We start from the raw sequence: 72089 nt of genomic DNA on the forward strand, positions 1-72089 counted from the left end.
TGACTCTTGTCCCGACAATTTCCACGCCGTCAATAAAATTGACTGTGTTTTTTTTACGAAGGCTCCTGGTTACGAGGCGCTGTGAGAATGTAGACGAAGAAAAAGAGCCAAGGGGGGTGGTCCTGTCTGGGCTAAAATGGGCCCGCCCTTGGCCTGCGCTTCAAGAGGAGGAGGGGGGACAGGAAGAGTCACCAGATGGAGCGCCGCAAAGACTGTTGGTCTTCCCAGTCCCGCGCCCAAAGGATATCCCCAGCATCAGCCCCAAAATCGGCGTCAGTGTCTGGTAAGTAGCAGAGATTCTCCCAAAGTGACAGGCAGGAATTAATTGCACCAAATGTCCTTGACTGGGAGCGGCTCCCAGGAAGCGGGGGGCGCGAGTCATTTTATAGTGCTTGGAGGAAGGGGCGGGAAGAGTCACCAGGTGCGGTAGATGGAGCACCGCAAAGACTGCTGGTCCACGCAGTCCCACACCCAAAGCGGCACAGATTCTCCCAAAGTGACAGGCAGGAATTAATTGCACCAAATGTCCTCGGCTGCGAGCGGCACCCTCTTGTTATCCTCTTGTTGATGGGGAGCCAGTGCAGGTCTTTCAGGTGGGGTGTGATGTGGCTGCAATGGGGGATGTTGAGGCTCAGGCCTGCAGAGGCGTTCCGGATGCATTGGAGTTCTTTCAGAACTTTGGCCGGGGCTCCTGCGTAGAGTGCGTTGCCATGGTCCAGTCTGCTGCTGACAATGGCCTAGGTGACCGTCCTTCTAGTTTTGGTGGTAGGTTTCTGCGCTGTAGCATAATCTTCATTTAATTTTAAAGCCCTCCATTGGGCCTCTGAAATGAAAATGTTACATTTATTTTTCCTTTTCAGCTATTCCTCTGAAGAAGACTCAAAGCAATTCCATGTCCTTGTGACACACTGACAAATATAGCTGCTTACATTGCATGTGTTTACAACGAATGCAATTACAAATGTGGTTGTTACAATGACCGAGTTGTTACATCGCAGTACCATTACAAATATATAAATATGTATATAAATAAAATGTATATAAATGTAAAACTTCCCCCTATGATGCCACAGCTTGAGTCTTTGAGCTCATTGAAAAAAATAATTTTCTGAATGTTTTTCAGGAGCCTGATTACCTCCACCGGAGTGAAACAAAGCAGAAGCATGGGTTTCACACAGCTCTTCACCTTTCTTCTTACTGTGATCACAGGTTAGTGACTTTACATGTCAGATATGACACAAATGTGCATAACTATACTATGAAGGTTCTCCAGAAGGATTAAATACCAGGTAATTAATGTTAGGTGGACAAGCGAGATGAACAGTCCAACAGTCCAACCCCATGCATCATGGAGCATGGCCAAGCCCACTCATTCTACTTATCTGTACTCTTTTGTAGCCACCATGAATTACATTCCCACATTTGTTCATGGTAAAATGATTTATTTGAAAATGAAAAGAATTTTGTGGAATATAGGGATCTGAGAAATTGTAAGTGGTAAATACACTGGTTACATTTACAAAAAAAGATGGTGCTTATTTATGAGAGGGTTGCGTCATGTTTGCACTGTGCAATGTGGTACATGTGTTACGCAACTTTTTGGAACCACACAAAGCCACTTTGCATGGCTGTGAGTGGCTTAAAAAATCTGGGGTAATGCACCACAGCGTAAATTGCTCTGTTACGTTATTATGCCGTAAAAGGAATTCTTTGGGATTTGCATTGGTGTTTTCATGCAATTCCCATTGTTTTTGACACATCCTCATATTTACAAGAACTTTTAAACCTGGGATGCATCATAATCCTACACCTTCCTAGGGGAGGCATAACAACGAAACATATCTCCATTTCTCCAAATTTCTACTTATTTCTATGTGTGCTAAATTCTGCAGCACAGATAGACAAAGGAATCTGTCTCCCACAATTGTTTTTGCACTAGAAGGTGTCCCTTCCTGCATAAAAACAATTCTGCATTCAACACTGTCAACCTTGCACCATGGTTACTCTGAGACTGAGCCATTTTCAGCACAAGTCAACTTCATCTAAAAATAAAGGCAAACATGCACAATGACTAGAATTGGCTAAAAACACAACAGGAAAGGAGAGTGAGTGCTTTCTAGGGCTCTTGCACGCCACTGGTGGGACATAGACATCCCCCACAGGGCACGCCCTAACTTTGAAGACCACTGTACTTTACGTTGATCTATAGGCATTTTGCTTTAATGTGCCTTTTTGCATGCTCTAAAATAGCCCATTTAAAGCAATTGGTTGTTTTCAACAATGTGGGGGGTGGTATATAGAAATTCAAATTAAAAAGATAAATGTTTCAAAGATTCCCAGTTTCCTACTATCCATTTTAGCAGACTGAGCTGATACAAACTCTGTTCACAATCTTAACATTTGAATAACACATACAACCCACTTCCTGGATCCTTTCCTCCTCCTGCTCCTTTCAGCCCCACCAGTTTTGGGAATTCTTCTCCCCCATTGTCCACTTTTTATGTTCACTTAGTCTTGCACTGGACCTCTATACTTACCCAGCCAGAATGGGGATGTGCCTGCTAGAATGCCTATAAACGGACAATATTATGAATGTTCTGTCATGTGTACCGTGCATGGCACATTTTCGTTTTCACTATGAAAACCTAACTTTTGCATGACACAGGACGGATTAGCTTTGCATTTTGCCGTAGCGCTTGAGGTGGCTTGTGATGTGTTCTCTTCGCGATCCGTTTTGCTGCTGAGGGGTTTAGCGGGAGGCTGAATTTTCTAACAGTGCCCTGAGCAGGAGAGGCGCTCCATTGTTGTCATCAGAACTTACCTACTGCTATCCTTGGGGGAGTGCAAGTCCCAGGCCTCTCTCTGCTGTCGCACACCTGGTCCGGAGACCCGACAGGCCCATAGCCTCAGGCACCTTGAAACACCTTGCCGCACCCGCTATCGCGGGTGTCGCAGCGCTTGAGGTGGCTTGTGGTGTGTTCTCTTCACGATCCGTTTTGCTGCTGAGGGGTTTAGCAGGAGGCTGACTTTTCTAACAGTGCCCTGAGCGGGATAGGCGCTCCTTTGTTGTCATCAGAACTTACCTACCGCTATCTTTGGGGGACTGCAAGTCCCAGGAATCTCTCTGCTGCCGCACACCTGGTCCGGAGACCCGACACGCCCACAGCCTCAGGCACCTTGAAAACACCTAGCCTCACCCGCGCGCAGCGCTTGAGGTGGCTTGTCCTGTGTTCTCTTTGCGATCCGTTTTGCTGCTGAGGGGTTTAGCGGGAGGCTGAATTTTCTAACAGTGCCCTGAGCTGGAGAGGCGCTCCTTTGTTGTCATTAGAACTTACCTACCGCTATCCTTGGGGGACTGCAAGTCCCAGGACTCTGTCTGCTGCCACACACATGGTCTGGAGACCCAACACGCCCACAGACTCAGGCGTGATTTAAACGAACTACTATCCCCGCGGCGCGGGAGCGTCCTGGGAGAAGCCCGGGACAAGGGCGCGACTGTCTGTGGCTGTCCGGGGCCGAAGGAGGCCGGGCTGGGCCACCCCTCTAAGCTCTCCCCCAAAAGAACTGCTGGGTGAACTTCACCGCAGTACGTCGTTTTAATGCTATTCCATATTATTCAGTCGAAGTGATTAATAACACTTGCTGTTGATTCTTAGATATTTTTTATTGGGCCACCTTGTTATAGTTTCATTGTCTTCCTGCTCTTGGTTTAGTTGTATATTTTAGGTATTTTATCTTACTCCCCAAATGGTTGTAAGTGTTTTCTAGCAGCAGTATGGGTAAGGTAGATAAGACGACTGTTCCTCGCCCTATGACTCGGCAACTAGCGGCATCAACGCAACCCCTACCTAGCCTTACGGCTATTGATAAAATTCTCCAAAAAACGATAGGGGCTGTGGCTAACGCAATAGAAAATACTGAAAGGCGCCTTTCATTTACCCCTGCTATGCCCTCTTCCACTCTCTTGGAAGATTGTTCTGTAGCCACAGCTTTCCCTGCCGACTTTATGTCTTCCCTCATGCCCTCCTTCTCAGACCTACCCTGTGCTCAGATTGCGACTGACTTAGATTTTGTAGCAGAGAGCGCTCAATCTCGATCTTCCCCTTCTCCCTCTGGGGTACCACCTAAGGAGCACATGCATGGTGCCAGACCCAAGAAGCCTAAGAAAAGTGGTAAACCCACTAAGATATCAGTATTTACTTCTGCTTGTGGTGATTGCGATCCTGGCCCCCGTGTCTCTAATTCTGGTCCCCACGTTTTTAATTCTGGTCCCCCCCCCCTCTGGGCTACCCATCTTTTGTCCGATCTCCAGGCCCACATGGAACTGGTGATCAATACTCATTTCAAATCTTTATCTTCTAAGATTGATAGACTGGTTTCACTGACAATCTTAAAGGCCCGGGGACAGCACAGTCGCCCACTGCATTGGGGAATACTATCTCAGCAGTGGCTAAGGGACCCAATCAGGTAGCCGCGAAGGTTCAACCATCGGGCAACAGTCCCTGCCCTAATCCCTCCACCTCTGCACTGATCTCCCCTGATATCCCGATCCCTACAATAGCTACAAAGGACTCAGGAAGTTTTTTGACCTTCTTCCACTAGAGGCTAGGAAGACGGTTACAGTTGCTTTAGTGACGTCGAGGATAGACTATTGTAACAGTCTATATGCAGGTACTACTAAAACCACCACACATAAACTTCAAATGGTACAAAATGCTGCAGCTAGGTTAGTCCTCAAATGGCCGAAGAAATCCTCCGCATCATCTGCATTAAATACTCTACATTGGCTCCCAATAAATAAGAGAGTCCTATTTAAAATATTGATTATTACCTTTAGAGCTACCCACGCTCTGGGACCAAAATACCTACAGCAGAGATTTGCCAGATACCACCCTTCTCGCAATCTCCGATCATCCAGCTCAAACTTCCTGTCAGTACCTAGGTTCAGGCTCAACAGGAGAGGTGGCAAATCCCTCCCAGTACTCGGAGCAAAAGCTTGGAACACTCTTCCTCCCTCCCTTCGTGCCCTAGACAAGGAAAAAGACTTCAGAAAGGGATTGAAAACCTGGATTTACAAGCTACAGGACACCTGTGTTAGAGCACTAGTGTAACAGCTGGGTGAGCTTCCATCTATGCCCTACCTGTTTCCTACATCTCTGGATCAGTATTTTGCGCCTTGATGCTCCTTGGAGTGACTGCTGCGCGGTACAAATGCTATCTTACATTACATTACATTACATTTCAAACGCCCAGGCCCCATTGGTTGCCTTACTAAGTCTCCATCTGTCCAGGGATCTAAAGCACAGGATCTGCCACGGCTTACAAAGGTAGCCGGGCCCCTAGAGTGCCCGTCTAGGAATAATAATATGCTGGGCTCTTCTAAATCTCCTTCCTACCCCAGCTTCCTCCGGAAGCCTCGCCTTATGTGGTGGTGCTCACTGGTGAAATGAAATGAAAAATGGAACTTATAAAGCGCACGTAAACCTACGGTTTCTTGGCGCTGCCCTCTCCAGCGATATAAGGGAATCTTTTCCGGAATTGAATAACAAAGTTATTTTCTGGTTAAGTAGGCATGGACCTTTAATGGGTGCCGGGCAGGGGGAAATTTTGTTTGCACGTAGAGTCAGTTGGCTGGGGACGGGACCTAAGTACATTAGCGTTGATTGTGTGATTGTGAATTTTCGGGATCCATGAGTTGTGGGACATGTATTACACAACGGAGGGTTTTCTCATGTGAACTCCATTAAAACTGCCCATTTGGGGTATTTCTACTCACAACCTTCAGTTATAAGTGGGCCTGATCCATTTCACTCCTTTCTTGTCGGCCGTGATTATGAATTTAACATTTCAGTGTGTAACAGATTCTCTGCACTAAGTAATATAGACTGACCACAACCACCTTGGTCCTTTGCAGGATCTGATTCGTTTGAATTGGTGTGTAAGGGTGTGGGGAATTCTAGTAGAGTGAAGGGTTCTTCTGGTCAGAGGGAGAGATTTTTTTCTGATAGAAGATCACAGCTGTATCTGAGATGTAGAACGTTTATCTGTGTATGCCAAGGTAAGAGGTTTGCTACTAATGCTAAAGATCTTTACTGTATAATCCACATAATATATTATGTATTGCTATCATTATTATGTCACTTGGGTACCTAACTCTCGTCAAGAACAACTGCAACCGCAGGTCCAACTCTGTGAGCAGGAGTGGATAACATATTCTTTTACCATGTGTAGAAGATATAGCTTTCAAATACATGATGTGGCCTATTTGAGTTGTGCTTTACAGCCACTTGCATTATCATTGAATGGAATGCTTTATGTGAAAAAGTGATGCAGGATCAGAACTAAATTTAGGGGCATTTTCACGAAGAATTGATGCAAAATAGCAGCAGAAAGCAAGGTTACTGTGCTGTGTTGCATTAAGTCGTGCCATTAGAATTGCAGCTGTTGGACCTGCCTTATCTTAGGTGATTTCACTAAACTGTTTTGCTTTATTTCCTCCTGGTTTCTGCTGATTCTGTCTTTCTGGCCTTAGGACTGTGATACAGTGTGAAAGTGCACATGCCCTTTTACACCCACTAGGAAGGGGTCCTTACCTAATTGGTTTATGTTATGTATCCGTGAGTACCATTTAAATAGGTATACCACATACCCAAGGCAAGTACTGCACTGACTACTAATGGGCCCCAGTACTGATTGTGCCACTCAAAAGAAGAGCCTTTTCAAACACGTTGCAGGCCTTCCATTTCAGGTCTGTGGGAGCACAATTGCGTTTAGGCTCAGGGAAGCATTCCTAACTCACTAGCCACCCCTGATTGGGCCTTCCACTACCACTGAAGAACCTCAAGAAGGAGCTCTGAGGGGTGAACCAAGTGGTAGGCTAAACACTGAGCAGATACACATGAGTGTCCCATGCCTTCTAATTAGGGAAACCCATGTGGATGTTCCCTCACCTCGGAAGTCTGATGATCCCAAGGGGCACCATCAAATTTTGCTCATTCTCTTTTAGAGGCCTTAGGGCCCTGACTCTATGGTTGCAGTGTGAAAGGATGTGTGCCGTTCCTACACATGTTAGGAAGTGGTGCTGACATGGTATTTTTAAATATGTGTCATGCTTGCCATTGCAGGCCTGTGTGTGCACACTTGCACCTATGGTGTGTTTAAACATGTATCAAGCCTGCAATTGCATGCATTTGTGTGCACAGTATCGCTTATGATTTGGTTTCCAAACCACTTGCCAAACCTGAAGGGACCTTTCACTATCCCTAGAGCACCCCTGGGGTAAGTCTTAAAAGGTGATGTGAGTGGTAAATTAAAGGAAGGGCAGGTAGACATGTGTGTCCTCTGCCCAGATAGTGAATAATACCCATGTGTGTTGTCACTACTTATGCGGCCTGCTCTTCCAATACATTAACATAGAGAAATATGTGAATTCATCTCAGTCTGCAATAAAGGGTTTGCAACAGAGTAGCCTCATATTGCTTCCTATCATTGAATTCATGATGACAGACCCTCTTCTGTTGTAAATGTGGATTTGTCAGTGATAGCTTAGAAATGCCACTTCTAGGAAGTGGGCATTTCTCTGCTCTAAAACTATGTGATTTTTGCTTGGCTCCAGTCCAAATTGAAGGCTGGCGGGGAACATCTGTTCATTCCACTGCAACAGCACAATCATTGGCCATGCAACTGGAACAACTGACTTCTGCCATTTAAAGGCCTGGCTGGATAGATTGGAGGGAGAGTTTGACACCTGGCCATTAGGAGCCGTAATATGGCCATACTAACAATTAAGATGTACATTCCACAGCCTCATGACAGGCAGGTTTTAGGATTGAATTTAAGGGGGACAGCTGTGATTCAAATGAAAGGGCTTGATGGCTTGCCAACTGTTTTGAAGATGTAGGACTCAGATAATTCAAAGAAGGTGTTTATCAGGTATTCAAGAACAGACCCCTGGGACACAACAGCTCCTCTCTTCAACTGCCCAGCTCCACTGCATACATCCAGTAACAGAACTGACTGGTTGCTAGGGAGCATGAATGTTCCAGGGCAATACATAAATAAACAGTGGTAAAAGAAACACAGGGAAGATAAATGCAACACAGGGAAGAATATAACACATCTTCCTTCTTTAAAATAAACAGAATAAAATAACTAAGAATTTCAAGAACAAATGTATTCATCATATTTTTTCGGCATCACATGTGGACGTGCAGAACTAAACCTGGCAGGAGGAATCAACTTGTTGCTTGTGCCTGAAATGGTTTTACCGATGTTGCATGTATCTGGAATGGTTTTACCAGCACAAATTCCCAGCTGAGATTTAAAAAACACAATGAGCTCAGTGTTCGAACAAGGTGAAACTTTCTAGTTATCTGCAAGTTTTACACTGTTACCTCTAACAAGGACAACTTATTTTGGAGAAGACCATTTTCAACTACCTTTTCTGGATCTGTCTCCCACAAACACACGCACAAACATCCCTTGGGAGAACACACGTCTTGCTTTAACAATGTTCTTGTGGCGATGACAATAAGCCTTTTGGGACCTTTCCACCCTATCTTGTACTCCATCCAGGTTCACATCATGTTTACCAGCTCTGTTCATCTACGCTGGTACTGCAACAGAACACAGTATTCTTCCTTTGAGTAGAGAAAATAGTGTTTCTTTTGTAACCGAATGAGGAGTAGTACGACCAAAACATGTCCTTGACATGCTGCCTCCAGGATTCGCCATTCATACATGCCAATTGGATACACTCAACCAACACTCTGTTGAAGGGTTCTACAAGGCCATTACCCCTTGGATGATAGACAGGTGTTGTGGTGTGTTTGATTCCCCACTTCACAAGGAAAGTCTTGAACTCTTCAGAGATTAATTGGGGCCCATTAACGGTGACTATCTCAGTTGGACACCCCTCCCTTCTGAAAATATCTTCACAGAAAGATATCGCACTACCAACTTAATGTCTTTGATGAATGCAACTTCCAGCCATTTAGAGAAATAATCTACCATGACTATGACAAATTTCTCTGAAACATTCAAAATGTCAAAAGGTCAACAAATGTCTATGGCCAGTCTATCTCAGGGACCCTTAGGCAAAGGTGAACCAACAATTGTAGTTCGTCTGGCCTGCAGCCACATTACCTGGTCATCCTGATTCCAGCTCTGCTTGAAGACTGCCCATCGCAGCGCACCAAGAGATTCATTTATGTTGGTGCGACGCTCTGCTCCTAGGAAGTTGATAGCAGTTGGGCCCTGTAATATCTACGGATTATTGCCAGCCGATAGTGAATTTCATTAATTCGTCAGCTTCGGACTACAAAAATGGCAGCCGACAGTCACTGTGTCTGGCACTCGCCCCGGGCAGTGTTCGGAGCGCGGATCGGTGGGCAATCTATTCACCACCTATTGGTCAACCTGCCGCTGATTACTGAAGCACGCACACTGCAGCTGGGATCCAGAAGACACTGCGCATCGCCCCGAATTGGCTCCAAAGTTCGGCTGGAGGAGGGAGCAACTGTGGGGTAGATCACGTACATCGCCCATCCATCTCAGACACCAGATCGTGGAAATAATGGGTCACTTGTATTACCGATGTGATCCCCTCCTGTGGTCGTAAGGGATGGGTGCCATTTTCCATTTAGCCCTAGGTAAGCTCTTCTGACTAGATCCTTTAGTTTAACTACAAAGGGGGAAAAGTTAAGCTGGGGAAGCGGATTACTATCTTTCACGGAGGTCCTTCCCAATTCCCCTACAAACCCACAACCCGCTCCGGTACTAAAACATAACATTTACTTAAAAATAACATTATTAATATATAAAAATAATACACATATAAATAAAACAAGAAAATAATTAACAAAAAAAATATTCCACATACATAATAAAATACATAACAATAATACAAATACCGATATTAGTAACTTTGACATTACTTACATCGCTATAAAAAAAAATCAATATTACTTACCTTAGGGTCGATATTCTGTCCAACGATATTCTTGACCTCAATATTATGTACCTTCGATATTTCCAACACAATATTTTTTTAGGTCGATATTTCAAACTCAACATTTTGACTGTGCACCTTTGTTTTTTGCTCTCCTTGATAGGGGAAGATCTATCCATTATACTTGGGGCAAGGTCTTGAGTATTGGCTGTTGGAGCATCCCTTTCCCTGCTGTTGGCCCTGTGTATGCCTTGAGATGCATTGGACCCATTGCTGGGCTCCCCAGACTTGGTACCTGAATGGGTTTGGCATTGCCTGGTAACTTCGGGCCTGGAGGAGCTGCCTCTTTCTTGATCAAAGCCAGATGGTGAATGTTTGAGGTCGCCCGGGCGTCTGTTGTACTTGGAGTCAACATGTCCCTACTTCCTCTGACTATCTCTACTATCTCCACGAGGACCTCTAGGAGAGAAGTAAGTATGGGCGGAAAATTTGTTCCGCATGCCAATTTGCGGATTTTCTGCGATTTCACGATCCGCGAATCGTGCAAAATCGCGGCAAAATCCACGAATTCGCGAGCGGGACGAATTTTGCTCAGGAAGCACTTACAGGGTCCCAGCAGGTGCCCAAGTTGGAGCTTATTTCTTTGTAACCATTTACAAAGAAATTAACTTCAACTTGGGCACCTGCTGTAACCCTGTAAGTGCTTCCTGAGCAGCGCCTCCTTGCCTACTTCCATCTATTCTCTGACCCTGCTCTGACCCTCAAAGCAGGGTCAGAGAATAGTTACAAGTAGACAACGAGGCTCCTGCAGGAAGCACTTACAGATATAGATAAAGCAGGTGCCTGAGTTGAAGGTCAAATTCAGTAACTCCTTAATCAGCCCCAAAAAAATGTGTGTTTTGTCGAGGCTGGGCAGGTGTGTGTTCTCACCATATCTACCGTCGAAAAGTAGCTATGATGCTTGATGGAGGCCTTTGCATCCTTGACTTCAACGAGCTCTATCCCCGTGCAGTTCCTGTGACCACAAGCTTCTTTCTCCCAGGATCTGCTGCTCTGATCGGTACCTGTCCTTTTATACACACAAGAGGCATGTGAACTAACATAGAAGCCCACCTGTTTGCCCCCCTACACACACACACACACACACTAGTGGTGTGCACCGTCTGCCCGCCCTTTAGCCACTATGATGGACAGCTCACTCGAGGAATCCCGGCGCCCTTCAGCACGATGGCAAAGTTAATCAGCCCCAAAAAAACTGTGCGCTTTGTCGAGGCTGGGCAGGTGTGTGTTCTCCCCATATCTACCATCGAAAATTAGCTATGATGCTTGATGGAGGCCTTAGCATCCTTGACTTTCACAAGCTTTGTCCCCGTGCAGTTCCTGTGACCACAAGCTTCTTTCTCCTCATCAGCTGCTCTGATTGGTGCCTGTCCATTTATACAGACAAGAGGCATGTGAATTTGCATAGAAGCCCGCCCGTTTGCCCCCCCTCACACACACACTAGTGGTGTGCACTGTCTTCCGGTCCTTTAGCCACTATGATGGACAGCTCACTCGAGGGACCCCGGCGCCCTTCAGCGTGATGGCAAAGTTAATCAGCCCAAAAAAAAGTGTGCTTTGTCGAGGCTGGGCAGGTATGTGTTCTCCCTATATCTACCGTCGAAAATTTGCTATGAGGCTTGATGGAGGCCTTTGAATTCTTGACTTTCACGAGCTTCTTTATCCCCAGATCTGCTTCTCTGATCGGTGCCTGTCCTTTTATACACACAAGAGGCATGTGAACTCACATAGAAGCCAGCCCGTTTGCTGCCCCACACACACTAGTGGTGTGCACCGTCTTCCTGCCCTTTAGCCACTATGATGAACAGCTCACTCGAGGGACCCTGGCGTCCTTCAGCACGATGGCAAAGTTAATCAGCCCCCCAAAAAAATTGAGTTTTGTCCAGGCTGGGCAGCTGTGTGTTCTCCCCATATCTACCATCGAATATTAGCTATGATGCTTGATGGAGGCCTTTGCATACTCGACTTTCACAAACTCTATCCCCGTGCAGTTCCTGTGGTCACGTGCTTCTTTCTCCCTGGATCTGCTGCTCTGATTGGTGCCTGTCTTTTTATACACACAAGAGGCATAAGAACTCGCATAGAAGCCCACCGGTTTGCCCCCCCCCCCACACACACACTAGTGGTGTGCACCGTTTGCCCTGTAGCCACTATGAAGGACAGCTCTGCACTGTAGTTCCTATTTTCCCAATAGGCCCTGCACATTGGAATAACATAAACAGTAGTATGGACGTAGAAGTGCGGATCTTCCAGGTCTCCACTGACTATGCTAAACTTAATTGGGTTTGTTACCAACTAGCTCAGAGGTCACTGGAAACTTTCTTCTCTGAATAGGAAGTGATCAGCTTCCCTGGTACAGACAAAAAGGGATTCAGTTTTCCAACAACAGCATAAACATGACAACTTTGCTCCTTAGAATAAGAGTCAATCTATAGAGTCGTGTGAAACAATAGACAGTTATTTTACTCAGTCAGTTTTGTGCAGATTACTTTCACCAATATGCAGAGAATAGAGAGACAGGCGTTTTCAATAAAAAGGTATTATTTATTGAACAGTCTTTCTTCTCGTACAAGAGAAATGAATTGCCACAATTGCAAGACATGTTATTATAAACAGTGCGTACAGTAAAATGAGTATTGCGAAATAATACTGTTAAAGCATTGATGTGGTTTCTTAGCCATACAATGGTTTAAAATGAATAAAACATATATACATTCAAATATACATTAGGCTAACATACTCAACTGGTGCTTCTAACTACGCCGACCCCAGTGTACCTGACCTAAGCCTAATACTTGGGTGGGAGTAAGTAAGTAGCTGTAGTTAAGTTGGTTTTGCCAAGGTTTGCTTCAAGAATTCTCTCTAAGGGTTTAGTCAACACCATACCTCTGAAATAGAATGTTGGAGGTATGGTATCTCCTTCCAGGGACTCGATATCCCAGTCACTCGCAAGAGTAGACTGGAAACGCCGGAGCTCGATTTCTCGGCAGGAGAAAAGACAGCGTCTCTCCCAGCGCGTCGAGGAAGAGGAGGAGGCGCAGCGTCCGCGGGCAGCTTGCATCTGCTGGGCTCTTCAGGGGGACAGCTGTTCTGCTCCTATGTTCACCACACCATCGTTCGCTCGTTAGCAGAGATAGCAGTAGCGATAGTAACAGCCGTGTTAGGATCAGCTGCATCAGTGATGGTATCATCAGCATTTGCTTAAGGCAACGTTGGTAATATTTATACCTGAAAGGTGCCTGGTTTGACGTACGTTTTTGGACATTAGACGTCAATAAAGATGTCACTAGGAAGTGATCGTCTCTCAGTGCTCATTAGAGTTCTATTACTAATCAAAACATAGCAAGCGGGACTTTCCCAGGTTGCTGAATTTTTATCTTGTTGAAGAACTCGGAGTGTAATCTAGGATTCTTAGATAGTGGCCTCTGCTGTGTCATTTGCACTAATGAGCTGCAAAGGAAGTTGCAGAGGAAGCAATTCTGAAATGTGGCTCTGTTCGTGTGAGGCGAGAGACGAGTTTCTGAATATTGCATTTGATCGGTTATGCCAATATAGGGGTACAAACGGATTATAGCCGTGTAGGGGCATAAGGTCACAGTATCGATCAGGGTCCTAGATTAGAACGCGACAACTCGAGGGACACCGGCGCCCTTCAGCGTGATGGCAAAGTTAATCAGCCCCAAAAAAATGTGCGTTTTGTCCAGGCTGGGCAGGTGTGTGTTCTCCCCATATCTGCCGTCGAAAATTAGCTATGTTGCTTGATTGAGGCCTTTGCATCCTTGACTTTCATGAGCTCTATCCCCGTGCAGTTCCTGTGACCACAAGCTTCTTTCTCCCAGGATCTGCTTCTCTGATCAGTGCCTGTCCTTTTATACACACTAGAGGCATGTGAACTCACATAGAAGCCCGCATGTTTGCCCCACACACATATTAGTGGTGTGTACCCTCTTCCCGCCCTTTAGCCACTATGATTGACAGCTCACTCAAGGGACCCCGGCGCCCTTCAGCCCGACGGCAAAGTTAATCAGCCCCCCAAAAAAGTGCGCTTTGTCGAGGCTGGGCAGTTGTGTGCTCTCCCCATATCTCCTGTTGAAAATTAGCTATGATGCTTGATGGAGGCCTTTGCATCCTTGACTTTCACGAGGTCTATCCCCGTGCAGTTCCTCTGACCACAAGCTTCTTTCTCCTCATCTGCTGCTCTGATCAGTTCCTGTCCTTTAATACACACAAGAAGCATGTGAATTCGCATAGAAGCCCGCCCATTTGCTCCACCCCACACACACACTAGTGGTCTGCACCATCTTCCCGCCCTTTAGCCACTATGATGGACAGCTCACTCGAGGGACCCCGGCGCCCTTCAGCGCAATGGCAAAGTTAATCAGCCCAAACAAAATGTGCGCTTTGTCGAGGCTGGCAGGTGTGTGTTCTCCCCATATCTACCGTCCAAAATTAGTTTTAATGCTTGATGGAGGCCTTTGCATCATAGACTTTCACAAGCTCTATCCCTGTGCAGTTCCTGTGACCACAAGCTTCTTTCTGCATGGATCTGCTGCTCTGATGGGTGCCTGTCCTTTTATACACACAAGAGGCATGTGAAGTCACATAGAAGCCCTCCCGTTTGCCCCCCCCACACACACACACACTAGTGGTGTGCACCGTCTTCCCGCCCTTTAGTCACTATGACGGACAGCTCACTCGAGGGACCCCGGCACCCTTCAGCACGATGGCAAAGTTAATCAGCCCCAAAAAAATGTGCGCTTTGTCGAAGCTGGGCAGGTGTGTGTTCTCCCCATATCTACCATCGAAAATTAGCTTTGATGCTTGATGGAGGCCTTAGCATCCTTCACTTTCACAAGATTTGTCCCCGTACAGTACCTGTGACCACAAGCTTCTTTCTCCTCATCAGCTGCTCTGATCGGTGCCTGCCCATTTATACACACAAGAGGCATGGGTATTCGCATAGAAGCCCGCCCGTTTGCCCCCCCCACACACACTAGTGGTGTGCACCGTCTTCCAGACCTTTAGCCACTATGATGGACAGCTCACTCGCGGGACCCCGGCGCCCTTCAGCGCGATGGCAAGGTTAATCAGCCCGAAAAAAAATTTGCTCTTTGTCGAGGCTGGGCAGGTGTGTGTTCTCCCCATATCTACCAACGAAAATTAGCTATGATGCTTGATGGAGGCCTTTGCATCCTTGACTATTACGAGCTGTATCCCCTTGCAGTTCTTGTGATCACAAGCTTCTTTCTCCCCGGATCTGCTGCTCTGATCGGTGCCTGTCTTTTTATAGAAGCCAGCATGTTTGCCCCCCCACACACAATAGTGGTGTGCACCGTGTTCCTGCCCTTTAGCCACTATGATGGACAGCTCACTCGAGGGACCCTGGCGCCCTTCAGTGCGATGGCAAAGTTAATCAGCCCCCAAAAAATGTGTGTTTTGTCCAGGCTGGGCATCTGTGTGTTTTCCCCAAATCTACAGTCGAACATTAGCTATGATGCTTGATGGAGGCCTTTGCATCCTCGATTTTCACAAGCTCTATCCCCATGCAGTTCCTGTGACCACAAGCTTCTTTCTCCCTGCAGCTGCTGCTCTGATTGGCAGCTGTCCTTTTACATACACAAGAGGCATGTGAACTCGCATAGAAGCCCGCCGGTTTGCCCCCCCACATACACACTAGTGGTGTGCACCGTTTTCCCGCCCTTTAGCCACTATGAAGGACAGCTCACTCGAGGGACCCCAGCGCCCTTCAGGGCGATGGCAAAGTTAATCAGCCCAAAAAAAATGTGTGTTTTGTCCAAGCTGGGCAGGTGTGTGTTCTCCCCTTATCTGCTGTCGAAAATTAGCTATGTTGCTTGATGGAGGCCTTTGCATCCTGGACTTTCATGAGCTCTATCCCCGTGCAGTTCCTGTGACCACGCAGGATGTTTTTCCATCTGTGCCCCCTTCAGCAAGGGCCCAGAAATCAAAAAATAATCTAATCTGACCATCACTCTATGAGGGGCGGAATAAAATGTACTACCATCTCTACTTGGATAAATCTTGATCCAGGGATCAATCAAAGAGTTGTGTATAACCAAATCAGATAGTGCTCTATATGTCCTCCTTTTCCTTCCTGGATAGCAACCTCCCACCTGTGCAAAAGTACTTTTTAGATCATGTATATTAAAGTCCCCACAAGTTACTATTGGCTCAGCCCAGTGCGCCAATTCCATGTCCAAATATTGAAAGATCTCGGGATCATCCTCCGTTGATCCATAGACCATAATGAGGGTACATTTCTCTCCTTTTAAGGTTCATTCTAGAATTGCCCATTGCCCCCAATCATCCTCCTTTTTCCTAATCACAGCCACGTCCCCAGTCCTACCCAAGATAGCCACTCCCCTATTCCTAGATCCATGCTTTGAATTTGCAAGGACGGCGAATCCCAGTTGTCCCAAAAGATAGCTTTTTGATGTCTCTATGTGTGTTTCTTGCAGGCATACTAAATCCAGAAGCACCATTCTCAAGAGTGCCGCCACCCTGAGCCTTTTATTTACCTCATTTAAACCACAGACATTTATGGTAGCAATCCTACAACTCATTTGGAAATTTCGAACATTTCTCCATAGGCTGAGATCCCTTCCGTACATAACAGTGACCCACCCCACATGCTATTTCTCAAGTTGAAACCATCACTTGATTGCATATGTTGCATATATTGTATTTTCATGACCAATTGCTGTGATTGCTGATTTACTTGTGCGCTGCTCTGTCCTCTTCTGTACTGTTCCAACCAGTACAACCCAATTCTTCTCCACCATTTCTTCCCCCCTTGACCCCTTAAGCCCCCCTGTCCCTCCCTATCCCCCTTCCAGCCCCCAACCCCTCCCCCCCTCTACGGGCAAATAGGTCAAATAGACCTATGTGTGGTTGTAACAGTATGTGGAAGTCGCAAACCTCCCTCTCTGCACCCCCTGAATTCTTTATAATCCCCCGTGCACCCCATTAAAATACCCAGACATTGCCATCCTATACCATATCCTTAGACGCTTTAGCCACTTTAGCCAAGCGCCTACCTTTTAGCCTCCTTTCTGTGATTTTAACTGCTCCAAAAACTTTTGAGCTTTGATTTCTGCCCAAAACATTGATGCTTTCCCTTTTGTAACCACCTTTAACCTTGCTGGAAATAGGAGATAAGCCTCAGAGCCCAATGACTGAAACGGCTTAATGAGCTGCCTCAACCTCCACCTCCTCTCTACGGTAACATGGCAGAAATCTGGCCTGGCGAAAAAGGAGGTACCCTCAAATGACCGTCTACTATCTGGCCTTGCCTTCTCCATAAGCTCTTCCCTAAGGAGATAATTCCCAACATAAATCAGAATTGCTCTAGGGAGGGGTGGTTTACCTGTCTGACCCTCTCCTCCCCGTCCTTTCCTGATCGTAAACGGGAACCTATGGGCCCGTTGTATCTCCCTTTCCCACTGCCAATCTGATTCCGGAAAAGCCCCTCGAAGCAAATTTACAACAAATTGCAGAATATTCTGCCCCTCTGTCCCTTCTTCCACACCCAAAAGGCGAATGTTATTCCGCCGCTGGCGATTTTCAAACTCCTCCATTTTCTAAAGCATATCGCTTTTTCCTGGTTGATTTTAAACTCCTGCCCAGCTCCCAGATCGTCGTCCAGTCTTCCTGTTCTCTCTTCAACCTCAGTGACCCTATTTGCCATACCTTCATATAGTTTATTGACCTTCTTCATAGTGTTATGCAATTTTTTCGGCGCGTGCCTTGCCCTTCGACTTTCAGCCCTGGCCTCCCCTTGAATCTGCTTCAGCATGCTGGTAATCATTTCCAAAGGGGCCTGAAGATGTGCTGAATTATTCTCCTTATAGGTCTGTGAAGTGGCCGAGTAATCCCAGAGGAGCTTCTTCCCCACCCTTATAGGTGACCCTGATCCCAAGGCCTGCCTTCTCCCTTTAGTCCATCTCTTTTTCTGTGTACTCTCTTTCCCTGACATGCCAGAGTCCGAAAATGACCCATCATCCTCCTCCTCTGACCCAGTCTCGGTTGTAACTGAGAGATCCGTATCCTCGTCCACAGAATAGAAACAGTCTCCCTCTACTGAGCCTCCTTCAGCTCCCTCGGGACCCTCCACATTGTTCAGCAACAAGCTCCTCTTATTAGCCAGGCTGGCCTTGCTGCCCCATGAGCTCCCTACTTTCAGCTCGGCCTTGACCTGCATTAGGGCTTCAAGCATGTCTGCACTCCCTGCTGTACCGGACCCTAGCCCCACATTCACCCTACTGCCAGCCAAGGCGTTAGCCCCTTCGGTGTGCGTGGTCTTACCCGAGTTTCTGTCTGTCTCATGGGCTGCGGAAGACACTGTTGTTTTGCTTACGCTCGGGGGACTACCAAGGAGCTCACCGTCACCACCGTCTCCATGCAAGACTAAAGCCGAGTCTGTGTGCGATCGTTGCCTAGCAACAACCAGAGCCGCGTCAGAAGCGGCATCCTCCGCAGCGTCCTCGAGGATGCTTTCAACACGGGCAAACCCTTCCTCAAGCCGCTGCCCGCTTTTCGGGGTAAAAACTTCAGTCATGGTAGACTGCCGAAGCGCAATATCCTTGCCTCATACCAGCCCCGCTATCTTCTGTTTCTCCGCATCCGATGATGCTACTGCTGTGGGACCCCCATCCACGGATTTCTCCCTTGCTGGCACTTTACTTCGGCCTTCTGTTTTTTTTCCTTTAGTTACAGGAGCCGGCAAGACAATCTTCCGGATCGCACCCGGTTTCAAAGTCGCAGGTATGACCTCCTTCCTTGCAATATCAAGCGGTTGTTTGACTGTAAGAGTCTGTGAGACTCTTCCCCTTCTCCTTATCCTTGTCCTTCTCCTTCCCCGATCACTGAGGTCGAGTAGGCATCCTCCTGAGATATTTTACCTCCCGGATAGGTCAGAATATTCCAAAAGTGCTTGTCACCTTTAAGTGCAGGGCCATGGGTCTGAGTCTTCTGGCGAGACCCCTTTTCAGGCGCTCATAGCAGCGAAGGCTTTTCTGAAACAGGAGCTCAAACGACATCGGTGGGGAGCACGCATCTTTTTCAGGTAAGAAGCATCATGGGGGGAGCAGTGGAGTGAGGTCTCACAGCAACTGCTCACCACAGGCTGTCGGCTGCCATCTTGCCTCCTGCTCTCTCCATATCGACCGTCGAAAATTTGCTATGATGCTTGATGGAGGCCTTTGCATCCTTGACTTTCACGAGCTCTATCCCCGTACAGTTCCTGTGACCACAAGCTTCTTTCTCCTCATCTGCTGCTCTGATCGATGCCTGTCCTTTTAGACACACAAGAAGCATGTGAATTTGCATAGAAGCCCTCCCGTTTGCCCCCCACACACACACACACTAGTGGTGTGCACCATCTTCCCGCCTTTAGCCACTATGATGGACAGCTCACTCGAGGGACCCCGGCGCCCTTCAGTGCGATGGCAAAGTTAATCAGCCCAAAAAAAATATGCGCTTTGTCAAGGCTGGGCTGTTGTTTGTTCTCCCCATATCTACCGTCGAAAATTAGCTATGATGCTTGATGGAGGCCTTTGCATCCTTGACTTTCACGAGCTCCATCCCCGTGCAGTTCCTGTGACCACGAGCTTCTTTCTTCCCGAATCTGCTGCTCTGATCGGTGCCTGTCCTTTTATACACACAAGAGGCATGTAAACTCGCATCGAAGCCAGCCCGTTTGCCCCCCCCCCCCCACCAACACTAGTGGTGTGCACCGTCTTCCCGCCCTTTAGCCACTATGATGGACGGCTCACTCGAGGGACCCTGGCACTCTTCAGCGCGATGGCAAAGTTAATCAGCCCAAAAAAAGTGCTCTTTCTCGAGGCTGAGCAGTTTTGTGCTCTCCCCATATCTACCGTCGAAAATTAGCTATGATGCTTGATGGAGGCCTTAGCATGCTTTACTTTCACGGGCTCTATCCCTGTGCAGTTCCTGTGACCACAAGCTTCTTTCTCCTCATCTGCTGCTCTGATCGGTGCCTGTCCTTTTATACACACAAGAGGCATGTGAATTCGCATAGAAGACTGCCCGTTTGCCGCTTCACACACACACACGAGTGGTCTGCACCGTCTTCCCGCCCTTTAGCCACTATGATGGACAGCTCACTCGAGGGACCCCGGCGCCCTTCAACGCAATGGCAAAGTTAATCAGCCCCAAAAAAATGGGCGCTTTGTCGAGGCTGGGCAGTGTTTGTTCTCTCGATATTTACCTTCGAAAATTAGCTATGATGCTTGATGGAGGCCTTTGCATCCTTGACTTTCACTAGCTCTATCCCCGTGCAGTTCCTGTGACTACGAGCTTCTTTCTCCCCGGATCTGCAGCTCTGATCGGTGCCTGTCCTTTTATACACACAAGAGGCATCTGAACTCGCATAGAAGCCCGCCCGTTTCCCCCCCCCCCCCCCCCCCAACACTAGTGGTGTGCACCGTCTTCCCGCCCTTTAGCCACTATGATGGACAGCTTACTCGAGGGACCCTGGCGCCCTTCAGCATGATGGCAAAGTTAATCAGCCCAAAAAAAATGTGTGCTTTGTCCAGGCTGGGCAGGTTTGTGGTCTCCCCATATCTATCGTCGAAAATTAGCTATGATGCTTGATGGAGGCCTTTGCATCCTTGACTTTCACGAGCTCTATCCCCGTGCAGTTCCTGTGACCACAAGCTTCTTTCTCCTCATCTGCTGCTCTGATCGGTGCCTGTTCTTTTATGCACACAAGAGGCTTGTGAACTCGCATAGAAGCCGGCCCGTTTGCCCCCCCACACAAACTAGTGGTGTGCACCGTCTTCCCGCCCTTTAGCCACTATGATGGACAGGTCAATCGAGGGACCTCGGCACCCTTCGTCGCGATATTAAAGTTAATCAGCGCCCAAAAAATTTGCATTTTGTCCAGGCTGGGCAGGTGTGTGTTCTCCCCATATCTAAGTCGAAAATTAGCTATGATGCTCGATGGAGGCCTTTGCATCCTTGACTTTCACGAGCTCTATCCCCATGCAGTTCCTGTGACCACAAGCTTCTTTCTACCTGGATCTGCTGCTCTGATCGGTGCCTGTCCTTTTATACACACAAGATGCATGTGAACTCGCATAGAAGCCCGCCTGGTAGACCCCCCACACACACTAGTGGGGTGCACCCTCTTCCCGCCCTTTAGCCACTATGATGGACAGCTCACTCGAGGGACCCCGGCGCCCTTCAGCCTGATGGCAAAGTTAATCAGCCCAAAACAAATCTGAGTTTTGTCCAGGCTGGGCAGGAGTGTGTTCTCCCCATATCTACCGTAGAAAATTAGCTATGAGGCTTGATGGAGGCCTTTGCATCCTTGACTTTCATGAGCTCTATCCCCGTGCAGTTCCTGTGACCACAAGCTTCTTTCTCCCTGGATCTGTTGCTCTGATCAGTGCCTGTCCTTTTATACACACAAGAGGCATGTGAACTCGCATAGAAGCCCACATGTTTGCTCCCCACACAAACACTAATGGTGTGCCCCCTCTTGCCGCCCTTTAGCCACTTTGATTGACAGCTCACTCAAGGGACCCCGGCGCCCTTCAGCCCGATGGCAAAGTTAATCAGCCCCAAAAAAAAGTGCGCTTTGTTGAGGCTGGGCAGTTGTGTGCTCTCCCCATATCTACCATCGAAAATTAACTATGATGCTTGATGGAGGCCTTTGCATCCTTGACTTTCACTAGCTCTATCCCTGTGCAGTTCTTGTGACCACAAGCATCTTTCTCCTCATCTGCTGCTCTGCTCGGTGCCTGTCATTTTATACACACAAGAGGCATGTGAATTGGCATAGAAGCCCGCCTGTTTGCCCTCCCCCCACACACACACACTAGTGGTCTGCCCCGTCTTCCCGCCCTTTAGCCACTATGATGGACAGCTCACTCGAGGGACCCTGGCGCCCTTCAGCGCGATGGCAAAGTTAATCAGCCCCAAAAAAAATTGAGTTTTGTCCAGGCTCGGCAGGTTTGTGTTCTCCCCATATCTACTGTTGAAAATTAGCTATGATGCTTGATGGAGGCCTTTGCATCCTTGACTTTCAGGAGCTCTATCCCCGTGCAGTTCCGGTGACCACAAGCTTCTTTCTCCTTATCTGCTGCTCTGATCGGTGCCTGTCCTTTTATACACACAAGAGGCATGTGAACTCGCATGGAAGCCCACCCGGTTGCCCCCCCACACACACTAGTGGTGTGCACCCTCTTCCCGCCCTTTAGCCACTATGATAGACAGCTCACTCGAGGGACCCCGGCGCCCTTCAGAGCGATGGCAAAGGTAATCAGCCCCCAAAAAATGTGTGGTTTGTCCAGGCTGGGCAGGTGTGTGTTCTCCCCATATCTACCATTGAAAATTAGCTATGATTCTTGATGGAGGCCTTTGCATTCTTGACTTTCATCAATCAATCAATCAATCAATGACATTTATAGAGCGCACTACATACCCGTAGGGTCTCAAGGCGCTGGGGGAGGGGGGGTGCCGCTACTGCTCGAACAGCCAGGTCTTCAGCTTCTTCGTGAAGGAGAGGTGGTCTTGGGTCAGGCGCAGGTCGGTCGGTCGGGAGTTCCAGGTCTTGGCGGCCAGGTAGGAGAAGGACCTTCCTCCTGTAGTCGCTCTTCGGATGCGGGGGACGGCGGCGAGGGCGTGGTTGGCTGATCGGAGGTGGCGTTTGGGAGCGTAGAATTTGATTCGGCTGTTGAGGTAGCTCGGGCCTTGGTCGTGTAGGGCTTTGTGTGCGTGGGTGAGGAGGCGGAAGGTGATTCTTTTGTTGACGGGGATCCAGTGGAGGTCTCTCAGATGTCCGGAGATGTGGCTGGTTCGTGGGATGTCGAGGATGAGTCTGGCTGAGGCGTTCTGGATCCGCTGGAGTCTCTTCTGGAGCTTGGCGGTGGTACCGGCGTAGAGGGCGTTGCCGTAGTCCAGTCGGCTAGTGACGAGGGCCTGGGTGACGGTCTTCCTGGTCTCGGTGGGGATCCACCAGAAGATCTTCCGTAGCATGCATAGGATGTTGAAGCACGCCGAGGAGACGTTGTTGACTTGCCTGGTCATGGAGAGGGAGGAGTCCAGGATGAAGCCCAGGTTGCGTGCATGGTCTGTTGGTTTGGGTGCGGTGCCCAGGGCGGGAGGCCACCAGGAGTCGTCCCAGGCGGAGGGTGAAGAGCCCAGGATGAGGACCTCCGTCTTGTCCGAGTTCAGTTTCAGGCGGCTGGTCGTCATCCACTTCATCCCCGTGCAGTTCCTGTGACCACGATTTTTTTTCTCCCCGGATCTGCTGCTCTGATCAGTGCTTGTCCGTTTATACACACAAGTGGCATGTGGACTTGCATAGAAGCCCGCCTGTTTGCCCCCCTACACACACTAGTGGTGTGTACCGTCTTCCTGCCATTTAGACACTATGATGGAAAGCTCACTCGAGGGACCCCGGCGCCTTTCAGCGCGATGGCAAAGTTAATCAGCCCAAAAAAATATGTGCCGCATTGTCGAGGCTGGGCAGGTGTGTGTTCTCCCCATATCTACCGTCGAAAATTAGCTATGATTCTTGATGGAGGCCTTTGCATCCTTGACTTTCATGAGCTCTATCCCCGTGCAGTTCCTGTGACCATGAGCTTCTTTCTCCCGGGATTCGCTGCTCTGTAGGGTGCTGTCTTTTTATACACACAAGAGTCATGTGAACTCGCATAGAGGCCCGCCTGTTTGCCCCCCCCACAAACACTAGTGGTGTGCACCTTCTTCCAGCCCTTTAGCCACTATGATCGACAGCTCACTCGAGGGACCCTGGCGCCCTTCAGCGCGATGGGAAAGTTAATCAGCCCAAAAAAATGGTGCATTTTGTCCAGGCTGGGAAAGTGTGTGTTCTCCCCGTATCTACCGTCGAAAATTAGCTATGATTCTTGATGGAGGCCTTTGCATCCTTGACTTTCACGAGCTCTATCCCCGTGCAGTTCCTGTGACCACAAGCTTCTTTCTCCTCATCTGCTGCTCTGATCGGTGCCTGTCCTTTTATACACACAAGAGGCACGTGAACTCGCATAGTAGCCCCCCGTTTTCCCCTCCCCACACACACACTAGTGGTGGTGCAAAATCACAAAAAAATCAGCAATTTCGCGGGGAAATCCGCGAGTTTGTGGATTTTTTCGTGATTTCGCTCGAATCCGAGAACCGCTGATTCTCAAAATCTGCCCATACTTAGAGAGAAGCCCACATGTCAAAGAGAATTGGGCTGGAACATGTGCCAGTGTTCGTAACAAGATTCCGAACTATCCTCTTTCCAGATCTTTCACCCTGGTGCTTAAATTAACTAGGCAGGCTGCTATCGATTGCAGGAGGTCAATTTGGACCGAAATCTTTGATGTTTGCCACAATAATCCTCTGTTTATGGAGCTGTTTGTCTTTTTTTGTGGACAGTTCTTTGCAGATGTTCATTAACACAGTCATTTGAAATACAGCGGTCCACTTTAGCAACCCGTTGAGGCTCTAATAACCCCATAGGTTTTCGAGTTAGCTCTGGAGTTCTTTAAATTTTTTTGCCCAGTTTTTTGAGGAACGAGGTGTAGAGTTCCCCTACCACTCGATAATCTGGAAATGTACTATATAAAGTTGAGACAAAGCTTGTGGTTGATAGACGAGGCTTTGTGTTCATGATATCTTGGGCATCTTGATCATGGCTTTTGGCCCAGTAAATTTGAGCCACTTCCAATAGAGCGTGTTTCACATTTGACGATGATGCCTCATATTTCCTGTCAAGTGAGAGGTGAGGCGCCTTCATTTTTGGATGAGGATGCAATGTTGCCCATATGGGACCCAGTAAGAGGAGAGCCATCCATTTCCGTCTAACTGCAGCTTGCCAGACTTAAAAGTAGGGCTCTTTTGGGGTATGCGGGTAGCCGGTTGTCTTTCTGCTCACACTTGTGATACTGGTTTCCTGTAAAATGTGCATGTTAGAACCAGAACGTGGTGCATCCTGGGATTCATCCTTTTTCCATCCCTAAACAGTGCCCTGGGTGGTGCTGGGGTCGCCATTTTAAAAACAAAAGTTCATAATTGATCCACTTTATGGGGCAATTTGGAGGGTTTCGTTAGGGATCACTGGCAGAATTGTACTCCTTGCAATCCTTTTTATTGGCGATTGCAGGCTGACCATTTCTTCAGGGGTCGTAAGTTGGCGATCCTTCTTTTTAGGTCCCATCTTTCTGAATTGCACAATGTATTGATTTAACTGTCTAAGCAGGCCATCCTGCCTGGTTGGATATGGCCTGGACTGATGGAGTGTAGTCTGAGCTAGAGGTACGTTGATACTGGTAAAATGCAGTGGGTGATCACTTCCCCAAATCGTGTCCAGTACAAACAATTTTTGATGGTTTTATGAGGCCCCTGCTTGGACTGCTGCTAGTGCCTGCACAATGCTTCTCATTTGGTTGGCTGTCTAATGCATTTCATTTAACTGGCCCTGCTCTTAGTTGGGGGCTCTGGATTTTGCTGCTCCACTGAGCCACCCCAGTGCCCCACCAAACATCCTGTTATACTGCACCCTCCCACAAATGCTTAGGGCTACAGGGAGGCTTGAGACTATCTGGCAACAGGTGGGGGGAGGGAGCACATCGTCGTCAGAATGCAGAAGGTCTACAGGATGTTGTGTGACTGCCTGAGGGCACCCTGAGGAAAGGAGCAGGAGAGAGGTCTGCTTTACACAAACATGAAAGCTGCACCCACCTTACACTGGTCACCTCTGCTACTCTACCCGCTACTGCTTTCACCACTGCGTTCTGTTTTGTGCCATAACCTTACCTCTGAAGCTGCTTCACAGGTTCACAGCCCTTAATGGGGGATAGTGCAGGGTGACATAAGTCAGTCAGTCAGGCTGAGCTCCCTCAGAATAGTTGTGAAAGGCACAGAACCACCTCTGGCAATTGCGGCAACCGCAGCATATATGATGAGAGAGGATTGCAGATTCATTGGGCCTGTTCCGTTTTGTCCTGAGGAGTGGCTTGTGCTTAGAGCTACTCCCCCGGGACTTGGTCAGATGCCCGGCTGCACCTCGGCGCTCCATGGCGCTCCTCTCCGCAGCTGCTGCTCTCTACTTCTGCTGCTCTGCTGCTTCCCTCTATTTCCACTTCCACTGCTCTCACCATGCCTGAGTAAATTTAATGCTATGTGCATGATTGTCTTCAGTCTAGACGAGTCTTCCACATGCAAATATTTTACACAATGTGTAAACAGATAAAAAAAACAAATGTTAAGCAGCATGCCCAAAATATATATATTTTTATGAACATACCCGGGACTTCCAACACAGAATATCTTTTTTTGCAAATGACAGATTTGTGTTTTTTTTTCTTCAATTCAGTGTCTGTTTCCCCTGAGCCCCTACCCTAGAGAGAGTCCCCATCTGTTCCTAACCACCATGCAAGATTTATCTGGTATACATACCCAACCATTTCCAGTGTGGAAATGGACATGCAAAATGTATATGGGTAAAGTTGCCCGTGTCAACAACATTGACGGTTTGAAATGTCTGCCACATATCTGTGAATACCCTCACCGACTTAGGTACAAATCAATGTCATTGACCACCCACAAATGTAACCATTGGTAATACATTTCACCATATTTTCACCATTTTAAATATGGGTAAGTGAGTTTCCAAGTTCAGTTTTCATTTTGTAAACCAGGGACCTGTATTTTCATATGTAATTGATGAATTTCAAAACCATTGTGAATCATGCCCTTAGTTCTTGTTATTGACCTGAAATGGTTCTCAGAGCTCAGAGTTTTGTAATAAATGTTTTGGATTTAACACCTTTAATGACCGGATTTTCGGACCAGGTAGAATGAGCTCACAAAACACCACCAAACCCAGCCGAAACGTAACCACCTCCTCCTCAGGACCTACTTACAAAAGGCACCTGGGTACCTACCTGAGGATGGGGAATTAACAATATACAAGCTCATATCATCAAAAACACCACTAAATCTATAGGGATTACTAGAAATACTCACTGATTACGAAGGACTTCCGTGCTCTACACCACACTCATACCTTATAGTCTTGCGGCAACTCAGACCCAGACTAAGCTACCCTCCTACTCATAGTGAAGGGGGCAGTTCTGATGACTTACCATTACACACTGATCACAATCAGTGCTCGCGCAAGCTGCAATCTTGTGGGTATACACATTGACCACAGTCAATGCTCTCATTAACGCTGCTTTCCCTAGCGGCGATCTCATCACACACTGACTACAATCAGTGCTCTCTCAAGCCACAATCTTGTGGGTATACACATTGATCACAATCAATGCTCTCATTAACGCCGCTACACAACGACAATCACTGTCCTATGAATACCTTCAGCTCTCTCTCTCTCTCTGTTGGGAAGTTTCTCTATATATATCTAATATCTACTGGGGATGTCTCATATACAATTGTTATATTTTATGTGGTACACAAGAATGGCCAAATTACAATATGCAAAGGTTATTTCCTAATATTAGTGCTCCTCTACTCCCTTGCTCAGTTACCATTTACCTGGACGGGAGATGCATCCGTTCACATAACAGCATATGACTAGAAGAAAGGTTAACTTTATTATGAACAATAACACTTGCACAGCTGTTCACTAAGAACTGGGGTTCCTTTATTATTATAACATCACAATAACTAGCAATCTAGACATAGCCTGAAAAGTAAAGGGAAATAGACACATACACAGATCTGCGGGTTCTCTTTATTATAATGGAAAGCTTTATTACTAACACATAAAAAGGGAAATGGATTACAACAGACTGCACACCGCTGAAAGAAAAAGGATTAATCAGTGTAACAATACAGTAGGGAATCTAGCTTAGGAAATAAAGGACAAGATTAATGTATGTATATATATATATATATATATATATATATATATATATATATATATATATATATATATATATATATATATATATATATATATAGGCACTAATATAACAGGACAGATATCACCTGCTTAGTATGAAGCCTTGTTTTAGCTGTCATCTGGGTTCCTCTCTCGTCTGTGCCTTGGCTCATCTCAGATTCTCCCCTGCACTCTTGGACACACATCTGCGCTGATCACTCTGCACTGGATTCCTCTCCCCCACGAACTGTCTTCACCTTCCAACTTCAGTCTAATGATATAGTTTCTGCCGCTCTGATAACCGTTCGCTCCACTAGCTTCTTCACTCTGTCTGATTGTTCCAGCTCCAATGTCCAACTCACTCCAGCTGTTCCCACAGACTAATCCATGATATAACTTCAGTCTCTTCCAAAAGGCATCACTCCAAACACCAGCTGTTAACTGCCTGCTCCAACTGATCACAACTCCTTCTGATAAGTAACTGCTTCTGACTGCTTTCTTCAGCTCCAAAAATCATCTGACTTCTCTCTTCAGCTCCATACACCATCTGTTTTCTCTCTCCAGCTCCAAACACCATCTGATCACAACTGCTTCTGACAACTCCAAAAACCAACTGACTTCTCTCTCCAGCTCCAACTGACTACTCCACCTCTTCTGCACTTCGCTAATATGGAATGCTCTCTCCTAGTCGAAAGTTCCAGCCAGTAGCCCCTTCCCACCAAATCCATGCACCAGGCTCCCTGCTCCAGACGCCCCCACAGTGATCAAATGCTTGTTTCGTCTAGAGACTTAAGCCCAGGGACATTCTTGATAAGATTCAGCTCAGGCCGGTTCTCTCTAGTTTGCAAAGAGCGAACAACACCTCATAACTAAAACATCACCTTTACCCTGCAAGCTTCTCATTCAGCAGAGGCAGAAAGCAAAATGGAGTCTCTCTGGTTCTGGGCCTTGTAGGCCCGAAAAGGATGAAATAGACACTTAACTCTATACACAAACCCTATCAATAGATAAGATAAAGTCAGAACTACAGGATCCACCCTCTTCTATAGGTAGGATGATGAAAGGACACATAATTATGTCAAAGCCAATAAAGCCAAAAACCCGGTCAGCACAACACCCAAAGCCACTTTGCAAAGAATATACAGGGGAATGGTTCCACATGACACTTCCCTGGAACAAAAACATCTTCATATAACCTTTAGTATTCCTTCCAGGTTACATGCACTAGCCCATCAAGAGAGAAGATCGTTCACACAATCACATCTGACTTATATATCTATGTATGCAGACATCCTCTACATTGACTTTGTGAATGCAAAAACATCACTCTTTTGCTGGTTCTCCTGGCAGACTGCAAGTTGCTGATGACCTTGAAGCCCTGTGTAAAGATTGGTGGAAAGTTAAGCAAATGCTTTGGACAAACTAATTTTTTCACTGAGTTATGATAACAAGTTTATGTTGGTGGTAATGTAAGACAAAAAAGTTTATGTATATTTGTCAGTGCGGTAATACTTTCTGTTGTTTTTGTGATGCTGTGTTTGCATGCTGCTTTATTGTAATTTGATATGTTGTACTGAGGTCGCTGTGTTTTGACTGTTTGAATTCCGGTTTTTCATTGTTAAGATGTTTTGTGTATTATATTGTGCTATGTTCTTTATTTTAGATGAGGATAGAAATACTGTACTATTTCAAGCTTAGAGCACACGACTTTCAAATGCCCATGATTAGCAAACACCACTGTGTAAGTTGTCACAAAAAAAACTGTTCCAGCTCCTCAAATTGTTAAGAACTTTTCAGGCAAAATCAAGAGTTTATTCCAAAGGCTGGGTCCAAGAAAAGACAGAGATTTTCTGCCCTGAGCAGAGATTGATTGCTAGAGCAAAGGGTACGTACCGGGTTGTAGAGGATGAACTTTTCCGCTAGGTACAGTGGGGCCTAGACCATGGATACCCTTATGAACCACACAGCTGGTCTTGAATTTGATGCATTGGTGAATCGGTAGCCAGTGTAATTTTTCTAGCAAGGGGCATGATGGAAATCTGCATGGAGCATTCAGGACCAGCCTTGCAGCAGTGTTTTGCCCCACTTGAAGTCTGCTAAGAACACCATCGTTTGCCGATGCCAACACCCCATTACAATAATCCAGGTGACTGATCCCCAAGGCCTGATCCAACGTCTTCCTGGTTGTATCTGGAAGTAGAGGGAACACTTTGCGAAGTAGCCCAATTACATGAAAGCAGGACCCAACTGTCTGGTTTACTTGGTCTTTTAAAGATAGGTCTTGATCCAGCCGTACACCCAGGTTCTTTACCACCTGTTTGGGGCTAGGGACAGGTCCTAGCTCTGGGGGCCACCAGTCTGGCATCCACAGCATTGTGGCTTCCCCAAAAAGCATAACCTCCGTTTTCCCCACATTACACTGTAGGAAATTAAGGGCCATCCACTAAGAGACCACCTTCATGCCTTCTGAGAAGGACTGTTTGACCACGGAACTTAATGACTTAATTGGAAGAGGAGCTGAGTGTCATCAGCATATGACACTGGGATAAAACCGTAAGATCACATAATACTGGCCAGGGGGGCCACATAGATGTTGAAATGAGTAGGGCTTAAACAAGACCCCTGTGGCACCCCCTTTGTGAGTTCTACAGAGGCAATTCGCAATGAGCCCATAATAACACTCTGTGTACGGCCAGATAAGAAGCTCCTCAACCAAGCCAATGCCGAACCCTCAAGACCAACCTCTACCGACTGCCTGAGCAGGATGTCATGTGATATAGTATTGAACGCTGCCGATAAATCCAGTAGCACCAGAATCACTGCCTCAATAGGTTGTGAGGCAATATAGTTCTTATGGGCCGATCTAATGTTCTTATTGTAAGAAGCCAAGGCTGTATGGTAACAATTCTTATCAGCCTCAGAGTGAGACAATCTCCAAATTTTTTCAAGCTTCCTACAGGCCTGTTTATTAACCCTGGGCGTAGTGGGCATAGTGGGGCTTCGCGGAGCTACGCGAAGTGGGCGAGAAACGTAGAGAACGTAGCTGGCCGCCCACCCTTACTGAATATGAGATCATAATTGGTCAGTAAACCAAACTTCCTGCCCTTGTGCAGGATGCGGTTTACGTAATTTCAAGGGGGCAATGGTTTCCACAGCAGCGTGGATGGCAAGATTATATTTGGACAGGACCAGTTAAATATTATCGGAGGCTATAATTCGGGGTTCCACAAATTTCTCTTGAAAAAGTTCATGAGAGATTTTATGCCACTGTCTTCGCAACAGAGGCGGGGGTAATGGTTGGCTTGGGGGTTTGACCCAATCAGGCATGACAAATTATATCCAATTTACCTGTTTGGGAGGATAGCATACAATCTTAGGGGAGTTGGATAACATGAGGTCTAAAGTATGTCCTGCCCGGTGGGTGGGGCCGTTGTTATACTGTGTCAGCCTCAGTAAGAGAAGATCGGCCAGCAGAGACTGAGCCTCCACATTATCCGGCAGTTCACTATGTACATTAAAGTCCCCTAGGAGCAAAAAATAATTCCCGGGGTTGATGTGCGGGGCCAAGGCTTCAACTAGTTAAATAGAGAAAGTCATACATGGGCCAGAGGGGCGATCGATTAAGGCCCCTTTCCAACCGGCCCTTGTTGGAGTATTGATCCTGAAGATCATTATTTCCATATCAGCAGTGCAACAGTGATCCAGTATGGAAATGGATATGTCGCATTTATGGACTATGGCAATGCGGCCTCCAGTTTTTTTTGTCTGTCCATCCTCACTATTTTATATCCTTCCGGAATGCCAAAGGTAATTGCCAGGACCGAATGAGGCTTCAGCCACTTCTCCGTCAGGAAACACAGCTCGGGTTGTGAGGTAGAAATCAAGTCCCAAACCTCAGTGCAATGTTTAGGCAAGGATATGACATTGCAGAGCAAGTTCTTCCACCTTGTAAGTTAGGAGCAGTCACAATAGGCCCTCCGGATTGATAATCGTCATGAGGTGCCTGAAACTGACAATGCCGGCAGGAGAATGGTCCTGCAGCCTTGCAAGGAGGCAGATCAAACCGCTAGTATTTCCTGAAACGAGTAACTAACAAGTTTAGAAGTACAATAACCCCAGTCTAAAGGGACAGAGATCATGGCCCCTAGCCCTGTCCGGTCGCGGACGGGTGCAGATGGGCATCTCTTTGGCTTGTCTTAGGCACGTCTAAGGCGCTCCCCTGCACGTGAACGCTGCGCGCTCAAGTGATGAGAGGGCTAAGTAGCCCTTCCCTTGCAACAACTAGAGCGCTAACCACTCCAGTTGTAGGGCGGAAGTACCTGGCTCTCCCTGTCCCGCCCTGCGCTCAACGGTACTAGCTACTGAGTTGGACCGGGGCGGGCAGGATCAGCACACTGTGCCCAAGCTTCCCTTCTAGGTAAGTGTCTGACCCCCCTTTAGTTTTTTGTTTTCCCCGTATGGCACAAAACACGATTAAAAGCATGAATGCAAAGCAGTAAACACTTTACATTAAAATATGTAATGCACATTTGTAGAGCACACTATCACCTTATAGGGTATCCTGGAACTGAGATAGGTAAACTGAAAACCTAATTAGTGGGAATACCTGAAATACAAAGTTTTCCTCTTTTTGTGACATTCAAGGTGTGATGTAGAAGGCTCAATCACAGTATCTGGTTTTCCATACGTGTCTGTAAGTAGGTGTCCGGCAAGTGGTGGTGACTTAAAAGTTTGTAAAGGTAGTTGTGATTGTTGATGTATGAAGGGCAAGTGTTATATAGTACCATAAATGTGTAGAGTAGTTTGAATTGTGCTTGCTTGTGTATGAGGTACCTTTGGAGCTCATTCAGGTCTAGTGTTATGTGAGTGTGTCATGTAAGATTGAGAGGGATTCTGGCCAGAGTTATGAATGGACTGCAGCCTTCAGATGAGTTTTTTGTTGTCCCCAGCATATGGGAGTGTTGCATTGTCCAGTTTGCTTAGGATGAGGGTGTACATTTTGGTTTTCTGCGTGCTGATTGTGACACATTTGACAATCGTCTTCAGCTTCTTGAGAATGGAAGTTTGAGATGATGATGGAATTACCCAGGGTGGTCAAATCGAGTTTGATATTGATGATATTCTGGGTTCTGGGCATGGGTGATGGGTGTCATTCAGTCTTAGTTCTGATGGCCACCAGGTGGTGTGTCGTGGTGGAGTGATCTTTGATCTTCCCAAAAATCACAATTTAACCTAGGAAGTGTGCAGCTTCAGTCAGTTGGTCTTCATCAAATGGTCAATATCAATCATTCAGGCAATGAACTTGATTGGGTACTGGCAGTCTAATCAATGAGAGAGAAAATTATTTGTGTATCTTTTGCATCTGGAGTGAAGGACCTGTGTGACCTCTGCGATCTTACAATCCTATCCCAGCAGGTACTTAGCTCCACCCACTCTGGGGGCCATTGTTTAGACCTTATCTACTCCAACTTCAGTCTGTCACTAGAAGCTCCGCGCCCTGTCACCTGGTTGGACCACTTTTTGGTCTGCTTTACCTAGGACATTGGTAGTCTGCGCATATCGGGAAAAGAGCATCTGGGCCCTCCCCCCATTAGAATTAGCATCCCCGCCCTGAACACTGCATTATCGCAATCTTGTCCCGCCATGGCCACTAATTTAGAGGGAGCAGTCGAATATTTTTCAACATGGCTGAGCTCTACTATTGAATCTCTCCCCCAACCACTAGGAAATCGGCGTTCTAGAAACTCCCCTTCCTCTCCCTGGTACACAGAGCATTTAAACATTTTAAAACTTGGATATAAGTCCAAGGAACAGGCCTGGCGACGGGACTATTGTCCCTTAGCCAAGATGGAACTCCGAGCAGCACAAAAAAAGTATTATGCCGCCATCAAGTCTGCCTAAGGTGATTTCTTTGCGGCTAAAATCTCCAAGGCTAGGAATAATAGCAGAGAAACCGCCTCAGCACCCTCTTCTCCTGGCTGGTGTGAAAAGCTCTCCACTTTCTTTATAGAAAAAATAGAAAACATTCAGGCCAGCCTTAAGCGACCCGCCCGGGCTTGGTCTTCTCCCACTCCTGCGGTCCAGGACTGTAATAACCCTTCCCAATTCCTAAACACCTTTGATCCAGTTGAGACGAAAGATATGCTGGCCATCTAAAATCATTAAAATCTGGATCCCCTGTGGATCCCTGTCCAGCAAGTGTCCTTAGTGGAGTGGTGGAAGTTATTGCTCCCATGGTGGCGGCCTTGGTCAACGATTCACTGCAATTAGGTGTGATGCCGCACCAATGGTAACAGGCTAAGCTCCTCCCCTTGATTAAGAAACCCTCGGCTGACCCGCTTCTCCCCGCTTCTCCCCTCCAATTACCGTCCTATTTCCTTGCTCCCAGCTCTGGCTAAGGTCTGTGAGATGGCCGTTTTCAGACAGCTGGAGAACTTCGTGGGCGTTAGATCCCGCCCAATCTGGCTTCCGAACTTCGTTTAGCACGGAGACTGCGCTTGTGGAAGTTACTGAGGCCATAAGGGTATGTCTGGATGGTGGAGGCAGGGCCTCTCTAATTTTATTGGACCTTTCTGCCGCGTTCTACACGGTACCCCACATCCAGCTACTCTCCAGTCTGTCTGATATTGGCATCTCGGGCACGGCTTTATGCTGATTTAAGTCATTTCTTACGGACCGCTTCAGCAAGTATGGATGCCTCCTCACCACTCTTCAAACATTTTAGTGGAAACAGGTGTCTCTATAAAAGCAACTTTAGCTGCAGGATCAACGAGGGCACGGTAAAGGACTGCGAAAACGGTAATTTCTCCCTCCAGATCTCCCCCACCACTTCACTATCGGGCCTGCTGGTATACCGACCACCAGGCACGACAGGTGATTTCCCTAGCACGCTGATAGACCACATCCTTTTAAAAACTTTAGAAACGCCCAACTTCCTCCTCCTAGGAGACCTGAATCTCCACTTTCTGGACAAAGCAGACAACATGGCCGCCAATCTCCAAGCAGACCTCTTGTCAGCTGACCTCCTGCTCCTTAACTCAAAACCCACGCATGAGAAAGGGCATCTCCTAGATCCAGTTTTTTCTAACATTAAAAATCTTCAAACACAAGACCCTACCCCTCTCCCATGGACCGACCACTTCCTGGTCCCCATGTACTGGCCCTATCAGCCCGCCACGGCTCCTAAACACAAAACCAAGATTCTAGCCAGACGTTGGAACAAGCTAAGACCAGAAGAATGGGAAGCAAAGCTGAGGGAATCCGACGGTCCCCTCTCCACTGACCCCAACACTGCCGATAGGGAGTTCAACAGTTGGCTCTCCAACCCCCTGGACAATCTCGTCCCACTAACTCGCGCCCTCAAGCACGTAAAAAGAATCAACCAGGCCCCTTGGTACACTCCGGCCCTGAATATTCTCAGGAAGGAGTGCAAAAAGTCGGAGAGGATGTGGAGAAAAAATAAAACGGCGACGAACAAAAACGCCTACCAAACAGCCATGAAGGCCTACAAACATGCCCTCCACAGCGCAAAAAGCTCCTTTTTTGAGGAAAAAATAAAGAACTCCGCGTGCTCTGCGAAGGAGACTTTTTCTATTCTTAAAGAGCTTCTACAGGTCCCAGCACCCCCGCAGATATCCCTGGACCCCAAAGCAGCCGAGGAGAAATGCGCCAACTTGGCTAATTTCTTTGATAATAAAATAAAGAAAATCCTCTCCTCCCTACCCGCCACCAATCAAGTCACCCCCGGACCAGCAAAGAACTGTACCCTCAGGTCAAAAAATCTCACTGAATACTCCGAACTCCCCAGTTTAGCCACATTCGGACCATTTACGGAAGAAGAGGTGGCAACCACCCTAGCAGCCACGAAAAGCGGCGCTCCTAGCTACTCGGTGCCCGTTCGGTTCACAAAAAACATTGTCCGGACCATTGCAGCTAGACTCACGGCCCTAATTAACACCTCGTTTACCCAGGGGGAAGTCCCTCAAAGCTGGAAGGAGGCCGTGGTCAAAGGCTTATTGAAGAAACCATCACTAGACCCCACGGACCTATCCAATTATAGACCGATCTCGCTCCTCCCCTGGATAGGGAAGGTCGCAGAGAAACTTGCAAATAAACAGCTGTCCCACTTCTTGGAGGCAAACCTTCTCCTAAAAAACTCTCAAACCGGCTTCAGACCAGGTCAGGGGACAGACACCGCCCTCCTGGCAGCCGTAGAAAAAGCGAGGGAAATCATTGATACAGGAGGATCAGTGGCAGTGGTCCTCCTGGACCTCAGCGCGGCATTTGACACCGTCAACCATCAGGTCCTAGCCCAGCGCCTAGACAACTTAGGCATACAAGACAGAGCGCTGAGATGGCTTACATCCTTCCTCTCCCAACGCTCCTTCCAAGTTTGGGAAGGAGAAAGCCGCTCCCCCCCAATCCCCCTCCGGTGTGGAGTGCCACAGGGCTCCTCACTGAGCCCCACGCTTTTCAACGTATATATGGCCCCACTGGAGGAGCTGGTCGCCCCATTCGGAGTCAAAATCGTCAGCTATGCTGACGACACCCAGCTGGTGGTGACCCTCTCACACCCCAAGCTAAAACCCTCCAACCTGCATGACTGCCTCTCCACCGTCCACCAATGGATGAGCGACTCTGACTTAAAACTCAACGGGTCAAAAACGGAGATCCTGCTCCTCGGCCACAAAACCTCGAGTCTCCCACCTAACATCTGGCCCGCCTGTATGGGCGACCCCCCGTCCCCCAAAACAGAGGTCAAGAGTCTAGGAGTATGGCTCGAGACAGACCTAACCTTCAGGACTCAGGCGAGGAAAACGGCGGGCATCTGCTATGGGCTTTTGAGATCATGCAGAAAGGTACTCCCCCTACTACCTTTCCAGTCTCGCCTTCTGCTAATTCAAGGTCTAGTGTTAGCAAGGCTAGACTACAGCAACGCCATTTACCTCGGCGCTCCGGAAGCCACCTACCAGATCCTTCAAAAAACCCAAAATGCCGCAGCCCGCCTGCTCACAAACACCCCATCAAGAACATCGGCCAAACCAGCGTTGAGGAAACTTCATTGGCTCCCCGTGAGGGAAAGAGTCGCATTCAAGGCCCTCTGCCTAGCCCATAAGACCTTGCACAACGCTGGCCCCCCCATTTTGAGCACGTGGATCACACCCTACAGACCACCGAGAGCGCTCAGGTCCGAACAGGGCAACCTTATCGTTGTCCCTAGGGTGAAGAAAGCCCGCTTTGGCGGTCGCAGATTCTCGGTAAACACGGCCAGAAAATGGAACGCCCTTCCTCCGAACCTTAGAGCAGAACCTAGCCTCCTAAGATTCAGGAAGTCCCTCAAAACTCTCCTTTTTCCTTGATCCACTTGAAGTTTCCCGTGCCCCCCCCCTGGAGTAATACGAGGTTCAGCGCTGGGATACTCGAGGGTGACTATGCGCTCTACAAAAACCTAAAATAAATAAATAAATACAGGGGTCGACTTTGAGCCCGCTGCTTTTTAATGTTACATGACCCCCCTTATTTATTTGGCAGAAAGTTTGGTGCCAAAATAATGGCCTATGCCGATGACACCCAACTTCTCTTCACCTGGGAAGGAAGCGACTTTGGTACGGTTGGAGCCCAACAGTGCCTATCCGCTGTCTTTGCAACGAGGATAAGTCCGAGATTCTCTTGTACGGACAATTCCCGGTGGACTTTAAGGATTCACTCTGGCCTAAAGATACACTTTTTCCTAAGGGAGACTGCGGGATAGGAAAAAGCCTGGGGATCTGGTTTGGTGCGGATCTGTGCTTTCGCGATCAAATCATGATGTTGGCGGGAACCTGCTTTGGCACCCTGGCGACCCTCAGGAAGTTTTTTCCCTTTCTTCCCCAAGTTGCTAAGGAGGCAGTAGCCAGGGCACTTATTCTACCACGCCTGGACTATTCAAATTCCCTATACATCGACGCCCCTGACTTTCTGATACGCAAACTGCAAGTAGTTCAGAACGCGGCAGTGAGACTCCTCTTTGATATACCCAGGAGGCTAAGTGTTCGTAAACAGCTGCGTGAGCTTCACTGGCTCCCCGTGGCCCAAAGAGTGCGTTTTAAGGCTCTGGTACTGACTCACAAAGCCTTACATGGCCCCTGTCTATCAATCAATCAATCAATCAATCAGTGACACTTGTAGAGCGCGCTACATACCCGTAGGGTCTCAAGGCGCTGGGGGGGGGGGGGTGCCGCTACCGCTCGAACAGCCAGGTCTTCAGCTTCTTCCTGAAGGAGAGGTGGTCTTGGGTCAGGCGCAGGTCGGTCGGGAGGGAGTTCCAGGTCTTGGCGGCCAGGTAGGAGAAGGACCTTCCTCCTGTAGTCGCTCTTCGGATGCGGGGGACGGCGGCGAGGGCGTGGTTGGCTGATCGGAGGTGGCGTTTGGGAGCGTAGAAGTTGACTCGGCTGTTGAGGTAGCTCGGGCCTTGGTCGTGTAGGGCTTTGTGTGCGTGGGTGAGGAGGCGGAAGGTGATTCTTTTGTTGACGGGGAGCCAGTGAAGGTCTCTCAGATGTCCGGAGATGTGGCTGGTTCGTGGGATGTCGAGGATGAGTCTGGCTGAGGCGTTCTGGATCCGCTGGAGTCTCTTCTGGAGCTTGGCGGTGGTACCGGCGTAGAGGGCGTTGCCGTAGTCCAGTCGGCTGGTGACGAGGGCCTGGGTGACGGTCTTCCTGGTCTCGGTGGGGATCCACCAGAAGATCTTCCGTAGCATGCGTAGGATGTTGAAGCACGCCGAGGAGACGTTGTTGACTTGCCTGGTCATGGAGAGGGAGGAGTCCAGGATGAAGCCCAGGTTGCGTGCATGGTCTGTTGGTTTGGGTGCGGTGCCCAGGGCGGGAGGCCACCAGGAGTCGTCCCAGGCGGAGGGTGAGGAGCCCAGGATGAGCACCTCCGTCTTGTCCGAGTTCAGTTTCAGGCGGCTGGTCGTCATCCACTCGGCTACCTCTTTCATCCCTTCGTGCAGGTTGGCTCTGGCGGCGGCGGGGTCGTTGGTCAGGGAGAGGATCAGCTGGGTGTCGTCGGCGTAGGAGATTATGCAGAGGTTGTGTTTGCGTACGATGGCCGCGAGGGGGCTCATGTAGACGTTGAAGAGGGTGGGGCTCAGAGATGATCCTTGAGGGACGCCGCAGATGACTTCGGAGGCCTCTGACTTGTACGACTTGTATGTCTATCCTATCTGAGGGCCAGATTCACATTCTACCAGCCAACTCGTGAGCTTCGTTCAGCTACGCTCCGACATCTAGTGGTCCCCAGATTCAAGAGGGTGCGCCTCGGGGGTCATTCCCTGGCGGTTAGAGCGGCCACCATGTGGAATGATTTACCTGACCTACTCAGGTACACTATGAACTTGAATAGTTTAAAAAAATTACTCAAAACTCATCTTTTCCAACAAGCGGCCTAGCTACCTTGTCTGTCTTACACGCATGTTGTTCACCTACGCGCCAGGACAGTCTTGACTAACAGTGCGCGATACAAATCTAAATATAACATAACATAACATAACATATTGTTGCAATAGCAAAGGACATTGCTGTCATGAGAACAGATGATGCTGGCTCAAAGGATCATTTATGCAGGGAAAATCATTGCAGAACTCTGTAGATGAAGTTGCAGGCATCAGAGGTGTATAGCATCATGCTGACTGACTGTGTTTTTCCAGTCAGGAAGGAGCATATCCATGCCAGTGCCCAAAGCTCAATTCATGTGGCACCACTGCCTGTCTCAGACAATGAATGCAACACTAGAGTTAGGCCTTATTATGACTGGAAATCTGGAAACAGGAATTGCAAAACAAAAAACAACGATGCAAATATTCATAGTACAAAACTTCTTTCTATCAAATATCACAATTTTGGATTCAAGTGTGAATATGCTTCCCTAAATGTTTCTTGGATTGGAACAGTATGGAATGAGATGGTAAGAGACAATAGTGACTCGTTCACATAACTTATTTCAATCCTCAGTAAGGACAGTAATCTACAAGTGTATTAAATGTATGTTTATGTTATTGGGATTAAGCACACAATTATTTGAAACAGGCTTTGGTTTAGAACTGGAGAATAAAGAGACACCCCCATGTGCCAATATTTTTTGAGAGAGTGTTCATGTAGATGGGGGATGCTGCACTTTAGTTTTCCACTGTGAGTCCTGGGGTTATACCCACAAAAATGATTTATTCACTACATAGCCTACAGTCTACCAATTACTTAATTTATCATCCTGATTTTTGGGAATCTATATAGTGATGCGGAAAAGGAAATGAAGCAAGTCTCCTGGCAAACCTAAAATGACAAAAATGTATCTAAAAGCATCACAGTTTCCAGAAATTGATGTATCTCAAGTTTTTCTGGGGTTACTAACTGAACATGATACACTGCTAAAGTGTGGTGATGACAAAGCGGAGTGTTTGTGATGTGAAGGGTGATTCAGTGCTCAAAGGTTATGCTGATAGATCACAAGATGTTGTTGTAGTTAGAACCATATGTAAATGTAAATGTAAATGTAAGGTGTTTTGTAGCGCGCTCAATTACTACCGGAGTATCCTGGCGCGAATGACCGCTGGGGAACCCGTCCTGGCTTTCCCTGTGAGATGGTCCCATGCTGGGTATCTCCAAGGTGAAGCCAGGCATCCCCGGCGTCTGTGGGGGGCCGTTGTAGCGATGAGGCAAGCTTAATGCCCAGAGTTACCGAGTGTGATCACTGCCCAAAGTGGGCACCGAGGCGAGAATTATCAGTCCGCTGACCCTGGTCCTCGACCCTGCCGCGTCGGGAATCGAACCCTGGTCCCGGGCCGTTCTCAGCCTCCGGGTCTGCCGCCTCTAACCAGTGAGCCACACCTCGCTACATATGGAGATTTCCTCTGATTAGGACCCTGTGTCTTGTCATGATTTATATAACTGTTTTTATCAGGGCAAAGATCATGTGATGTCACTTCTAGTGATGCAATGGATACGATTTTTAATGATTTTGAACTGGAAAAAATCTACTGTGAGAATTTACAAGTTTGGGGTGAAGGATTGGCATTGGAGAGCAAGTGTATGAATATGAATGTCAACTTCTACCTCTTTTCTTTAAAAAACAAAAACGACAAAAAGGAAATTAGCAAAAAATACAAATGTGATAGTTAATACACTCATGCTTATTTCATTGTCGAAAATCTTCTGCATTTTAAAATAGCACATGGAATTAAAGCAGCTGCGGCAGAGACCTTTGTGTCCCTTGCAAGTTATGCAGTCTGTAATGAATAAGATACCTCTAGTGTTTGATGCCTCGGTTGGTAAAATCAGTATGCAGTCTGATGAACACGTTGACTCATCAAAAAATTGAATATACAATTATAGAGTCTTCTGAAACAAATTACTTTTAGTATGAAGGTCACTGATTTGCAATTTATACATATAGCTTAGGAGGTTACTAGCTCATTAGTAAAAATACTAGTGTGACACAGGTGCCACCAGTTATTGAATTTTTTGGACTGGCATCTAAGAGCTACATTTAAATAGCAAATCATAATGTTAGAGCCTGCCTGTTTCTTCTCAATATTTTGTTGTTTCAGTGTTCCTAAAATGAATTTGTGAGGGCGCCAGGAGGCGCACATTAGCGCCACAGGAACCCGCTACGCGGGACGCCGGGCTAAACCCAGGCAAAGGGCGGGCCCTCTACAGCCCTCATCGGCACGAGTAGGCCAGGCTAGGCCACCCCCCTAAAGATTTTTCATTGAACACCAGGGATCAGTTCCAGCTAGCTCACTACCAGTGGATGTGTTATTGCTTTTTGGTTGACCGCCTCCCAAGACCTAGTTACCAGACGGGGTCAGTAAGTAGCCTGTATAGCTGCCACCGAATCGCCCAGGAGCTTGGAAAGAGGAGGGGGCCTCCGATGAGAAGTTCATAACAGTTTCAACTCCACTACGAAGCAGGAGAGGAGTTCGCTGGATACCTGTATAAGGTTTTGAAGTAAGACATTGCTTTTAAACTTTGAGTTATACCTTGTAATTGTATTGAGTTGTGGGTACAAGACTATCACACCTCTTTGTATAACTATGCCCAAAAGAAATAACCAATTGGTTTCTGAAACACCAAAGAATACAATGGAGAACTACCTTGTTCAAGTAGTCACCAAGATAAACAGTGAGTGCAGACAGTCGCTGGGACTGAGTCAGACACCTATTCTCCCTCCCATGAGTCCACCCACTATCTCACTATCTCTGTTATCAGACTCTAATAATGATGCTGATGTAACAAACTTCCCAGTAAATGTCAGCATTAATACCAGTGCAGCAAATGTGGTGGATATTGAGCCACATGTGGACAATGATTTAGATGCACATGCTGTCATTGTGGTTGAAGAAAGAGAAGAAGTGGAGGACGGACCATCTGTAAAGCAGGCCCCGAGGGCAGTTAGAGCCTGTCGTAGATTACAAAATAAACGTGGGGGGCACGCTCTGGAAAAAACAAGGTTACGTCACCACCAAAGACAAAAAGTACTCGCCAGAACTATGAGGAGGACAATTCGAGGGAGATATCGGATGACGACTTAATGTCAAGGATAGCAGAGTTGTTGGAAATAAAAATCCAGACACTCATCAAGCCACTTATTAGCAAGATTGATAAACTTTCTGCGGACATAAAGAAACTGGGAGGCACACAAAATGTACTAGCAGATGCGATAGGAAATGTCTTAAGTAATGATAAAAAGGGCCAGGACTGTCCAAAGGAAGATAATGAATCCGGGTCAATGTCAGATGTTACCCCTCCAGGGCCAACCCTTCTGGAATGCCCGCAAACTGGCCCCAATATTAATGTTTTGCCACAAGAAGCCCCAATTGCCCAATTAAGTGACCCACCACATGCTACAGTGCCCCCTAGTTTTGAAGAAGACTCAACACAATTTGTAGTTGAAGCATCACCATTGGTGTTAGTTCTAGCAAATACACCAACCTTACCACCGGGTCAAACCGAGTCAACATCGTCACTAATAAGTAAGGCATTATATTGTCTGTCAAATAATATGCGGATAGCACCGGGGGGCGAACAGCGGCTGGCTGAAGAAATCAAAATGGCAAGGAGGGTTAGATGGATAGGAAATAAGCAAAAAAAATGGAAGGGCGACTGTGTGGTACTAAATTTTTTAAATCCAGCTGCTCTTCCCGATATTCTATCCAATATTCTTCCACCACAAAGAAGAAGTAGTTCTATAATCCCCCTTACTTTAGAATTCTTTTACAATGAGTCACAAAAAGCTAATAATCACAAGACTCTGAAGTCAGCTTGGCTAGCGAGAAATAATGGATGGGGTGGGGGACCTACAATGTTTGATACGAACCATGGTTCCAAAAATAGGACTGGCCCATGGCAAGTTAATCAACATAACATTCCTTGTTTTACTACTCCAGGGCAAAATTGGAACTTAATGGGCAGACGAGGGACAGGTACATCTGCTAATAATTTTGGGCCTTTAGACAATGGTAATTACAATGGAGGATGGCCAGGTGGGCAGCAGAATTTATTATATCCCACTACCCCTGCACCCATAGGCAATGGCAATCATAACGGAGGATGGCCAGGTGCTCACCAGAATTTGGCATATCCTTTTACCCCTGCACCTAGATGGAATGTACCAGCAAGCGGTTGGGGTCATGGGGCCCCATCTTATAATTGGGGAGTTAGCACCTCAAATAGGTTTGGGGCCCTAGCTGATCTAGCTGATTGCGATTGACTTGATGGAAGGGCTTTGGCAATGTCACATCCTATTTTGCATCCCGAAGCTGTACCAAAGCAGATCACACTTGTTAAAAATTCTCAACAGTCACTGCACTGCGTTGACATAATGGCACAAACACAACAGTTAGATGTAAATGGGTTTATTATACAACAGCAGGCAACAGAGAAACCAGGTGCCTTAGAAAGAGCAACAATAATCTGTTGGAATATTGCAGGTTTGAAAAAACCTCCCAGATCCGGCCTGGCATGACTATCTGGCTAGTGGAGATCTAATCATGTTCCAGGAAACCTGGGGGCTCGAGAACTATTTCAAGGTTGACTATAGATCTTTTTTTATCCCCGCAGTCAATATAAATGGGGGAAGACCGTCTGGCGGCCTAACAATATGGGTGAAAATCACAGGCGGCCTATCCTTTAAGCAAATTGATACAAACAATCCCGACCTTCTACTACTTGAGTTAAAAAACATTAAGGGTTGGAGCATCTACGTGATCAATATTTATAGCAGACCACACCGATCGTGTAAAGAATCATCAGTTGTAACCCATTTGAGTATATTGAGTGATTATAGGTGGTGACTTCAATAGAGGTTTCGAACCTATAATAGGCTTAGAAGACATTCACAAGGACGAGGACAGCGTCAATAATATCCCCTTGCTTGACACAAATTATAAAGAACTTTGTACAGTGAGTGCCCTACAACTTTTGAACTTGACTCTCGAGCGAGGCCTACGTGCCTGCAATGGGCGGTTGCCTTCAGACTGCCCCAGTAAACCAACATTTACCAGAGGGGCGAATCCTAGCCATTTAGATTATTTTATAGTCTCTCTGAACTCATGGCCCATGATCATCGATCTAATGGTGGATGACCGCTCGGAAAGTGATCACTATCCATTGTTTTTATCTGTCCATACTCAGATCTTTAAAACCCTTGATAAAAGTGCTAAAAGTATTGTTTCCCTACCACAGGACCCTTTAGTGGCAAACAATCGTAGATCCCTGAAGTGGCCAGTGGTTTTAGGTAACACAACAATCATTAGTCAAATCTATAATGTATTTGTGAGGCACATGTCCCCTCTCTTAGGAAATAGCACTGTCACCCAAAATCCTTGTCTAATAGAATCTCATGATCATTTAATTGACCAGTTTGGCGAGATCCTAGCTAGGGCGGTAAAAAGATCACACAACGCCCAAAAGGGTAAACAAACAGGGATCACCTGGTACAACCAGTAATGCCGTAGAGCCAAAACAGACCTAATTACAGCGGTTAGGGGGGATTCAGCGGACACTGTGAGAATTAAGAGAGCCCAGTACAAAAGAATCCTATTAATGGCCAAAAAAGAGTGGGACGAAAGGGTTTGGTCAGACTTGCTGGACGCATGTAAATGTAAAGACCAGACCTCCTTTTGGAGCCTCATTGCTAGAGGTACCAGGGGGATGACTGAATGCAAAGATAAATTCTTAGAGGAGGAAACTTGGGTCGGGCACTTTACCTTACTATATGCTTGTGAAGGTTCTGGCGAGACTGAAGGTTGGGACAGTTTGCAGCCTTCTTTGGCTGGGCAGGACACACCTCTTGTCTTTCCCTTGACAGAAACAATCCTAGCAATCAAGGCAGTCAAGCCAGGGAAAGCGCCAGGCCCTGACAGAATACCTGGTGACCTTTGGAAGCACGAGAATTACATTTGGGCTCCTTATATCAATCTACTATCTAATGATATCGCTAGAGGAGCACCTGTCCCAGAAACCTGGAAGGGGGCGGAGATTGTAACACTGTTCAAGAAGGGTGATAGGTCAAATCCTTCTCATTATCGGCCTATCAGCTTAATTGATGTGTTACAAAAGATCTTTGCACGTCAAGGTCGAACAGGCTGGCATCCAGGGCCTGGCGCTGGCCTGGGTCAGATCCTTTCTGACAGGCAGGTCCCAGACCCTCAGCCTGGGCTCCTTCAGAGCTCCCAGAGAGCATTCGCTCTGCGGGGTTCCCCAGGGTTCTTCTCTGTCCCCTCTTCTCTTCAATCTCTATCTTCGCCCCCTTCTTTTCTCTCTGAGGGAGTGGGACGTCACCGTGTTCAACTACGCGGACGACCTGCAACTCATCTTTTCTCTTAAATCCCCTTCTGCTATCCCCAACTTTCAAGCAGTTATGTCCCACATTCTCCAGTGGATGGGCCATAATCAGTTAAAACTGAACCCCGGAAAGACGGAGCTCCTTCTCCCCGGCAAGAGTGCCACCTTCTGGGGGCCTCAATTCTGGCTGGTGGATATGGGCCCCCCTCCCACTCCTGCAGCTTCGGTGAAGAGCTTGGGGGTCACTATCGACTCCGCCTTATCCCTAGGGCCGTAGGTAGGGACCGTGGTCTCGTCCTGCATTTACCAACTGCGCAGGATCAGGAAAGTGGCATACCTCTTCACACCTGATGCCCTCCTGCATGTCATCATGGCCCTCGTCCTCTCCCGCCTAGATTTTTCCAATTCGATCTACCACGGCCTGTCCTAAACATCGATGGCTAGACTGCAAGTGGTCCAAAATCAGGCGGCGAGACTGGCCTTAGGGATTCCGAAGTGGCAATCTGCCAGGCCCCTTCTTGTCAAACTCCACTGGCTCCCTGTCGTCTCCAGGGCAGCCTTTAAGATCGGCTGCCTTGTTTTCAAGTCACTACTCGGCCCCTGCCCTGCTTTTGTCAAATCCCTCATTAGTCCCTACTGCCCATCCCGTAACCTGAGATCCTCTCACCTTCATCTTCTGACTGTTCCTTCCTTCAAGCTCTGCAGATCTGGAGGCCAGAGATTTGCTCACCTGGCCCCCAAGCTTTGAAACTCTTTCCCCCTCCCCCTCAAAACCTCTAACTCCCTAACCCTTTTTCGTAAGTCTTTAAAAACCTGGCTCTTCCCCCAAACTGCCTAGTCTCTCTGTCTTCTGTACTCTCAACCAGCGCCAGGAAACCCATGGTGTCAGTGCGCTTTATAAGCTCCCCCTACGATACGATACGAAGTTCTTAGCCGGCTTTCCACCTGGATTGAAGAACACTCTATCTACATTAAATACCAGGCAGGTTTTAGATCAAAGATAAGCACTGTAGACCAGGTTTTTAGATTTTTATGTTTAGTCTGGAAATATACGATTATAAGAAGTTCCCATATATACGTGGCTTTTGTTGATTTGAAGGCAGCTTTCGATATGGTTCCAAGGGCAGCCCTATGGAAGACACTAAATAAGATGGGCGTCCCCGGGAACATCCTTCAAATTTTAATTAGACTTCACGAGAATAACTATGCTCGAGTTAGATGGGGACCTAACGGAGAAGTCAGTGAGAAGATAAAAATAGTGAAAGGGGTAAGGCAAGGGTGCGTAATGGCACCAACCTTATTCTCCCTATATGTCAATGACATTCCCGACACTCTTTTGGGCTGCGAGCATGACTCTCCCAAATTGAGTGGGCAACCCGTTCCGGCATTGTTGTTTGCAGACGACACCATTTTAATCTCTCAGACACCTAGGGGGCTTCAAAACCTTTTAAATAAATTTAGTTTGTATTGCCATGACAAGGAACTAGAAATTAATTCCTCAAAAACAAAAGTTATGACAATCAACCCTCATAAAGGTTTCAGTAACGTTTTTAAGATAAATAACAAACCTATTGAAGAAGTCCCCAATTTTAAATACCTGGGTATCATTTTAGACAGTAACATTACATGGAAAACACTATTGGAGAACTCAAAATTAAGGCTGACTCAAAACCAGTGTCCGATTTTAAAGAGGCATAAGAATAGCCATTTTAAAGCAGTTTCACCAGCCATTGAACTATTCAAGTATAAAGTGCAATCATCTTCACTTTATGGCGCGGATCTCTGGGCTTATGCTTCAAAGGACACTTTCCGAGTGAAGGAAAATTCCTTTATTAGGCAACTCCTAGGGATACCTGGGTCAACACCGCTGATACCCGTATTATGGGACCTTAACTTTCGACGTACAGATGACTATGCTTCTATTCGTCCGCTCCTCTATTGGGTCCGCTTATGGTCCACTGAGGAGTTGACTGACTATAGAGAAGCATTGAAAGACATACTGGCTATAAGGAATATCACTCACTTGCCATGGTTAGAGTACGTCAAAAAATGGTTTGAAAAACTAGGGTTAAGTGATTTTTGGTTTGACCCTGATTCTCTTACAAATAGTTCAAAAAGGATCTTGAAACTAAGGTACTGGGACTATATTGGAGATTCAGTGTTATCAAACCCCAGAACAGGGACCCTAACCTCGAAATTTTTTGAATTAAAAATGACCATGAAATTAGAGCCCTTTATGGACGAAATTTAACCTCCATTGGCCAAAAGCCTATACTTAAAGTTCCGGTATGGTATTTTGCAACTAAAAGAAAGGACAACTAGCTGGAACTGTAATAAGGGGTTGGCCGGGCCCACTGGTCCAGATACATGTGAGTTTTGCGAGATGGGGCTGAAAGAGGATGTGTCCCATGTTTTATTTATATGCCCAGCATACCTTAAAGCCAGGAAAAAATGGCTAAAGCCAATTTGTAAAAAACTAGGCCTCCGACAAATTAAGGATGGGCTTAGAATTTTTAAGAGAGACACTGCTCAACCGATTGTGTTCAGCCTGAGCCGTTTTTTCTTAAGTTGTAGCTTTGATTAGGAAGATGAAAGACCAAAAAACCTAAGGAAACAGGCTAGTCTACTATGTTACTGTGTTAACCGTTAGTTGCTAAAGTGTTGCTTGCTTTACTGTTCTGGTATATAATTTTAACAAAAACAGATGTTAATTTGTTGTTTTATTCTGTATATTTATACAGTGTTCTTGGACATTAGGGGGGTCGACTAGGACTAGGCTACTCCCAAGTGGACAATCTGGGAAATGAATTGAATTCTACATATTATATGCAAAGGAAGGGTGCTGACATTTTTATCTATTTGTTATTTTTATGTACTCAAATAAACTTTTTTTATGATATGATGTATTATGATTAAATGTATTGTATCTTACAAGGTTTTTTAAACCGAATAAAGATTGAAATGAATTCCTTTGGAGAGTTATAAAGACTTAATGGTAAATTTGCATTTTTTATCTTTATAGGACATCTATAACATTCATATAATGCTTTGAAAATTCAAAAATCCTTCCAAGATAGTTTGACCTGACAGTCTTAAAGTGCATGCATAACTCTTCATATCAAGCTTAGAAAACTCAAAACATGCCCCCAAATAATAGTTTACCTCTTGGATACCTGTGAACTGTTTGATTCCTGGCATCGAGATGTTAAAGATAGTAAAGCTCCATTGAGCCACCAGCCAAGACTTATGGTCAGATGTATCAATTTTAGGAATATTGGTTTCCTAATTCCGATGTCCTCATGAATCAAAATTTGGAAATCAGAATTTCCTCTTTATGAAACCCTTTTTGGGTTTGAGTTTGAGTTCATTAGTGATTCCTTGGTGTGGGTCGCAATTTGTTACCTATTAGGATTCGCAGCCATCCTTTGGATGGTGGCCTGCGAGGGTCAACAGGCCACCACATCTGTGATTGCTTTTTAATAAATCATAAATTTAAATGTATGATTTTTATGAAATTTAAAAAAATATACGCCATTTTTCGTAAAGGGAAATGGGATGCATCTAAAAAAGAAATAAAAGAATCTGCCTGCTCTTAATTGTTTACTGCCTCCTTTAAGGAGTTGGTAAAACATACACATTTTGCAGCCCTAAATATTAATACTCATCGAGATTCATTATGTGGAAGGGGCGCCTTAAACATGCCTTTTCCAAATACCAAATTGCACACACAAATTGCGATTCAATAATGTGTTATTGAATCATAATTTGTGTTTTGTACATATGTAAAATCATTTACTCGAGCAGAAACAGGCCGATTGGCTATTTCCGACTGCAAATATGCTTTGTACTTGTGGCCCTAAGACTCAAATATAAGGAAGGGTGCTGACCTCTTAGTTGAGCCATTTATGCGGCCCCAGGATGAAATGACATCAAGAGGCCTTCTGCATCTCCCCATCTCTTGCAGGTTAATACCCTGAATGCAAAACACAAAATGTGCCACTCTGCTGAAAGTTTCTTGATGTCGGCACCAGGACAAATTTGGGACATTTCACAGGGGGTAACCGGATCTTGCTTTGCAATAGCTGATAGGTCCAAGATCCATATGTATCCCCTGCATTTCCAACACTATTTTGAGGCCTGAAGTGTCTTACCTTTGTTATTTTAAAAAACTGTCAAACTGTAGAGTATTACCTATCTATTCTGATAATCCACCTATCTAAAAATATTGTAAAACATGGCTGCCTCCTCCTGAATAGGTCTCTAACCTGTATTCTTCTCTTCTCTCCTTTAAGGTCATATTCTGAGTGCCATTCCTGTTACAGAAAAGAGTTATGAACAGGAGGTTTTCCCACCCTTGGTAGATGGCTTAAATTCCTTGGCGTCTGTTGCTGATACCTTGCTGGCCAGCACCGACCTTCAGCAGGGCATTCAAAATATTCGCCAACTCCTAGAAGCATCCGAGAAAAGTCTGTTGAAGGCAGAGGAGTCATCCCTGGCACAAGTGAAAGCATTGAGCGACAATATGGAAGAGCGCTTGGACAACATAAACCGTCTGAATTATGATCAGAAGACTCAACAAGCCAAGGCACAAAGTCTTAAAGGGATAGTCTCTGTAATTCAAGGGCAGCAGTCCATTGCCACACAGCAACTACAGGCAGCAAAGGATGCTGTTATGAATGCAGATGTTGCTCTAGACAGAGCGATGCAAGCAAGGCAGTCTGCAGAGACTCAAAAGAAAGTGGGGATAGGCCTGGTATTTATTCCTATAGTTGGAACAATAACAGGTATATATTGCTCTTGGCTCGTATTGATTGTCATAAAATGAATAGCAAAAGCACTTTCTTATCACATAGTCACAGATGACACTCAGATAAAGACCTGGGGCCAGATTTTCAAAGATTTTTGGCAACGCAGCAAAGCAAAAAAAAAGTGTTGCTGCTCTGTGTTGTTTTAGCGAGAGCTGAACTATGCCACATCTACAAACAATTGGCACAGTGAAGCTGGCTCCATGTGCTGGCACACTTTCTGCAGTGCTGCATCAAGGCAGACGCCCTTACGACCTAGGACGGGGCAAATGAGTTGTGGGTACGTGTTTGTGCTGTAATGATTTCCTCTATACCCAGAAACTATGCTGTAATATTAATGCAATTTCCTTTCTTTTTGGGTGCTGCAGAATGCAGCAGACATCCAGAGAGGAGGAAAGGAGGAAACATAAAAATATTGATGCCAGCCTCAGGGAGGTGTAAATCCATGTACACCAGTCTGCGTTGATGTGAATCCATTGGTGGATGCAAAGGAATGCCCATGCTCTGTCCACAGTACACTCCTTTGAGATTATTAAAAAGCCCTTCTTCTCAGATGACAATAACGAACCCATGGACTGTGTTATCCCTGACTAAAAATGGTTGTCTCATTTTAAAAATGTATATGAGGATAATGACGAAGCAATTATAGGTGCTCCGTTGGTAACCTTAGCCGCCCGTCCCATCCTTTTCAACTATCAAGAAGTGGAAAAAGCTATCTTGGCTACTACAAAGCATAAGGCACCCGGTCCCGATGGAGTCCCTGCTGACTTTTTTATGTATTCACCAAAATTGTGGGCAGAGGTTTTGGCAAACGTGTTCAATGCAGTCAATGGCAACCCAGCACCTGCCTCATGGGACACCTCCACCATCGTCCCTATTTTTAAAAAAGGCCAGCGGGATGATCCCGGCTGTTATAGGCCTATATCCCTCCTGGACTCATCTGTAAAAATCTTAGGTAGAGTCCTTTTATCTAGGTTGAGGGAAAATATTGAGAGCTGTGGTGGGTTGTCTGAGATCCAATATGGTTTTAGAGAAAGAAAAGGGACCACTGAACAGTGCGCCATTTTGCACTTGCTCATCTCCAAATACACCGCGGCCAAGGAGGGGTCCGTGTTTCTAGCATTCATGGATCTCTCCTCGGCTTTTGATTTGGTCAACAGGACAAAGTTGTGGACCATCCTGCTGGAGATGGATATTGACGAGGCATTGGTTACCTTTATGGCCACTCTGCACCAAGAGCTCTTTGCAGCCGTACGTGTAACGAATGAGGGTAGGTGTACCCCCCTCTTTAAATCATTAAAGGGGGTACGGCAAGGCTGTATATTAGCCCCCTTGCTCTTCACCATTCATATCAACGGCCTGGGCGCACACCTAGGGGAGCAGGAAGCTGACATCCCGCATGCAGGAGCCGTTAAAATCCCGGCGCTCCTATATGCGGATGACGCCGTACTGATCGCTCGCACGGGTGTTGGCCTCCAGCACCTTTTGAATGCCTTTGGTTTATTTATGGAGCAATTGGATCTTAAGGTAAACGTAACCAAGTCACATACAATGGTGGTGGGCCGTGAGTGTAGTAAGAAGAGAAGTAAAACATTCACATGTAGGGGGGACACGGTTTCCAGGGTATCTACATTTCCCTATTTAGGCGTACTGTTTGATCAGAAAGGGACCTGGGGTCTGCAGGTAAGAGCAAAGAGGTTGGCTGTCATTAGATCATCATCAGCACTCTTGGGCTTTGCTGGTAGGCTAGGGGCTAGGCCTGTGGAAGCCCTGTTAAAAATCTATAAGAGTAAATCTGTGGCCATTGCGCTATATGGTTCCGCATTGTGGGGTTATGTAAACTTGGAACCAATCCAGAGAGCAGAGAATAGATTCATCAGAACCTTGCTTTCTGTACCACAGTCGACCCCAACCTACTCCATCCATAAAGAAGTGGGCCTACATTTCTTGTCTGACATGCTGAGCATGGCCCCTCTGATCTTTTGGTTAAAAACGTGGATGAACGAAGAACTCCCATTAAATCATAAGATCATGTCTGACGTTCTGTCCCTGGACAAATCTAATAAGATCCCCTGGTTGGCCTATCTGGCTAAGGCATTTTCAGACCTGGGACGCCCGGAGCTTTTTTCCTCCCCCGAGAACATCAAGGTACAGGACATCGATTTTGTAAAAAAGTTCTTTATGGGAAGGAAGGAAGCATGCAGTGAAGAATGTGAACTGGCGAAACCGTCAGTGAGGGAACATTGCCTACTTGTTAACTCATTTTCACTAGCACCTTACCGTGGTTTTGTCACAATTCCCTTCCATAGGTTTCTTTTAACTAAGTTTAGATTTAATTTGTTACATTTTTATTTAGGCTCTTTTAAAAGTTGGCAGAAGCCGGAACTAGCCTTGCCCTGCAGCTGCGATCAGTTCTCTGTACAAGATACAATGCATTTTGTCATGTTTTGTGGGTTGTATTTAGAGACAAGAAAAAAATACTTGTTGCCTATCCTTAAAGAGGCTGGCTTCACTCAAGTGAGACCGGCCCTGCTCTTTTTACAATTACTGCCCAATCCCCACATTACTTTTTGTATAGCTAATTTTCTGGTAGCCGCCTCAAGGGTGAAAGCTGTCTGCCTGGATTCGCCTTAAAGCAAATGTTTACTATTTATACTCATTTTTGAATGTAATACTTTTTAATTGTCTGTAATACTTTTTAATTGTCTGTCTGTATCTACCGTTTTTTAAGAAAAAGGAAAAAAACCTTGTATGAAATGTTTTTAACTTTTCCCCCTCTTAGTATGGCTTTTAAATACGTCGAATAATGATATTCTGACTGACTGACTGACTGACTGAAATAAACGGATCACTCCTTTGAGGCAAATTAAAGCAAGTCAGAGCGCTGCACTGCACTGTAATTTGGTCATTTGACGACACATCTCATCATTTGCATTGGTTTAGAAATGTCATCCTGCATTTTGCATCGGGTCTGCAACACAAACTATATGAAAAATATTTGTTAATTTCAGCACTGGTTTCCAGGGCCGGACTGCCAACCACGACCGGCCCGGCAAAGTGCTCGACCGGCCCCCGGGGGGAGGTCTGAGCTCTTTGCCGGGTCCCAAAACCGGCCCCCACCCTTGCGGTGCACCGGGGGCCCTGCAGGTTTCCAACACACGCTTTCACATAGAGAGGCCGAATACACTGAAAGACATATTCACATAAACTCACCATGCTCACACTAATAGATGCACATGAAAAGGCTCAGCTGCACACACATAACTCAAAAACACGTAATCACACACAAACACACACACACGTGCACACCTGCACATACACACACACAGTGTGGACAAATACAAACTCTCTAGGCGTAACTAAGAAAGACATCACGGTGACAGAAGGCAACACTAGCCTTTAAATGGCATTTACTCAGCCATGTATACCCACCTTGAGTGGCTCTGCATGGCTTAGCCTAAATCAGTGTCTTCGATTACTCTGAATTGATGAGGCGTTCCATGGGTCCACCTATTAATATTGACACAATACCACATTTACTAAGGTCAGTAAACCTTTGATGACAGAATGTTGCACCTTCCCAAGTGAGGAGTGGGAGGAGAAACATCTTTATTTCTCTCTTTTTCCTCTGTTCAGTTCTGCTGCATTCTGCTGCACACATATAAAGAGGAAAATACCTCTATGGATTGTTTTGTGCAGGAAGGTTACCCTTTCTGTACAGAGCCAGTCCTGCCTGCAATGCAGGAACCTTTCACTCTGATGCCCGGGGTCAGCAATGGCTGTTAGCTGCACACAGTCTACTAGGTCAAGAAGAGAGCAGAAATGTGTTATATCTTTGTAAATATAGAGCATTCCTGCTGCATCCATTATACCCAAAGCAGTCCAGTCCTGCATCTGTGCTTGCGGCCCACGATCGCAGGGGTGTTTAGTGAATGTCCCTCCAATGGACCTGCAAGTTATGTTTCGCTCACTAGGAATATCGAAAGCGACATGTATTTAGATGTTTCAGCCTGGCTATGACAAGTGCAGTCTAAAATCAATCGCACAAGGTACATCTGCGGGGGCACACTCAAAACAGCCTCACTCATGTCCTGCACTTTCCATGTGCAGTGGGTTTTAGATGAATCATAGATGCAGCATTGTTTTTAAAAATGTCAAGGAATTAATTGTTTTTTCATAGGATGACAAGAGTCGGGGGGAATGAGTCGGGTTTGATTCTGCTGAATTCTATTAAAATCCCACAAAATTCTGTGGAATTCCGATAGGGCAGAGGGAGCAATAAATACTATTTTCTTAATGCAAAATGCACATGTATGCGATTATGCATTTTGCACTAAGACTTACTGCACTGCATTGCATACCCCTTAGTGACCTTACATACTCTACAATGATTACTACAGAGTATGTATGGGTGCTTAGGGGTATGCACTGCCAGGCAGTGGTTTCTTAACAGGGCAGAAAATGTGAGAAATTCATCTGGATTAAAAAAAACTGCAAATTGAAGTTTAAAATATGTTTTTTAAACATAGAGGTACTGCTTCAACCTTCATTCCCAGTTTCGAAATCACATAGAAAAACCAGCTCTAGTGGGATAGATATCAATGTAAGAATAAGCTGCCTTTCTGAGACGACCAAATGAAGTTGCAACTAATTGATCTTTGAAACACACGAGATGGTCTAATATGAATTTGGTGCTTGCAGATGTTTTTTTTCAGTGGTGCACCAATAATGGAGAAACAGAGATTAATTACTCATAACAAGAGTAATGCAGAATTACCAAATTCCACTGATGGAATTAAAAAATAAACCCAAGGCCAATAGTAGCAAAACATGAAATCTTTTTAAGATGGTGTCTCAAACCAAAATTAAAAATAAATTGCAATTAAATACTTTAAGCACTGGTAATTGCATGACCTGAACAATCTCATAATTTATCATTTATATTTATTCACACGCTTCAGTGTTAAAGTGTGCCAATAAACATGCAGTTTTTTCCCATTTCTTTTAGGTAGTGTCATGATCAGTAAAGCAAATGAAGCTATAGGACAAGCATCAAATGAAGCTGAAGAAATTAAAAGGATGAAAAATATGTACCAGGCTACTGTGGACCAGTATGAAATACAGCTTCGATCTGACAAGTCGGCAATCCGTTCCATTGAAAAGAAGGTTTTGGCTAAAGCTGAAGAAATTCGAATCCTACAACAAGACATAAACTCGGAAAAGGAGCTGTATCAAAACTTAAACAAATTCCTCATCCCAGTGAGGAAATGCAGCAGTTTCCTGGGCACCTTGGCTGGCAAGACCAGTGCAGCCAGCATCTCCATTGAGTTTAATGGTCTGCTGGGAGTCTTGGATGAAATTGTTGTGACTTTACGCCCCCTGGTTGAGAGTAGTAAAGAATACTCACTCCTGATCACCGATAAATTACCAACCCTCATACATAAGCTGGAAGAGGCTAACAGCAGGTTGAAGAAAGCTGCAGCATCCTAAATCAGTGCGTTCCTACAGCACTGCAGTTTGTGTGCAATCCCTGTAATCTGCTTCTTTTCATGCATTTTGCTCCACAATACCTTTGGGTGGAGCTCTCACATCTCCTAAGCTTCTTTCCTTAATTGGGATTGGGCTGCTAGCTGACCAAATCCTCTAGCCTAAAGAAGGCATAAAACCTAGCACTGCATGCCTGACTTTTACTCATTGTACAGAAAAACGCAAACCCATTAAACCTTTTTCAGTGAATGAATGAAGAACACCCAACAGCACATTAACAACATCAACCTTCCTTCATTTCTTGCACCTGCACCTTTCCATATAATCCAGCAACAATAAGTCTTCAAATTCTTATCTCTCTCCAATCTCACCATCGTATTGAACACATTCAAAGCCACTTCTTATAAAGATAGAGCCACATTTACAATATGTTGCCATAGAGCCATCTCGCTACCGTACAACAAAGGAAAAGGCCAGGAATGTGCTGTATTAATTTACCAATTTTACCAATGTATTTACTTATTTTGTGATGGAACTCCTACAGAAGTCCACAAAAGCACACCAACAGATTAAAAAAGACAAACTTTACATACAATACAACATTCTTCCTTATACACTGCTGTAAAAAATCATATATCGAACTGTAGTACTTGTCCCTGCTGCCCAGCATAGAATGTGTGATGCAAGAGCCTGTTAGAATGTTCTGTGTGGATATCTAGCAGTTGAATGTGGGCTGAGTGGCAGGAGGCCACTCCTGGTGTGGTTTCTCCTTTAAATACTTGACTTACCAACTAACATGAATAAAGGAGCATCAAGAAAGTATATGGACTACGTGGCATTTATTTCTGAATTGGACACCCTTGAAACATGAGACTGATTTGAGAAGTTTGTTATGGAAATATTGGCATCCTTGGTGAGCTTTACGTTTTGTTGTGCATAAAGACATTTCTTTCCGCAGTTGCACACGATAACCAAGTCGTGCTCTACTGCTTCTGACCCCGTGGAGAGAGAGTACTTGACTTACCAACTGACATGAATAAAGGAGCATCAAGAAAGTATATGGACTACGTGGCCTTTATTTTATGCAAATATGTTATAAATGCATGAAGCAATCAAATAAATAACCAATCAATATTATGTCATGAAAATAAAATTGCTGTTAAAAATGTTCCTAGTAAATAGACAGAAATGTTTCCAAAAATTGATATATCTTAAAACAAACCATTTTAATCGGAGGGGACAAAACCAAAGATCGTGCCTCCTGGGCAGAGTAAATATTACATTTAATAAAAAGTGGCTTGAAAAATACTCACCTAGATCCTTGCAGCTTTGGACATAGAAATAAAACATGATTCAGATTGCAACTGGCAAAATTAGAAAATTCTCTCCTCTCTTGGTGTTTTATCCGAGATACCAGTGACTTCTCTTAGAGGCAGCAAATTAAATCTCAGTAGGAGTGTCAGCCTTCTAATCCTGCAAGGGATATTCCAAGTTAAATAAGGCTGTGGTTTATTCCTGCAAGCACTCCCACCAGCCGCAGCCTGCGGAGGAAGTTGCGGTGGGGCAGAGAGGTGGGGCAGGGGACGGGTAGGTTGGAGGCTGCTAAAAATCGGCATATGGATACTTGGAGGTAAGTAAACAATTTAATTATTAATTATTAAAACGAATTTCGTAGCGTGCCCTGCATTGCAAAATGCGATGCAGCGCGTGCTACGAAATTTGTTTTATTAATTCAATTGTTTACTTACCTCCAATTATCCATATTCTGGTTTTTAGCCAACCATTTGCTATGCAAAAAATCTACTACCAAAAGTTCACAAACACCCAACAAAACCACCGCTTAGACCGATTGTCAGCACCTGTGGTTCAATCCATGAACCCATTGGATTATATATTGACAAACAATTGCAACCCAGCGTCAAAACCATGTCCACATTCATTCAGGACACCACAGATTTTTTGAGAAAACTACATCAAATCAACATTCCCACTGACCAATCAATCATTCTGACAACCATTGATGTGAGCTCTCTCTATACATCCACCCCCCATAATCTGGGTCTTGAGGCATTAGAACATGTTCTTTTACAAACCAAGAAACCCATCGATCTACAGGTTTTCATTTTGGAACTCATGCAATTCACCCTGCATCACAGCTACTTCAAATCCCCTAAAAACTAGCACTATTTGCAATTGTCTGGAGTTGCTATGGGCAACTGTGCTGCTCCAGCATATGTGAACTTGTTCATGTACTACTTTGAAAGTCAACACATTCGGAAAGACAAGAACTGGGAGACATTCCTGCATACATATTACCGTTACATTGATGACATTTTCCTTATTTGGAAAGGTAGCGAAACTCAACTCATCAATGCTATTGCCTCACTTACCAGCATCAATGACCGGATCCAGTTCACTATCATTCCTTGACGTCAGCATCAAACTGGTCAACAACCGTTTTGTTACATCTATACACACCAAAGAAACTGATCGAAACAATTACCTACACTACCGCAGTTTCCATCAATCCAGCTTGAAACGTCATCTACCCTATTCCCAACTTCTACGTGCCAAAAGAATTGCTTCCACCAATGAAATATATGCACAGGACAGTCACAAAATCATTGCAAAATTTCAGCAACGGAGATATCCCACTCAACTAACTAAAACGGCAGAAGACAGAGCCATGTGTCTTAACAGGGATGATTTGCTCAAACCCAAAACAGCCAATCTTGAAGATGAGAATCGTCCTGTTTTCGTATCTAAATTTTCAACCCAATCCAAAAAGAAGTGATTCGCAAACACTGGCCAATGCTCAATTTGGAGAAAGATTTCAACAACATTTTTGAGAAACCACCGATTTTTGCATACCAACGATCCAAAAATATACAATCTCTTCTCAAACACCCCTCTCAGCAAAGTGTGGTCACACATAAGGGTACCCTTCCTTGTCATAATTGCGGACATTGCAACAGCATTATACCTGGAAATATACTGTGTCACCCCTCTAAAGGTACTCCCATCCATTTAAAAGTAACTGCAACTTGTGATTCCACCAACGTCATATACATGCTAAAATCCCCATCTGGCCTCCCATATGTGGGAAAAACAGAACGAAAAATCAATGTCAGACTCAACGAGCATCGCAGCAGTATTTGGACTAAGAACTTGAAGTCATGCTTAGCAGCTCACTTTGTTTCATACTCCCACAACCCCAGCCAAATCCGGTATCTAATTTTGGAGATGGTTGATAAACTTCCTCACAAAGACAATAGTAAATACCTGCTTCAACGTGAACTCTATTGGATTTACCATTTACAAGCCCTTCAACCCAAGGGGCTTAATGATAGAATCGAACTTAGTTGTCATCTTTAATTCTTGTAACCTTTTAGATATGCGATCTCTCTTTAACCTGTGTTCTTAACAGTATTGGATTTATTCAGTTGTGCTTCTTGTACTCTTACTCATTCACTTTTTGTTTCCTTTAGACCTGTTTCCACTTTAACCTGTTCCCCTATCTTTTATGCCTTCTATTGTCTTTTACTACTCCATCACGTATTATTCATCATTTTCTCTTTTTCTTTTTTTTTTTCACTTTCACCCATACTCGTTTGTTTCCCTTATCCTTTTCACTTGTAGTTATTAAACTCTCCCATTATTCTTTCTCTTTTTGTGCATGTGTTGCCTAGTCCTATTTTCATTGCACCTATTCGCTCTCACACGGAAGGTCTGACGCACCCCTAGCATCCGCGAGTCCTGTTTCCATTTCGCTTATTTTTCTTTTTCACGGGCGCCAGTGCGTTCACCTGGCATCTTCCGGGTTGCGGCCCGAGCTTACCGACGTGTTTCTTTTCACGCGCCCGTTCTTGGTGATGGGTAAGTTTTACATTGTAGCTTCCCCGGTGTAGGTGACGGTTTCTTCATTGTATCGTTTCTTTCACACACCATGTTTATATTCTCGCACTGGGTGTGTTTCTTAATTCGTGCACATTTCAATTCATTCCTTTTCACGGTGATTCTCGACCACAACTGGGATTTCTCGTGACAAGGTTCTCTTTACTCCAAGATCACTCGGTTTATTTTTCATGAGCACTAAAATCCGATCTATTTGTGTTTTCCTCTCTATTTTTCAGGACATTCATACTGGGTTTTCTTGAGAGGTTTTCCTACTTTCCTGCAAGTTTATTCAGCCTATATTTTTGTGTCATCTTGTTCTTGTTTTTCAGTATACCTACAGTCTGTTTCATCTCTTTTTCTCCTAGAATTATATCCCCCTGAAGAAGTGCTATTTTAGCACGAAATGCATTGGGGTTTTCCATTCCATCTTATGTTGAATATGTTCCATGAATTGCAATGGATTTATTTTGAAATGGATGTGTAAATCTACATAACAAGACATATGTTTCAATGGATATCGTTTTGGATTTAATCAAAGGAATAAAAATATCCATGAAGTTTTGATTTCCACGTTATTTACTCCTGGTTTATCTATATTCACGCACTTTCAGTGCCTCAAGAGTGCTCAGGGCAGTTCTTACTCGGTGTAAGACTCCTCTTTTTTTCTCGTCTATGTTAAAAGTGGCCATGCCCTGATCAGCATTCCCCGAATCCAATGTGGGTAGATCAAAAGCTACTGTCATACCCACTAAACTGTGGTCGCTCCATATCGATGGGCAGACAAAGAGGCTATCACAAGCCCTAAACATTTGGTAAGAAACAATCACATGGTCTAAAAGGCTCTGAGTGTGTGGAGAGTGAAAGGTAAAATATGCTATTTTATCAGCGGGCACTCTCCCATTTAGAATAACAAGATCTAGGTTTCTGATGCTATCAAGCAAAGTAAACCCCTGCTTATCTGTTTTTGCTTGCTTTTTTTTTAATTGTTTTATTCAGGAATACCTTCCTGCTCCAAACAATTCAAAGAAGAAATTTCCTTTTTCAATGTTGGATGCAGAATGCATCATGTATTGAAAAAGCAATAACAAGGCTATCTAAACATATTTCTCCTCATTGTGCCATTGTTGGAGTGGCCTATGGGGTACTCCCATCTTTTCTGATTTCAGTAAATCTAGTATTGCATTACATTTGTTCGTGGATACATAGGAATACTCATGCTTCGGGTGAATGCAAAGCAGAGCCCATGCTTCACCCATCAAAGTACTAAAACTATGAAATCTAGAGCAACATTTATTTACAAAGTCATGCATATCGCCCCTCGAGTGCGTTTGAAAATCTTAATTATGGTGTTACCCTGATGATGCAGGCTTAGTTAATCTGGGCCCTGGTTTGAATCCTGGACCTCAGCTCAAAATCCTGCAAATCTCCCCGTGGATGTACATCTTGTTCTACTGCAAAGTGTTCCAATGCCCCCCGCCCTACCCCGCCCCATACCGCCCCGGTCAGGTCCATGCAATATGAAACTGTGAGAATCCGATGCTGCAATGATTTCAACTTTAAAGACATCCACTAACCATGGCAGGGAACTTGTAATTCTGACCCTAATAGTCTGAAGGAATTCGGACTTTTCGACACACTATCTTGCATTTTTCCAAAGTAATGGAATCTGAGATTATCAGTACGATGCACTGCCCATGGCCACTATCCTAAGATAAACACATGGACATCTACCTCAATTAATGATCTAATACATCCAAATTAAAGATGGCACCTGTGTTTCTCTTGCTTTGTTATTCATGCCTCTTGATTATGATGTCGTTGAGTTTCTTCACAGAATATCTGCATTCAATATGACTATCACTTTTTTGTCTTATGATTGAATGTATACTAACCAATGTTTCTTTCATAACCAATTTTCACTGTAATGCTTGCAAATAAAAATAGCATTTTAACCCAGAGTGTGCCTTGACTCATACGTCATAATTCGCATGGGTCAAACTCAATGCAGCTGCAGCTCAGCTCTTTATTCTTATCAGGTCGATGCACTGCTGTATATTCATGTTGTCAACAGGAGCAACATGAGAGCCAAACCTAAAGAATGAAGATATCATTTTGGTAGTATGATGTTGTACTGTTATGTTTCTCTGCAACTCGAAAGCGAACCATGAATTACATGTGGGAGCTCATTATCAAGATTCCACTAGCTTTTACTGATTCAAATAAAATTAAAACAAAGAAAAACATATTCCATTGTTTGCACAGAACTTCCATGAAACCTGGCATCATGTTTACTGCACCACTGATTGAACATAAACATTTAGAGAAGTGTGTACAATAGGTCCTAATGTGAATTCAGGTACTCATAATTATGCAAAGAGAAGAATTCTCGTGGTTAAATGACTTTTTCCATAGAAAGACAAAAACAATTCTGAAGAAAAGAATCACATACATAAATACTAGTCATGCTTCAAAAGATGACAAAAGACAAGCTTCAAACTCCAACACCAATCACCGACAGAGACAGAATTGAAGAGGCAATCTTACGAAAAAAAGGGGAAAGATGATGAATAAAATACCATAAATAGCCGAATTAGAAGGACAAAGTAGAAAGAATACAAAATGTTTTAAAACAGATTGTGACACATCCATGTCCCAGCTGTTGATTTTTATTTTGGCCAATCCAAATATTTCATGATGAAATAATAGACAGTATATAAATCGCCTGCCATAGGGCAATAGCAGACTTTTAATATCATGCACATGCGTCAAATTTTGCCAGTGATAAACTGGATACTTTCTCTTTGGTGACTCTGAAGGCTGAAATAGCAGACAGCAGTCAGCTGTTACATATGTCAAAGACCAGATGCAAAGAATCGTTTAACACTGTCAGGTTAAACTCCAATTCCACCGAAAAATGTGCTCTGAATGAATAATTTCCACCTCACTCTAATCTTTTACCAGCAACAATGAAAAAACTTTGGGGCATATTATCAAGGGGGTTTATCTCCGCTTTTTTGGCTTTAAAAGCCAAGAAAGCAGAGATAAAATTATCTCCCTATTACCAAGCTGTCGCTAACACCAGTTAGCGACAGCTAGTAGGAGATAGCGACCATCTTGGGCCCCACTTTGCATGTCAGTGATATTTATCACTAATGAGATGCAAAGTGGGCGTGCCAAGATGTTAGAGACTGAAAACAGTCGCTAACATCGCTTTCTCCTATTACCAACTTTTGGAGATATTCGCGCTAAGCGCAAATATCTCCAAAAGCTAACACCTGCCCTGAGCAGTTCTTAGCAATGTTATCCAATGGGAGGTGGATAACATGGCTAAGAGCATTTGCTCGATAATGCATGAATATCGCTGACTTTTCAGCGATATTCATGCATTTCGGCCGTTTTTTATCGCATTTGCGATAAACCTTGTTAATAGCAAGGTTTATCTGCGATAAAAATCGCCGATGTGCGGCGATAATTTTTGTCTCTAAACAAGTTAGAGACAAAAATTATCGCTAGTTGTTGGTAATATGCCCCTATGTTATTGGATGGTAATGGAAGGTTTAAAGAATGAAGAGTTGAGGGATAAGGAGGATATACAATGCTTTAGAAAGAAGCTGGAATGGAATGAGAGAAATAGGCTTACACATGTAAAATATGCGTGGAGATGAATTATACATAGAATAAAGTAATATCTGCTGTACATTATAAGGCTATTACAGGTCACAGATGAGTTATGTTGCCAATAGAGCAAAGAGGACAAAGGCAGGTATGACATCCAAAGTCATTTTAACATGCCAGAATTGTAGGTCACACCGTCATCATTCCAGAAATTACTTACATTATTAGAATCTTGCTTTGCTGTGTGCAAGGCAAAGTATGGCACATACATGATGAATAAAAGCAGAATCTGTAGTAATACAAAAACCCATTAAAAGCAGTTAGTCATAATTTGCAAACAAGTATTAGAATCAGTTGAATATAAATCCGATTACATACAATGTTCTTGTTTAGAATGATTAGTACCATGAGAATCTCCTTTCTGCTGTCCATTGTTCATTGTACAAAAACAGATCATGAAACTTAAAGTCAGTTTTTTTTTAATTGTTCAAAGTGCAACTTCCCTTATTCTCCATGACCTAATTTACACAGCTACTGATGTCTCTGACACACAATAATGATACTAAAAGTGCAGATGTTAAGAAATGACAGCAATGTGCATGTGTGTGGGTTTGTGTTACTATCTTTGTGGGGACTTGGATGTGATAACACACTTACACTGTTGGGACTTGATTGCACCATGGGGACTGGAAGCTAAGGGCCAGATGTATCAAGGCTTTTGCGACTCACAAAGGCCGAAATTGGCAGAATTTCGGCCTTTGCGACTCGCAAACGGCCTTTTAGCATTTTCTGGTATGTATGAAATAATCGCAATTTAAGGAATCGCAAAAAATTGCGATTCCTTATTTTGCCATAGCATTTAAGGAATCGCAAATTTTGCGATTCCTTAAATGATATGTATGAAACATTTTAAAATTGCGAATTTGTGTTAAGAAATCGCAAATTACCACCAACTTGTAGTTGGTGGTAATTTGTGATTTCTTTTAAAAATGCCCTATTTGGCATTTATGAGGGTGGCATGTGACACACATACATGCCCATAGGGCATGTATGTATGCCACATGCACACACATGTAGATTTCAGGGGTGCAGCAGGGTGTCTTTGAGTCACCCCTGCACCCTTGAAATAATTCTCAAATTGCGATTAGCAAATTGCGAATTCGCAATTTGAGAAATATTGCACTCTCATTCCTATGGGCCTCCTGGCCCATAGGAATGCATTGGAAATTATTATTTATTTGCGAATTCGCAAATAAAGAATAATAAGGAATCGCTAAAAAATAGTGATTTTGTACATACATACCGTTTTGCGAATTCTAAATAGCGATTTGCAAAAAATCGCTATTTAGGATTCCCAAAACGGAATCTTGATACATCTGGCCCCAAGTCTCCACAACGCAAAATCTTTTAAATGTATTTCAAGAACATCTGTGTCAATGTTTTACAACTTTTAAAACAAGCACCTGAGGGGGGGCGGAGCTAGCTAGCAACCAAGATGGCTGCTTGAGCCGAGAGTTCTCCCGTCTCCGTCACTATCCGACCAAATATCCTGCGTGTTTCTGTGCCCTGGACAGCCCTGCCCGACTGATCCGTGTCCCTCGGAGGACTCAGCCTGCATCTGGTGCGATTCATGCCCCCGGCACCCTCGGACTGGACGGCGACAAGCTGTGAGGCCTAGCCGGGCCGGCAAATGGAGAGAGGAGGAGCCTTCTGGCACGGTGGAAGCCGCGGACTAAGTTGCTTGCCCCGGCGGCGGCACTCAACTAAGGGCAGGCCGGGAACTGAACGCTACTTTCCGCTCTGACCCGTCCCCTCGAGACGGGTCAGAGTGTCTCGAGGGTGCCCAGCCTGAGGGGTGGGAGCTGCGAATCGCGCTGGTTCCCCTGATGGTGGCGATTTGCTGAAGGTAGGCCGGATGCCGGGAGGTGCCTATGAGTCCTAGCGGCCCGGCTGCCCCTACCTGCTGTGCCCCGGCCATCCGTGAGAACCTGCGGCGAGGTGCAAGCCGCCTGGGGCGACCAGGGTCGTGGCTGGAGCTAGCGGCCCGGGAGCGTCTGCGCTGGTGGTGACTGCGGACGGGCTGTGGTGCCACTGCGGGGGAGGCAGAGAGAGTTGGTCACTCCCCCATAGCCCCTGCCCGCGATATCTGGCCCCTGCGGGGGAGAGACGGTCCTGACGCGTTGCAGAGGAACACTACTGGGACAGCGGGTAAGATCTGCGCCCACTATCCTCGAGGCAAGGTTGGGCCCCTTAGTCCTTTGCTACATCTTAGTCTCCACTAAGGCGGTTAGTGCTCCATCACGAGTAGCGACTAGCTGCCGGGCGGTGAGGGGGTGCAGCGTGAGGGGTGGACCCGAGGTACAAGGACAGGTAGTGTGAGTTCGCAAGGTCCCCTCCATTGAGTAGCCCCCCCCCCTTTTTGGTGACTGGGGGCCTCGCTCATACACATGTAATGTTGGCTGGACATTGAGACCTAGATTTATCACCGAGTGGAGCGTCTGGTTGCCTCGCCTGGCACCTGCCGGGCGGCCTCGGGCTCTGCACTGCTGGTGGCCCAAGCCCTGTACTGGAGTGTGCGACGGGAGCTGGATGTTGCCCTTTGCTTGAGGTGAGGCGGTGCCCAGTGAGGCTTGGACTTTTGCTCAAGTGTGGGTCCTGCTGAATACCCACTGTAGGGCCGTGTTGTGGCTGTGCTGTTCTGTGGAGCGTTGGCCTGGCAACTGTTGCTCGTTCTACAGGAGGAGGGGGAGTTGCGATCCCTGAGTGGGCGGCCCACTGATCCTGCACCCTTGGGGGGTTTTTTTTGCGGCTGAGAAGCACTTACTTGGGCCACGATGGGATGTTCAGACAGGAACCAACCCAAACTGTCCTTTGACAACAGAAGACCTAAGTCTAATGATCCCCCACCGGGCGGGGAGCCCGCGGAGACGGAACCAACGGGCAACTCGTCTCAGCAGGATATTCGTAGCATCCTTCTGGCCATGGAGAAGGGTTGCAGAGAGGGATCGCCTGTCTGGGATCCGATATGGACGCACTCACCTACCGCATTGACCGAATGGCGGAGAGTTTGGATTAACAGGCAGAGCAGATCGAAATGTCTGATCGCCGCCTCATCGAGGTGGAGGAAGCACAAACGCCCCTAGATTCAGAGCACAAACAACTGGGCAGAGTGCTCCAGACCCTGCAAGGTAAGACAGAGGACTTAGAGGCCCGTTCCCGAAGATGCAACCTCCACATTACTGGTCTGCCGGAAACAACTCAGACTGGGAACATGGAGGTATTTGTAGAGAATCTACTAAAGAAGCTTCTGGGTGATGAGGCCTCTCGGGGATGTTCGTTGTGGAGAGAGTGCACCGATTCCTGGGTCCTAGACCAAAGCCAGGGGCGCCTCCACGCCCAATAATTGCTAAATTGCTTAATTACAGAGACCGAGACGTGGCATTACGGCTTGCCAGAGAGAAGCAGCCGCTGAATTACGAGGGGTCGGTGCTCTCCATTTGCCCAGATTTTACTGCTAAGGTGAAGGAGGTGCGTAGACAGTTTTTGCCAATGAAACGCCAGCTCCGTAAAATGGGCACGGACTATGCGATGCTATACAACGCAAAGCTGCGGGTCAACAGACAGGGGAAGTCCATGATCTTCACTGACCCCCGGGCGTACAGTGCAGTGTACTGTGGCCTATTACTGTTGGAGTCTGGGGGTGGGGCATTAAGAGTTGACTAACATAATGTGTTTAGTGTCTTCTTCTTGAGAGACATTGCTTGCTGTGCATTTTCTTGCTCTTCTGCAAGTTAAGGGGAGGAGGGGGCTTGTTGTGCTGGATTCCAGGTTGCATAGTACTGTGATTCCTTCCGAGGTGTGCTCCTGGAGTTATTGTGGACATAACCTGGATGCTCTGCCGCGCAGTGCTCTATCTTGTAGCATTGTCTGGTATTTGGGCGCTCTTGTGCGCTCTGAAGCAGTTGACTAACATAATGTGTTTAGTGTCTTCTTCTTGAGAGACATTGCTTGCTGTGCATTTTCTTGCTCTTCTGCAAGTTAAGGGGAGGAGGGGGCTTGTTGTGCTGGATTCCAGGTTGCATAGTACTGTGATTCCTTCCGAGGTGTGCTCCTGGAGTTATTGTGGACATAACCTGGATGCTCTGCCGCGCAGTGCTCTATCTTGTAGCATTGTCTGGTATTTGGGCGCTCTTGTGCGCTCTGAAGCAAGGTGTTTTGAGTTGTGACTGCGCCGGCTGACGACGAGGGTACCTTGAGGGGCACACAGCGCTGCTGTGGTATGATAGTGGCTGGGCGGGAACTGGGCCCACACGCTTGCCATTTTTGTTTTAATGGACGGGTGTGTACTGAGCGGCAGCATGATATATCTTGAAGAGTTATTGATATTTTCTGTTTTGCTGGCTACTTGCGCCCCTGCGTGAATCACACTCCCCTAAAAAGGGTTTTGTTTTGTTTTTCAGTCCTTTTTGAATTTTGATGTATGGGGTTGAATGAAAAGCAAGGATTGGTGGGTTGGGGGGACAACCGCGGCCTAGTTGGGGTTCGGCAGGTGTGGGTGGGTAGTGGGAGAGGGAGGGACGACACCTCCTGAAGTTGTTGTGGGTAGGAGGGGACAATTCAAAGACTTTAAGCGAGTTTAGTAGTCTGTTTTGCATGGACTTTGCACAGCATGCACTGATGACAATTGCACGGGTTCCACTGTGTGACTCATTTCCCAACGGATACACCCGGGATGACATCACCAAGTGACACTTTAGGTACTATTACCCTGCTGACCTGGAATATCAGAGGTCTTAACGACCACTGTAAAGTTAGAAAAGTCCTACACTACCTTCTGAGGCACGGAGTTGATGTTGCGATTCTACAAGAGACCCACCTGAGCCCTGACAGTCCCACACAGCACCATATATTTTTCTTGAATTATGTCCATTCGGCAGGATTCACTTCACACGCTAGGGGGTTCCTCGCGTGGGTTAATCCAAAGTCATCACTGAAGTTTACCCCAATAGCTACGGATAGGGAGGGGCGATACACAATCACAAAATGCACTGGGAAGGACATGGAGTTCTGTATAGTGAACACTTATGGACCTGGGGGGATACATGGACTACTCTGCCCCACACAACATACACACTCGGATTGACTATTGGTTGGCCACCCCCGTCTAATTTCTCTGGTGGAGGGCTGCACAATACTTCTGGACTCTCGAAGTTTAGTGGTGAACAATCTAGCTTTTTTGGCATGGGTGTTGTTCTTTTTCTTGAGGGGGGCTATGGTGTTGGTGCTGTCGGAGATACATCTGTGCAGGGTTTGAGCTGCGGTGTTGGTGTCGTCGTTTTCCTGATGGTTGGGGTGGAGTTGCTGAGTGATGAGGTTAGCTGGTCATTGGTGATTCTGGTCCAGTTTTTTTGTGGGAGCAGGTGTTGGTGTCTGTGGATGGTGGGTTTTCTGAAGGTGAAGGGGACGCATCGATGGTCAGTCCATGGGAGTTCCATGGTGTGGCTGAAGGTGATGGAGTTTCCTGATGTGAAGAGGGGGTCATGGGTGTTTCCTGCTGTGGGTTCGGTCATGATCTGGTGGCGTCCAATGTTGTGGAGGTTGTCCAATAGGGATGTGGAGCTGGGGTCCAGTTGGTTGTCGAGGTGGAATTTGAGGTCTCCCAGTAGGGTGTAGTTGGTGGACGTGATGGCATGCGGGGAGATGATGTCCAGGATGGAGTTGGCGAAAAGTTTGCAGGGTCCAGGGGTCGGTAGATGAGGGTTTCACGGAGGCTGGAGGTAGGGCTGGCCAGTATTTTGAAGTGTAGGTGTTCCATCAGGTCTGTGGGCTCGTCGGGGAGTGTACCCAGGCGGAGGGTGGATTTGTGGATGATGGCAATTCCTCCTCCAGGGCCGGTGGGGTGGTCCTTCCTGGAGATCTTGTATCCTTGGGAAATGGCGATGACGGTGTCCAGTCCCAAGGTGGTGTTAGTCCAGGTTTCGGTAAAGTCTGGGGTAGTGCTGTCGAGGAGGTTCCAGATTTTAGTGGCGTGTTTGTGGAGGGATCGGACGTTGAGGAGGATGTTTTGCAGGCTCTTCGGTTCGGTTGTGTTTCTTGCAGGCGGATTGTGCTGGGTCAATGGTCTTGGCGGTGCTCCAGGTGTACCGGCAGCGGTGATAGCTGTAGGGTCCGTAGGTGTCAGATGGTGATGCTAGCTTGCAGTTGTTGTTGCAGCCTGGGTTGAGAGCATGGAGTGCCGCTGGGTCGTAGTGTTGGCGGTGAAGAGATCCAGGGTTCCTGGCACTGATCGCAGATGGGCTTGCCTTTGGCTCAGCGGCCGTGCAGTGGATGCCATTAAGTAGGGGTGGGGAGGGCTAGATAGCTGGGAGGTGGGAGCGGGTAGGGGAACTGGATAGGGCCGGTCGCACTGGTAATGCTGGGGGGAGGGGCCACGGGGGCAGCAGCGGTGGGAAAAATTGGACAAAAAAAGGCAAGAGAAAAAGGCAAAAAGAGAGAGAAAATTGCAAAGAAGGCAGCAAAAGTGCAAAAAAGAGTGGAGCAATGACATAGAGGACAGAGGAGAGTGAAAGGGGGAGATTGAGATGAGTGTAAAACATTAGTATTAGTAAAAACAGAGGAAATACACAGAAGAGTGAAGGAGGAGCTTGAAATGAGGGGAAAATAACAGAAAATGGAGGTTAAGACCCAGAAGGAGAGTGAAGGGGGGAGAGAGAAGTGAGGGAAAAATGAGTAAAAAAGAAGAGAAAAAGTGGAGCAAGAGAATGGAGACAGAGGTCCACTGGACCACCAGGGATGAGTCGTAAGTGAAACCTGCGGGTGGAGGAGGACTTCAAACACGAACACTTAAGAGTGCAGGGGCTCAGGGGAAGGCCTCACTTAATGGTGGAGCTGCGAGGGAGGTAGAGCAATTTCACTGACAATGAGTCAATGGTCTTGCTCCTTGCTGAATTAATCGAACAGAGATGAATATCTACTAAGTTATGGTGCTCCTCACCTCTCACCTAGCACTGGCACACTTGAGGCTGCCTAGAGCCAATGCAGGCACCCTTGCACATAGAGGAAGACGAAGGGTTCCTGCATTATAGGCAGGATTGTTTTTGTGCAAAAAGGAATACCTTCCCACACAAAACGATTTAAAGAAGACGTTTCCTTTTTCAATGTGTATTGCGGAATGTTTCAAGCATTGAAAGAGCTAATAAGGAGGATAAATAAACATATGTTTCCTCTTTGCGCCATGGTTGGAGTGGTGTACTATTTTGGTTTAATCCCAGTTTTTCTGATTTCAGTATATCTAGGATTCCATCAAATGTAATTGTGGTTGCATAGGGATGCTCATATTTCACAGGGATGCAAAGGAATGCCCATGCTTCACCCATCAAATGCCTACCACTTTGATATCCAAAGCAAAGAGGCACTTGCCAATGTGTTGAAATACATTCATTTAGAAAGTCATGCATATCACACATTGTGTGGTTTTGTCAATCTTACTTAAGTGTTCACTTTGCAAGGACAAGGCAAAGGCTTAGTTAATCTGGGCCCAGGTTTGAATCTCGCACCCCCTGCAATTCTGGACAAATTATTTAACTTCCCAATGAATTGACACCTCGTTCTTTTGCCCTCATGCCAGGCCCGCACAGTATGAATCTATGAGAAAATAAGACTACAATAATTACAACCTAAAAAACATCCAGTACTCTTGATAAGGAACAGGGAAGTCTTGTAATTCTGACCCTAATAGGCTGAAAGAATTTAGACTTTTTCACACACTAACTTACAGTTTTCAAATGTATTAGAATCTGAGAATATCAGTAGGATGCACTCTTCTCTGCCACTTTCCAAAGATAAACACATGGACATTTAACTTAATTTCTGATCTAGTTTACATAGCTTTGAGGTGGGACCTCAAAAGCTATATAATGTATGCCTCTTGATGATGCTGTTGAGTTTCTGCACTGAATATCTACACTCAATATGACTAGCACTTTTCTGTCTTACGATTGACTGTGGAATAGCAAATGGTGCTTTCATAACAATTTTTACTGCTTTTCCCCGCATATAAAAATTGTATATTAACCCACAATGTGGCTTGACTAATAAGTCATATTGTGTATGGATCAGACTCAATGCCGCTCCTGCTCAGCCCTTTATTCTTCTCAGGTCGATGCACTGCAAAGCATGTATTTTATCAGCAGGAGCAACATGAAAGTCATTGCCAAATAATGAAGAGATTATTTCGGTAGTATCAAAACATGCTGGTATGTTTCATTGCAACTGGCAAGGGGACTTGCACGTGGAAGCTCAAACGTTTTCGAAAATATTATAATTCTATCAGATTGTTATTGCTGAAAAATAAAGCAAAAACAGAGAAAAACTAATTCCAGTACTTGCATAGAAGTTCCCTTAAACCTGAAATATTCTTCAATGCACAACTCATTGAACATATATATATTTGAAGAAGTGTTTATAATAGGTTCTGAGGTAGATTTAGGTACTCATAATTATGCAAACAGAAGTATTCTGTGGGTTAAAAGATTGGTTCCACAGAAAGATAAACATAAAAACAA

The 72089-nt window shown here is 45.8% G+C and overlaps 1 protein-coding gene across 1 annotated transcript; it reads left to right on the forward strand.

The window, feature by feature from the left end:
* The first annotated feature begins 1131 nt into the window (after positions 1 to 1131).
* On the forward strand, positions 1132 to 56072 carry LOC147726100 (uncharacterized). The gene is made up of 3 exons (XM_086962878.1): positions 1132 to 1209; positions 50014 to 50505; positions 55535 to 56072. The coding sequence occupies exons 1-3, from the start codon at positions 1164 to 1166 to the stop codon at positions 56014 to 56016; spliced, it is 1020 nt and encodes a 339-aa protein (XP_086819004.1). The 5' UTR covers positions 1132 to 1163; the 3' UTR covers positions 56017 to 56072.
* Positions 56073 to 72089: the final 16017 nt, after the last annotated feature.

The sequence above is a fragment of the Lissotriton vulgaris genome, chromosome 3_1, assembly GCF_964263255.1.
Source record: "Lissotriton vulgaris chromosome 3_1, aLisVul1.2, whole genome shotgun sequence".
In the NCBI taxonomy this organism is placed as follows: domain Eukaryota; kingdom Metazoa; phylum Chordata; class Amphibia; order Caudata; family Salamandridae; genus Lissotriton; species Lissotriton vulgaris.

Coding starts and splice junctions, on each gene's coding strand:
- LOC147726100 (XM_086962878.1), top strand. CDS start 1,164: ATGGGTTTCACACAGCTCTTCACCTTTCTTCTTACTGTGATCACAG. Junction 1,210..50,013: donor TCTTCTTACTGTGATCACAG/GTTAGTGACTTT, acceptor CTCTCCTTTAAG/GTCATATTCTGAGTGCCATT. Junction 50,506..55,534: donor TATAGTTGGAACAATAACAG/GTATATATTGCT, acceptor CATTTCTTTTAG/GTAGTGTCATGATCAGTAAA.